The sequence below is a fragment of the Neovison vison genome, chromosome 6, assembly GCF_020171115.1.
Source record: "Neovison vison isolate M4711 chromosome 6, ASM_NN_V1, whole genome shotgun sequence".
Classification (NCBI taxonomy): Eukaryota; Metazoa; Chordata; class Mammalia; order Carnivora; family Mustelidae; genus Neogale; species Neogale vison.
Window position 1 is genome coordinate 59,273,122 of NC_058096.1, and position 72,089 is coordinate 59,345,210.

Sequence of the window (72,089 nt, forward strand, 5' to 3'; positions counted from 1 at the left end):
AAACCCTAAAAGCTTCCACAAGACAAAAACAAAAAATTATTTATAAGTAGGCAAAAATTAATTGATATCAGTCTTCTAATAAGTAACACTAGGGGCATTATAATCATGAAAAAAATCTTCAAAGTTTCAAGATGGTAAATTTGAGCCTAGAATTCTAATCTTAGCCAAGATTGAAATTAAATATTAATTGAAGATGAAATTAAAATATTTTATACATGGAAGAAATCACAATATTTATGACCAAAACTTTTATTGTAAGAATTTCTTAAGTATATCATTGAGGAAAAGATCATTCCTAGGAGAAACTGTGGAATTCAAGAAGCAATGATAACCAAAGAAATTACTAAAACTTATTGTAAACATACATTGATTTGCTAAACAGAAACTTCCATGTGATAATAATAAAGTACATAAGGAGGTGTAGGAAGAGAGCAGAGAGATTTTTAAATGCACCCATTTTCTTATCCAGTTGAACAATAGAGTTACTAATTAAGCTTAGACACTGTTAGAAAAATATACACTAATTACAAGGAACAAAAAAATTAAACTTTACAGAATATAATGAGAATATCAAACATTGAAATAAGTTGAGGGGAAAGGGGAGGACAAGGGCAGGGGGAAAGGGGAGGGGAGCAACCTAAGGTAAACTAAGTAAAAAATATGAAATATTTTCTACCCATTTCTTGATTGGATTGTTTGTTCTTTGGGTACTGAGTTCAGCAAGTTTTTTATAGATTTTGGATACTAACCCTTTATCTGATATGTCATTTGAAAATACCTCCCATTCTGTCAATTTTCTTCTGGTTTTGTCCAATGTTTCCTCTGCTGTGCAGCTTTTTATCTTGATGAAGTCTCAATAGTTCATTTTTGCCTTTGTTTCCCTTGTCTTTGGAGACGTGTCTACCAAGAAGTTACTGAAGCCGAGGTCAAAAAGGTTGCTGGCTGTGTTGTCCTTTAGGGTTTTGATGGATTCATATCTCACATTTAGTTCTTTCAACTATTTTGAGTTTATCTTTTTGTATGGTATAAGAAAATGGTACAGTTTCATTCTTCTACATGTGGCTGTCCAATATTCCCAGCACCATTTTTTGAAGAGACTGTCCTTTTTCCATTAGATATTCTTTCCTGCCTTGTTGAAGATTAGTTGACCCTAGAGTTGAGGGTCCATTCCTGGGTTCTCTATTCTGTTCCACTGATCTATGTGTCTGATTTGTGTCAGTACCATACTGCTTTGATGATTACAACTTTGTAATGTAACTTGAAGTCTCGCATTGTGATGTCAACAGTTTTGATTTTCTTTTCCAACATTCCTCTGGTTACTAAGGGTCCTTTCTGGTTCCATACAAATTTTAGGATTATTTTTTCTAGCTCTGTGAAAATGTCAATGGTATTTTGATAGTGATTGCGCTGAATATGCAGATTGCTCTAGACAGCATAGACATTTTGACAATATTTAGTTTTTTAATCCATGACCATGGAACATTTTTCCATTTCTTTTTGACTTCCTCAATTTCTTTCATAAGTATTATATAGTTTTTAAGAATACAGATATGTTACCTCTTTGGTTAGGTTTATTCCTAGGTATCTTATGGGTTTGGGTGCAATTGTAAATAGGATCAATTCCTTAATTTCTTTTTCTTCTGTCTCATTGTTAATGTATAGAAATGCAACTGATTTCTGTGCATTGATTTTATATCCTGTAATGTTGCTGGATTCATGTATGAGTTCCAATGATTTTGGGGTAGAGCTGTTTTGGTTTTCCACATAAAGTATCATGGCTTCTGTGAAGAGTGAGAGTTTGACTTCTTCTTAGCCAATTTGAATGACTTTTATTTCTTTTTGTTGACTGATTGCTGAGGCTAGGATTTCTAGTACTATGTTGAACAGCAGTGGTAATAGTGGACATCCTGCTATGTTCCTGACTTTAGGGGAAAACTCTTAAGTTTTTCCCCATTGAGAATGATATTCACTGTGGATTTTTCATAGATGATTTTTATGATATTGAGGTATGCTTCCTCTATCCCTACACTATGAAGAGTTTTAATCAAGATGATATACTTTGTCAAATGCTTTTTATGCATCTATTGAGAGTATCATATGATTCTTTTATTAATGTAGTGTATCACATTGATTGATTTGTGAATATTGAGCCACCCTTACAGACCAGTAATAAATCCCACTTGACCCTGGTGAATAATCCTTTTAATGTACTATTGGATCCTATGGGCTAGTACATTGGTGAGAATTTTTGCATCCATGTTCTTCAGGGATATTGGTCTGTAATTCTCCTTTTTGATAAGGTCTTTGTCTGGTTTGGGGATCAAGGTAATGCTAGCCTTATAGAAAGAGTTTGGAAGTTTTCCTCCCATTTCTATTTTTTGAAATGCTCCAGAACCTTAGGTATTAATTCTTTTTTAAATGTTTAGTAGAATTCCCCTGGGAAGCCATCTAGCCCTGGACTCTTCTCCAAAGAAGACATGCATATGGACAACAGACACATGAAAAAATGTTCAACATCACTCAGCATCAGGGAAATACATATCAAAACCACAATGAGATACCACCTCCCACAGGTCAGAATGGCTAAAATTAACAAGTCAAGGAACTACAGATGTTGGCAAGGATGAGGAGAAAGGGGAACATTCTTACACTGTTGGTGGGAATGCAAGCTGGTGCAGCCACTCTGGAAAACAGTCTGACATGTATGGAACTAGAGAGTATTATGCTAAGCTAAATAAGTCCATCAGAGAAAGACAATTATATGATTTCAGTCATATGTGGAATTTAAAAAATGAAACAGAGGATCATATGGGAAGAGAGGGAAAAATAAGACAAAATCAGATAAGGAAATGAACCATAAGAGCTTCTTAACTATAGGAAACACACTGAGGGTTGCTGGAGGAGATGGAGTGGGGAGATATAGTAACTGGTTGATAGACATTAAGGAGGGCATGTGATATAATGAACACTGGGTATAAGACTGCTGAATCACTGAACTCTACCTCTGAAACTAATAATTCACTACATGTTAATTGAATTTAAATTAAAAAATAAAAATAATAAAATGTGAATTATAAGATAAGGAATACCTCAATCAAATCACTAAACCCATCAAAAACAAATGAGTTCTATTACTCCATTTAGACAGAAAGTCCTTTTTTAAACCCAGGTATGTATCATTTAATAATATCTATTGTGGAAAAAATCAAAATAGCAGTTGTCTCTGGGAGTTGGGCATATTGATTGGGACAGGCCATGAGGGAAATTTCTGAGGTGATGGTGATGCTCATATCTTGATAGGCATTTGAGCTAGCTAGATGTAGACATTTTTCAAAACTTGGTAAATGATGAGTATACCTTTGAGCTTTGAACACTTAATTGCATACAAATTTTATATAAAGAACTCTAAATAAACATTGGTGTCTAGTTAATGATATGCAAATTAAAGTATTTAGCTGGAATTCACCTTGAAATGTATCAGTACAATAAATGGATTAGTGGATGGATAAATATGGGGTAATGCAAGTATAGTAAAGACTGCTGGTAACAAATGTTGATAGCTAGCACTATTCATCTAGTGGAAAGGAGGAAACAAACTGTCTGCCATGGATTCAATGTGGCCCCCAAATTCAGATGCTGAAATCCTGCCCCTCCACCAATGTGATGGTATTGGGCACTAGAGTCTTTGGGAGATGATTAGGCATGAGAGTGAAGCTCCCATAAGCAGAATTATTAAAGAGCCCAGAAGCTCTCTCAGCCCTACTGCCATGTGGGGACCAGAAAGAAGATAGCCATCTATGACTAGCACATGCTCATCAGACACCAAATCAGCTGTTCTTCAATTCTGAATTTTCCAGCCTCCAGAAATTTAAGAAATAAATGTTTGTTAGGTCACCCAGTCTATGGTATTTTTGGTTATAACAGCCTGAATGAATTGAGATATAGCCCAAATACTTATCAATTGATGAATGCATGAACAAAATGTGGTATATCCAAATAATGGAAAATTATTCAGCCACAAAAGGAGCACAGTAGTAATACATGCTACAGCATAAATGACCCTTGAAAACAACACTATGCTAAGTGAGGAAGCCAGACAAGCAAAGCCACATATTGTATGTTCCCACTTATATGAAATGCCCAGAATAGACAAATCTATAGAGATGGAAATAGATTCATAGTCGCTAGGAACTGGGGAATGACTGCTAATGCATATGGGGTTTCCTTTATGGGGTGTTGGAAATGTTCCTGAATTAGATAATGGAGATGTTGCACAATCTTGGGAACCCATGAAAAGTCACTTATCTGTACACTTTCAAATGGTGAACTTTATGTTATGTGAATTGTATCCCAATAAAATGACCCAAACAAATACAATCTTAAGCTGCTAAGGGTAGAATCTAGAGAATGGGTACATAGCTGACAACCTTAAAATCTTTTCAGTTTCTCTATCTGAAAATTCAAAAAAAACGTTGTGAAAAAAAAATTAGGGGCCTGACTTTCCTGATGTTGATCTCTATTTCATGGCCTGAATCTTAGTGATCTTTCTTGCTTAGCAGAACGTTGAATCTGATTGCACCATGACTCACTCAGTTCACTTCATTAAGCCCTAACACTCAGGCAGGCACAAAAGAGACACAAACGTGGCATACCAGCTGATTTTAAGAGACACCCAGCACCAGTAGCCTGGAAGAGCAGACGTCTACCTGATCACAAGAACGCACTTTCCACATCTTGAAAGAGGAGACTGCAAGACAGAGGAATCTAGTCAAGGTCTCCAAACCAGAAGGAGGCAAAAAACAGTGAAGGAGGAATGAAAGTAGTTCCAAGGGCCACTAGCCAGCCAAGAGACTTTGACGCTAAGCCACACTTTTGCCTCAGTCTATGATTTTTGAAATTGTTTCCTATGAAAATAGACCCAATTCTCCAAATGTAACGGGCCTAGGATTTGTAGAGAAAATTGAGAGTTTCTAGATGGAAAGTGAGAGTGGAGAGAAAAGGAATTCCTATGCTCCTAAATTTTGTTTTCTTACAGGATAAAAACTTGTGGTAGTAGTATCCCCATGACACATCATTCACCATGATGTAAGCCTCTGAACAGATGCAGACAACTTCACATGGTTAAGATACATTAATGTAAAATCCATGTATTTTGGAGCTTAGATATGATCCATTTATTGAGTTCCTATAAAGACATGTCTAACATCTGGAAACTTTGAACACCCAGAATTGACATTCCTCCTGTGTGCTGAATTGATTAACATTGGAATGCTAATTATTTCCTCAAACGTTTTTCCCTTCCAACTGTGACAACAGGGTTTTTCTAGATTTCTTATTGAATGGATATTCTTGTTAGAAGTTCCTTGTAGGGACACCTGGATGGCTCAGTGGGTCAAGCCTCTGCCTTTGGCTCAGGTCATGATCTCAGGGTCCTGGGATTGAGTCCCACATCGGGCTCCTTGCTCGGCAGGGAGCCTGCTTCTCTCTATGCCTCTGCCTGCTTGTGCGCTTGCTCTCTCTCCCTCTCTGACAAATAAATAAATTTTGAGATCGAGTCCCACATCAGGCTCCCTGCTCCACAGAGAATCTGCTTCTCCCTCTGACCCTCCACCATTCCATGGTCTCTCTCTCTCATTTTGTCTCTCTCTCAAATAAATAAAAGCATTTTAAAAAAAGAGGTTCTCAGTAAAGAGAGAAACATTAGAAAGAAGAAAACACTTGTATTTGAAGAAGTGATGGGTAAGGCGTTGAAAATCTCCTCTGGGGAGGAATGTCATGGGTAGCGTCAGAATCTGGTGCTACCAATAGTTAACCCCCTTCCTTTCCCTGTTGATTTGGACAGTTAGAGAGTTAGACTCACAGCTAGACTGATAAAGATCAAAATATCTCTATACTATAACCAAAAGGACTGAAGTAATAGCTTAAGTACGCAGCCGCAATGAGTTTCTTAGTACTTCACTGTAGACTTAAACTGAACCTCTCACATGGTTAGCCTCTCCCCCCAAGGCCCAGCCTGATCCCCAGCACTAGGAGTAGAAGAGCAGATTCTGATGAGCTTGTTGGCAGCAGGGCAGAATCAAAGTTCATTTTCATCTCACATAGTCACTAGCTAGATATATCACCCCACCTCTTGTAGGAAGGTGTGAGGAAGGAAGAATTACAAGTGTTTTGTACATGACGTTCTCTGCTGAATGGAGTAAAATGAGAGTTCATTTCCATTTTCATAAATATCAGAATCAGAGATTCTGTGTTCTTCCATTAGATATCATTCTATCCTCAATGGATTTTTATAATCCTCTGCATTCTATGACATTTTACCATTTACAAATATCTTCCTCATAATTACCTCATTTGGCTTGTATAGAGTTCTTCTGGGAACCTGGGAGCTTGAAACAGGAATTCTCCATGTAACTATGAGCACTGCAATTCTAAGATCTACACATAGATTCCCATGACACTACTGTTCTAAGATTTGGGATTATAATAAACGTCACATTTGTCATAACATTTTAGGCCCATTTAACTTCAGCGTAGGGCCATATGGTCCCAAAACAAAAGAGGCATTAAGAAGCTGAGGGTGAAATGTAAGTGGGATTAGATAGACACAAGTAACCAAATGAATCATCATCCATCTTCTCTTCCATTAGCATTGGTAATCACCCTGGCCAGAACCTGGGACTCCTTTCTTCCTAACACTTCCGGTCTGGTGACCAAGTTCTGACACATCTACCTCCATCCCCTCACTTAGGACCTCACCCTCCACATCTACCACCATAGGGTTAGTTTCAGCCTCATCATCTGCTCATTGGTCTCCCCAGCTCCAGAACCCTACCTTAACTTGCCCATCTTCTCCTTTACAGAAACAATGACCCTTTACATACATAAATCTGTTTACCACCTTTCCTCATTCCCAGTGGAAGATGCTGTTAATGTGGTAAACCTACAAACAGTTCAATTCACCCTTTCCTTAACACTCCCAGCTTAGGGGCATCTGGGCAGTTCAGTCAGTTAAGTGTCTGACTCTTGATTACAGCTCAGATCATGGATCTTGGGGTCCTGGATTTGAGCCCTGTGTCATTCTCCATTCAGCAGAGAATCTGTTTCTTTCTTTCTCTCCCTCTCAGTTTCCCTCTCCCCCTTCTCACCTCCACACTCATGTTCTTTCTCTAAATTAAATAAGTAAGTCTTGAAAAACAAACAAAAACAAACAAACAATACAGTCGCAGCTTAAGAGGCAACTGAGTTCCCTTAACTCCCCTGCACCGAATAAGGGCCATGGTGTTTAATCATGCCACTGGCTATGAGGAATTCTATTGAATGGCTTCCAGAAAAATTTTACTATTTTAGTAAAGAGCATCTATGCAGTAAATCCTCCCAATACAAGCCTGTGTGAGCTCTAAGACAGAGAGAGAGAGAACGCTAAGAATATTATTCCCTTGCTCTGAAATGTTTTCACAGAAATCGTATAATTGCATTCTTCTCTAATATTGTGACCCCTTTGCAAGTGCCCTTTCCTTCCTCTATGATCTTGGACTGATTCCATTTATTACCTTTCTGACACAAACTGCTCTCCATGGCTGAGTTTTTTGATTCAGCAGATGTACTGTTTATCCACATAGCTGTTGAGAATAACAGTTATGCTCATGGATTCTTAATTTGTTTCCCTCAGCTTTATAGAGATATAGTTGACATATAACATTGTGTAAATTAAAGGTATACAATGAAATGATGTGGTATATGTATATATTGCAAAATGACTACCACAATAAGGTGAGTTAATACATTCACCGCCCCCAACATAGTTACAATTTGTGTGTGTGCATGAGAACTTTTAAGATCTATTCTCCTGCAACTTTCAAATATGTAGTATTGTAATCTAGAGTCACCATGCTATACATTCTACCTTCAGAACTTAATCATCTTATAACTAGAACTTTGTACCCTTTGACTGCTTTCACCCATTTCCCTATTCTCTTCAACTCCCTGATTTCTGGCAACCACCAAACTGTTCTGTTCTATGAGTTTGATGTTTTTAGATTCCATGAATGTATGAGATCATCAGTATTTGTCATTCTCTGTCTGACTTATTTCACTTAACATAATGCCCTCAAGTTTCATCCACAGTGTTGTGAATGGCAGGAGTTACTTCTTTTTGGCTAAATAATATTCCATTGTGTGTATCTATCATATCTTCTTTATCCATTTATTTGTTAGTGGACACTTAGGTTGTTTCTACGTCTTGGGTATTGCAAATATTGCTACCACAAACATGGAATGCATATATCTTTTCAAGATAGTGATTTCATTCCCTTTGGCTATATACCCAGAGGTAGAATTGCTGGATCATAGGGTAGTTCTAGTTTTTTTTTTTTTTTTTAAAGATTTTATTTATTTATTTGACAGAGAGAAATCACAAGTAGGCAGAGAGGCAGGCAGAGAGAGAGGGGGGAAGCAGGCTTCCCGCTGAGCAGAGAGCCCGACGCGGGACCCGATCCCAGGACCCTGAGATCATGACCTGAGCTGAAGGCAGCGGCTCAACCCACTGAGAAACTTCCATAATTCTTTCCACAGTGGCTGCACCAATTCACATTTCTACCAATAGTGCACGAGGGCTCCTTTTCTCCACATTCTTGTCAGCACTTGTAATCTCTTATCTTTTTTATACTAGCCATTCTGACAGGAATGAGGTGGTATTTCATTGTGCTTTTGTTTCTCATTTCCCTGATGATTAGTGATGTTGAGCATCTTTTTGTGTACTGTTGGACATTTATATGTCTTCTTTGTAATAATATCTATTCAGGATGTTTGTTGTTTAAAAACATCTGGGTTTTTTGCTATTGAGTTGTATGAGTTTCTTGTATATTTTAGATATTGAGGTCACTGTTTAAGCTCCCTGGTTATGCGAAACCAGAGGTTATACTTAACAGTTAGCCAGTGTTGTTGGCCTGGCTCCCTGCCTAAGAACAGCTGAAGGATGAGCTCTAAAGCTGCTTAGATTCCTTGGTCAGGCTTCCAGATCAAGTGGCACTAGAGGTCATACTCAGCAGTTGAGCAGGACTCCCAATCTGCTTTCCTGATAGGTTGGGGTTATAGAATGGGCTCATTGCTTGCATGGCTTGTTGACTAGAGACCTAAATTAGGCAGAACTGCTCACCAAGCTTCCTGGTCAGCTGTGACCACTGCTTGGGCTCTGGACAGAGTTATTGGCTAGGAACTCTGTCCTCTGAGATCTCAGTGCTGTTACTATAAACCCTGTTCCCACTTCTCTCTATTTTATCTTATCTTATTATCTTATCTTATCTCTCTATCTCTATCTTATCACCAGTGATTTCCCCCAATGATCCTCAAGGAGGTGAGATCTGAATGGGGTTCCCAGGAAGTGTCCCACAACTTTGGGGGAACTGTATATCCACCTTGGGCTTCCTTTATCCACTAGGAAAAGCGTAGGCCCAAGGGGCCCTCTCAGTATGGCTTAGAGCCAGTCTGGAGGAGGGGTGATGTAGTCAGTGCATAGCCACTTCTCTTTCTTCTACTACCCATCATTTGCATCTTCAGATCTAGAAATAGATCCAGTGGAGTCCTCATTTAACTTCCTGTCATATTCAATAATTGAATAACAATCCAACCCTTAAAATCTTTTCTTTAACAGCTTTTGAAAAACAAGGTTTTTGAATACCATTACAATTTTTTTAATGGAACCACTGCTCCAAGAGTGAAGAGAAGTGTGGTATAGCAATATCATTCTTTGTTGTTCATTTATATACATTGGTAGAAGAAAAACAGGTACTGAAAAAATATATTCAACTGAGCCAAAATGATGGATATTTTGCTCTTCCAGAGCCTTAATTGTATTCTCTGAGATTACTTCTAGATTACAGGATAAGCAAACCATTATAGTACAGTCCCCAGTCTAGTTCAAACCACGTGTAGCCTCACCTAAGACTACCAGTAACGGTAGAATGCAATCTACTAGCCAGGTAACGCACAGGCCTTTGCCTTCAAGCAATCTTAGTCAAGCCATTTCAACGGATTTCTTACTTGTAGACAAAGGTGTGGTTTCTCATCACATTAGTCAGCAGTAACTAAGGGGCTGTGTCATCCGTAACTCAACAGTGCATGACCTACTTTATGCCTGTTCATTTCACCCGGATAACTTCTACTTAGGGATATGACTAAAACTGGCCAACTCTCCCAATCCCTTTCTGAGCCAGCAACTGGAGTTTTTGATGAGTATCTACATGATTCGCTTTAGTTTTTCCTCTAAATTTCTACAGGGAATTGTAAATCTGAGTTCCTCATATAGAGATATTCCTTACATTCAGTCATGTAGGCCTCATTTGCCTGACCATAGAGCAAGGCCCCTGGTTATAGCCACAGAGTTTCTAAGTATCTAAACCAATACCAGAGGATGGGGGATTTACTCCACTGCCAGTGTTAAATACACAACCCTCAACTCTGCCCTTTGTGCAGATTTGTTGTGCCTTCTTTTCTCTTTAGAGTGCTACTGATTTCCATACAACAATGTGGCCTTTAATCTGAGAACTCAGTCAGAGAACAGTGAACAAGGCCAGCAAACCTGGGCTTTTCTCAGCTGGGATAAAAATCGTGAGGTTCAGACAGCAATGAAGCTAGGGAGTCCTCATAGGCCTTATCACTGTCCTTATAGGCAATAATTCAGCTTGCTCCCATATGTGCTAAACAGGCAATAAATCAACTTGCTTCCATATGTGCTGGACATCCCTGGACGTCTCCCTTTGGTATGCTCTTGATATACAACTTCCACTTAATGCCAGAGTCTTCTGTGTTTATTCTTCCTTACAAGACATGAATCATATTACTGGCCTCAAATTTCTTGATGCTTTTCTATGGTGAGGTCAGTTTTGACCTCAGCCAAGTAAGAAGATAGCAATTATTTTTCAAACGGGCAGTTTTTAAGCACAAAACTTGAGAGGTGTCCGTTGAGTCAATATATTTTATTTTTGCCAAAAGCTCCAATTCTGTGTATATTGTGGTTGCTAATATCATCTGAAGAATAGAATGAGACTTACATGTGTCATTGCTTTCTGTAACTTTTTTAAAAAATTTATTTCTTTATTTGTCAGAGAGAGAGAGAGAGAGAGAGCGCACATGTGCACGAACAGGGAGAGGGGCAGAAGCAGAAGGAAAAGCAGGCTCACTGCCAAGCAAGGAGCCCAATGCAGACTCGATCCCAGGATCCTGGGATCATGACCTGAGCCGAAGGCAGATGCTTAGCTGACTGAGCCACCCTGGCATCTCTCTGTAAGTTCTTTTAACATTTATTTCTGCTCAAAACTCTCCTTCAAGTTCTTTTTTTTTTTTTTTTTTTGGTGAATTATGTCCAATAAGATTTCTAGGAAAGGAATATGACTTTTTCCCAAACCTCAGTAGCCAGTGCTGCTTGCCTGTGATATACTTGTTTATTGGCAGGGTCTCCAAGAGATAACTCACTTCTCACAGTTTAAGGAATGTTGCCAGTTGCTCTAGTCCACATAATTCCCAGATTGGGCTGGGCCTTCAAATTTCACAGCAGTTATCAGCCACCATTTTTTGTAAGGGATCCCATAGCCCTTAGGCCTCCTGAGAATCCTCTAAAGGGGCCTTTCTCATGATGGTCAGGACTGAGGTGTTTTCACACCTTAATAGTGATCAGGTCTAATCTCATCTCATTAAATTATGACAATATGTCAGCAAATTTAAATATTTCTGTGCCAAAACAGTAAATGCATACCGGTTTCATCCCATGGGAATGCCAATGTGCTCAGCTGGACTTCTAAATGGAGACTGAAAAGAAGTCCTCAAGACCTAAAATGACATACTAATTCCCTTTAGCCTTTCTAAATTGTCTTTACCACATCTGATATTGCTAAAGCTATGAGTAAAACAAGTTTTATGGAGGGAGTACTCTTCAGAATGAATATATAAGAGAGAGTATGAAGTAAAAGGGAGTAGTAGGAAGAGGTAATCATGTTGTGGCCTCAGGTACAAAATAGCCTGGGCTGGATCCCTAGGGGTGGGGGTGCCTGGAACATAAACTGCACCACCAAGTTGTTCCCTTTGAGATCAGGGGTTGGTCTGTCATACCTAGTATCACCTAGTCACTCATTGTCTGTAGACTGGTGAGGAAGTTGGTAGTCTCTCACAATGGTGACTAGCATCATCCAAGGGCAATTTTCTAAGGAAGTAGGCCGGTAGGGCACTGTGAATCATTAGGAGTCCACACTTACAACAGCTCAGGGATGTGTGTTATTGCTGGGAAACCCAGTTGGGAGGGGTTGCAATGCCATCCATATACATGCCCTATTCCGTCTCTTTCTCAAAGCATACTTGACTTGATAACTCTAATAATGTATTAAAGAGGAAATGGAAAATCATTTAGAAACGAGGTTGAGGAACTGACAGGTGCACACATAATATGAAGGAAGTTGATGGTATGTTTTGAGTCACTCAGGATCTCCTCAGATAGGTGGATGCAGACAGATTCTGTAAGCATAAGCCTACTAACAAGTATGGGAACTCACCAATTAGAGCAGCTTTTTAGCAGGCATTCCTTTTTGAAAAAGCATTACCGGTGCCCAATCAGAGGTGATTTTTAAAAAATGTTTTGAATATAGTTGTCACACAATGTTACATTAGTTTCAGGTGTACAACATAGTGCTTCAACTTATTTATACATTATGCTATGTTCACCACAGGAGGTAATTTTGGCATAAGATCTGGGGCCAGCGTTTCTTTATTTCTATATAAAGATGAGAAAATTGATCTCCAATGTACACATTGTTATTTATTACAAGAACTCCATCAATACACCCCTAGTGCTCTTGCACTAATGTATCTCCAGATTGCTCCTCTCTTTCGGACTCTAAGTTCCTTAAAGGTCGAGTGTGTGTCTTACCCATTTTTGTACTTTATTCCCAGTTGAAAATCGGTATACTTGTGCTGCTAAGTGAAGAACTAAATGGAGTACCGAGGAAATGTTCTAAGAGTCCACAGTTCCACTGGCATGAGTCATCATTACTGTGGGAATATGTGTGTAGGATTCTCGGGTACTTTCAGGTTTTCAGGGAATGATTGCTTCTCTTCCAGTAACCATCCATCATAATTTATGGAGGCAGTTTCAGTTTACAAGTTGCGTTGGCTCACCCCACTTTCACTTCCTCGGGATCAGCAGGCCAAAGCTGAGTTCTCATTACGGCTTGATTCTTAAACACAAAGGGTAAAGGGTACAGACAGGAAATACGTAGTCCAGGAGATTTCCCAGCTCAAGCAGAAAGAAATTCTTTGGAAAAATTAAACGATATCTAATTTCCTCTTTGACTGAAAGAATGAGAAGTGAAAGTAAACCTACATATGTGAGTATGACAGAATAGTTTTTAAGGTTATTGATACTGCATTATAGTTGAACAGAACCTAAAAAAATCAGGAATTTAAGTCTTTTAGCTTCAGAAATTAAGTGGTAATATTGAGTGTTTTCCTTATTAACAATAAACTATGTTTTTCCTTGGGGGGTGCAGCAGAAGCTTTATTAAAATGCCAAAGTGATTTCTTTTTGGAAATTTACCTGTATTAGGGCACTTCACAAAAACAGCACCAATAGGAGATATACATATGTATGCACATATATCTCTTATTGGTTCTGTTCTCTCTCTCTCTCTCTCTATATATATATATATTACGCTATGTTCTCTCTCTCTCTATATATATAATACGTTATGCTCTCTCTATAAATATATATATTTATAATTTATATTTTATGAATTTTATAAAATTTTTAAAATATGTATACATATATATATTTAAAGAGAAAGAGAGAGATTGATTTTAAGGAATAAGCTTACATTTTGTAATGAAAGATTACCTTTACATAAGGCGGACAAGTCCAAAATCTATAGGGTGAGCTGACAGGCTGGGAAGAATTGATGTTGCAGTTTTTGTCCAAAGGAGATCTGGTAGTGGAATCCTTCTTCTTCTGGGAAGATCAGTCTTTTTCTATCAAGGCCTTCAACTGATTGGATGAGGTCCACCCTCAAATTATGGAGGGCAATCTGCTTTCCTCAAAGTCTACTGATTTAAATATGGATCTCATTGGGGCACCTGGGTGGCTCAGCGGGTTAAGCCTCTGTCTTCAGTTCAGGTCATGATCTCAGGGTCCTGGGCTTCCTCCTCTCTTTCTGCCTGCCACTCTGGCTACTTGTGATCTCTGTCTTTCAAATAAATAAACAAAATCTTTAAAAAAAAATGGATCTCATCTGGAAAATACCTTCACAGAAAGTTCTAAAACAATATTTGACCCAAAAATCTTCATATTATGCCCTAGACAAATTGACACATTAATCATCATATTGTCCCAATCCTTTATAAACCTGCCAAGTATTTTGCTCCTTCCCTCATGTTTCATAGTATAATTTCTCCTATTCTGAACCTTGTGCATTTATTGCCAGGTCACCATTTAATTCTTATTCTTAAGTTTTCCTGGTTCAGTGTATTTCACACATCAATCACATCCTTCCCTGAATTAGATGGAAAGTAAAATATTCTGTGCTTTGCCCCCTCTATGATTCAAACATAATTATTTGGGGAGTTATGTTTTAAGAATTCTGAGGTTAAGGTCATAGCAATGAAAAGCAACAATGAATGAATAACCATAAACTCATCTGACACTGTGAATGTATGATTCATAGGATAAAGCTCACAATGAAGGTTACCACACACACCACTAATCAAGGGAACCAGTCAGAAAAATTTGGGGTATATAATTTCAATGTTTTTCCCATCCCAAAAGTTTATTTTGAGAAGATAGCATTAGTTTAGAGGTTTGGAGGTCTTTTAAAGGATATATATATATATATATATATATATATATATCAGATAACTTAGGAAATTGAATGTTTCTCTTAGATTAAGCAGTCCACCCAAACCAGATAAATAATGAACTGTGAACATGCTTAGAGCTCTCTTGCTTCACAATTTTGGTAATTTTTCTCCTTAACCTGAACTGTCACCTGCCAAATTCCAACCCCCTCCCCATCAAGGCATTAAAAAAAGAAAAAAGAAAGAGAGAAAGAAGGAAGGAAGGAAGGAAGGAAGGTCACATTTTCTTCAGCCACTCACCTTTTATGGACAAACAGATTGTTTTTATTTCTTGCCTCCATGAATAATACTGTAGGACTGCAGATATCTCTTACCAAGACACTGATTTAGTCAGATGAGATCACCCACCGGCAGGGATGTGGTGATCCACACACTGATTACTGTGAGCGCCACCCATTCCTTGATTTCTAGCTGACCACAGGATGTCTAACCCTGCCAATTCTTCCAATGTTCCCTATGAGGCATGTCCAGTGAGCATTCCAGAACCCAGGAGACGCTGGGTACCAGCCAGCTTTCTGCTCCTCACTGAAGAAGAGAGATGCCTTTTACCATGGCATTTGGCCAACCTGGTGAAGGGACAGTGTAGTCAAAGTGAAACTACTCCATTTAACCCTTCTGATATGGCATTTCTAGGTTCTTTTTCCTCAACAGACAGCTTGGTCTTACCTCCAGGTTTTGAGCTTTTCACAGAAGCATTCTTGTCTGTGGATAGGTGCTATTTGGTTTGTTTATGAAGGAAAATAGCGCCAAGGACCACCCATTATGCTGTTTTTGTTGATGTCACTCTGAGAATTCTGTTACTGTTTTGTTAGAACATTTAGGAAGAATCCTGTAAGATGTATTGTATTAAGTCTATCCCTGGAAGAGAATCCATGTTTCTTCGGGATAAAATTTTACACAGACCATATGAGTCAATTGAGGAGCAGTTAATGATTGAGAATAGTGACAATTTGAGATTTTGTTCACTGTTTCCTCTTAGAATTACTATTTTAGTCACTATTAGCTCTGGAAGAACAAGCATAGTTTTTCATATTATTGGCTATTATTAAAATCCAGGAACTATCTCATATTTTTATTAAATGTTATTCTTGGATTTAGGGGTTTTTTTTTCCTTCAAACCTTTGCTTATGGTATCCTGTGTTAATTAGGAATAATAAATTTGGATGAGATATTGTAATATATTTGGGGGGTTTATTTCATGTTAAGAGCTATAGGGGAAGGAAGGGAAAATTGAAGGGGAAGAAATCAAAGAGACAGCCAAACCATGAGAGGCTATAGACTCTGGGAAACAAACTGAGAATTTCAGAAGGGAGGGTGGTGGGAAATAGGGTAAGTGGGTGATGGGTATTATAGAGGGCACATGTTGTGATGAGCACTGGGTGTTATATACAACTAATGAATCATTGAACAATACATCAAAAACGAATGATGTACATATGTTGGTTAATTGGAGATAATAAAAAAATAAAAAAAGAATGAGTTGATGCAGATATATAAAAATATGTATATTTTTATATATATATATATATAAATATATATATATATATATATATAAAAATGCTAGATATGAGTGACTAATTCTTATTGTAGTATCACTAGTCCTAAATGTCATGAAGTTGAGAAATTCACAATTTTTATGCCAATATGTGATAAAGAATAGAGAGCAAGAAAGTGTATTGCCATGGGAGTAGGCATGATGTCATGGTGGACATGGTGGATGGTAGCATTGTTTTCTGGTATAGGGTAAAAATCCATTTAGTAGGAAAACTGCTCTTACTATTATACTGTGGAGGGAATAATGTTATAACAGCAATTAGATCCTCTATGAAGAAAGGAAATCATGAATGGAGGCCAACCTTGGCTGGTTTTATGGATGCTTGTAATTAATCTTAATAAAATTAAATTGCTAGAAGAATTTAATATAAAATAAGCTTATGGCTATTTTGGTTATGATTAGAAATATTTGTAATATAAATAGCATAACAGAGATAAAAGTATTTTATTTTCAAATTTTTGATAGGTTAGACTAATGGGGTTATAAATATTGACAAGGCAGTTGAAGATAAAAACTGTCAAAATCTATGAGAAATGTAGCCTTATTTAAAATAATTTTTAAATAATTAAAAGCTATTTAAGCTAATTATGATGTTATATAAACTATAGTTAATATGAAACAAATTCTTTGACAGATCATTTTATTGTTAGTAATATGAGTATGGATATAAAAATCATTAACACTGAAGTAGACTAGTAGATTGGGCATATAAGACTATATATATTTGGGGGCTCAGTGGGTTAAGCCTCTGTCTTTGGCTCAGGTCATGATCTAAGGGTCATGGGATCAAGCCCCGCATTGGGCTCTCTGCTCAGCGGGGAGCCTGCCTCTCTCTCTCTCTCTCTTTCTCTTTCTCTGCCTGCCTCTGCCTACTTGTGATCTCTCTCTCACTGTCAAATAAATAAATAAAACATTAAAAAAAAAAGACTGTGTATATTTGACACTATTACTAAGAAGGCAAAACCTACATTGGAATTCAAGCTACAAAAGCTTATAAGATGAATGATATTAAAGTCAATGATGTTAAATATTTGTTTAGGGTAAGCAAAGCTCTATCAAGAAAATGTTACACACTCTAAGTTGGCACTGGTAGATGAAAAGCCACACTATAGCTTCTATGAAACTAGTGAGAAGTTCATTTAAATGGTGTGGGGATGCATTAGATATGATGGCATAAGTGAGTCATAATTTAATGAGTCCATATTATTTGCTTGTTACACTATTCATTTAAGTCTTCTGAAGAATGAGCTCTTAATATTATAAGAACAAATGACAGGACAAACACAATTTGTAGATTATATATTCAGAACACTCAAATTAGTAGAAATAAAAAGTGAAAATAAAACAAGTAATAATAACTCAATTCCTGGGCTAAAGGGCAGGAGGGTGATAGCTACTAGAAAAATTTTTGTTGGAATAAAGTGTGTAGATTCTAATCAAGTCTATGTTCAGACAGTAGTTTTTCTGTATATTCATTTTATTATCATAGTCATAATACAACAATAACTAATACTATAGCTAAAATTTCATGAGTATTAGTGATGCTATTTGTAAGTTTATTCTTCTACATTATCTTGCAAATAACTAATTGGATGTTGGTTGTTGTAATTAGTCAGGGTTCTCCAGAGGCCTAGAACAAATAAGATTTTACATATATATACATATATATATCATATAATATATATAATATATACCATAAGACACTGTAAGATATATATCTACATGTATTTATATATATGTATGTAAGATATATATCTAGATAGATAGAGATTTATTATAAGGAATTAACTCATATAATTACTGGTAAGAAATATGAGGCTGGTATGTCCCAGATTTGCAAGGCAAGTGAGGAGGCTAGTGATTCAAGAGACCTGATGGGTCAGCTCCAGTCTGAGTCTGAAGACCTAAGAAACAGGAGAGCCAAAGAGGTAGTTGTAGTATGAAGGCTAGCAGCCTTGACCCAAGAAGAGTCAGTATTTCAGTTTGAATCTGAGGGTAGGAGTAAAGCCAGTTCTAGTCAGAAGGCCATTAGGAAGAATTCCCTGCTACATAACGGAGGATCGGGACTTCAACTGATTGGATGAGGCCCATGCCCATAAGGAGGGCAACCTGCTTTACTCAGTCTACCAATTTAACTGTTAACCGCATCTAAAACCACCCCCACAGAAACACCTGGAATATTTGACCAAATATCTAAGTACCCTGTGGTCCAGTCAAATTGACACGAAATTTATGATGACAGCATCATGACAGCATCATAGCTCTACTAAAGTAGAAGAATACAATCTTAACAATTAATTGATGTGAATGAAATCTGAAAAATGGCAATATTAAATGACAGCTTCCTGTCTAAAATGGTGTATATATATGTACATATTCATATGTACAGATAAATGTTATAGTATGTTAATTTAGTTATAATTTAATTATTCTTAATTTTTTAGGATATATTAGAAATGTTCTTCTTATTATATATAAAACATAATTCCATCTTTTAAAAAATGTTGAGTCATACCTACCATTGGAAATGATGGAATAGTATTTTGAATATTCATATATCTGTAGCAACATTAAATAAAACTCTAAGAAAACAATGGCAAGAATTAATGTCTTTTCATTATTGATTCATTACTAATTGTCTTTTCATCATATATTATAAATATATTAGTTGATAATCTTAGTATTAGTAACCCTAATCTGTTAATTAAATTTTAGCATATGATTCTGGTGGCTGGCCCAGAATTTACCACCATATTACCCCAAGGGAATGTGGTTGAGCACAGTGTGGTAAACCTCTTCAAAAAGGGCACGAGGCCGGTTCCTTCTGACCTTTTGTAAACTCAAGGGTAATTTTAAAGATGATGGGCATTTGAAAAATCTTAACATTACTAATGAAAAGGCCATGACTAGCTTTTTATGTTTACAGGTATAAAATATCATTTTTAGTACTTAGATGCAATGAAACTATATAACTCATTTCTTTAAAATTATGTTTTATGTCAGGAGTTTAAGTGCTATGGCAACAGTGACAGAATAAAAAACTTAATCTATATACATTTAAATTGTTTTTGAAAAAAAAATCCAAACTACTCAAATAGAAAGAAGATTTAATGATGAAATCTGAATACTTGCCATTGAAAGGAAGTATTGTATTACTTTTTTTCTCCTTTTCTTCTCCTCCAATATTATATTACTAATATAGCTCTCTAAGATTAGCAAATGCTAGCAAGTAATTGTCGTATTTGGGGTGAAAATTTTAATACTGAAGTGTCAGGAAAACATGTTTTATTATGCCTTTTATTTTTAATTTGTGAATGCTACTTTAAAGAGTAGACAAGATGAAAAAAACCTAGTTACAGGTAACTAAATTTATAAATATAAATTTATATATAAGGATATTAATATTTCAATTTGTAATTATCTACATGCTTATTATATGAGCATGTATATATTTATGAGGGTGTATGTGTATTATATGTTTGAGTATATACGTATATTCTATATGAACATGAATAATGTGTGATGTGTATTATTAAATAAAATTTATATATAAAATTCTTGTGTCCATCAGGTATTAGTTAAATAACATCCTACAGCAAATACTGCTGCTAACAAATACTTAAAGCCTCGATACAGGTATTTAACTGTTTTAAGGTCTTTGGCAACACTTGCCCACCCTAATTTTAAAGGTATCAAATGAAAGCCACTATAGTTAAGTGTGCTCCTGAGTTGATTGTAATTAGTCCATGATTACATCATAGTTAATAGAAAATGGGAAATTTTAAATGAGAAGTTTCTGAAGAAAAAAAACCCAAATGCCACTTTTCCATATAGGATTGTGGAGAAGGGTCTTGTGTGAATGAGTTACTGGTTTCTTGATGCTTGGTTAGTAAAGAATTACATTGGAGATAATATGATAATGTTAAGGACTTTATAATGGTATAGAATATGTACAACTAAAGATTTAGTACTATGTTATTAAAAAAATTAACTACTAGAATTTAGAAACCATTTTATTTTATTCTATTTTTAAATATTTAATTAATTTGTTTATTTATGAAAGAGAGAGAGAGGGAGGGAGAGCACGTGCGTGCTAACGGGGGTAGGGGCAGAGGGACAGGTAGAGGGAAAAAAATCCCAAGCACACTCCCTGCCCAGACAGTGGGGCTTGATCTCACAACCCTGAGATTATGATCTGAGCCAAAACCAAAGTTCTGACTTTTAACAGACTGAGCCACTCAAGCGCTCCTAGAAACCATTTTAAACAACAAAGTTATTTAAAAAACAGAATTATAAGTAACAGTGGGCTCATTAATTCAATCAAAATATAATACATATTTTATTTAATATTAGCAGAGCCAATGAAAATGAAACATTCACAAGAATTATATTTAAATTATCTACATTCAAAAACACTATTTTAAGAAATATAATTCTATCAGAATTATATTTTGCAGCTGTAAAGGCAATTAAATAATTGCAGTTAAGTTTTTTTTTTTAATCAGACTTTTAAAGAGAGGCAACTTGCAAATGTCCTGCTGTGATGTGAGGTGTTGGGGTTCAGCTGCTTTGAAAGCTGAATCAGACCCACATTGACTCTGGATCCCTGAAACCTCACAGCCTAATAATCCTCCTATTCCTCTGGGACCCTAAAACCTAGGGAACCTTCTGATGCTCTAGGGCCTGTGGCGATAGAACAGCAGAGCCAAAAATGTCAGTTGGGAAAAGGTAAACTTTAACCTCACTTCAGTCATTTTTGTTTGTTAGGATGTTTTTCTTTTCTCAGTTCATCGAGTTTTTTCTCTGTCAACAGAGCCATCAAAGAGAAATGTTCTAGAGTTTTTTGTCTCATGGGAGATAATCTAGTTTTGATTAAAAAAAAAAAAAAAGAAGTGGATTTTTCTAATTCTTTCTGCAGATCCTTTATTCCAGGATATTTGTACAGCAAACAGCTTTGGAAAAGAGATAATGTCCGCCTCCGGAGCAAAGGGCAAGCACGCTTACTACCCAGGAAGAAGATCCGCTTCAAGTTTTGAGTTCCCGTCCTGCAAACCCCTGTTTGTGCAGGCACCCCCTGGGCACAGCTGCAGCATCCTTGTGGGACTTGAGCGCAAGAGGAACTGACACAAATATGCTGATGTTCGTGTTGTTTGCTGTGCCGTGAATGAGAACATCCTTTTCTCTGGCCCAGGAGTCTCCTGTTTTCCTACAGCACCCGTGAAACAAGAGCAGAGTAATTTGTCACCTTGCAAGTAAGGAAAAATCTCAGACTTTTTATAGTTCTTGACATTAAACTAAAATTTATATATCGTATGATTCTATTTATATCAAGTTCAAAACCATTAAAGGTAATACATGGTGTTAGAAGTCAGGATAGCTTCCTTGGGGAGCAGAGGCATTGCTTGGAGGAAGCATTAGGGGAAATTTTGGTGTGTGGGCCATGTTCTGTCTCTTGGTCTAAAGGGTGTTGATTACATAAACTCATTCAATTCAAATTCAACAATCTTTGCACTTACTTCCCCTTTCCCGCTTCCCCCTTTTATGAATGTTTTACTTCTATAAAAGTTCAACTTAAAATTAAAAAAAAAAAAAAAAAAAAGCAGAGGTACTAACCAGGATTGCCACATCAATTGCCGTCTTCTATTATAATCCTCAGCTGAACATTCGGATAGATATTAATGTGAAGAGGCCCAGGAGAAGGCGGCTCTGGCTAGGCTCCTAGAGCAGCCTACATCAAATACGTCAATCAGATTGATTTTATTTCCTATTCAGGCTTACAAAACACAACTCTTTGAACTGATCATTTTCACTTCTCTGTTTAAATGGTTTACCAAGAGAGAGAGGCGTCTAACACTTCCTGTTGTTGAATATGTACATTTAAATGGGGATAAGAATTTTATCTTGCATGAAACATACTTGTTTTAGTGTAGTCAAGCTGTATAACAAAATGCCATAAACTGGGTGGCTTATAAAAACAACGATTTCTCGTAGTTCTGGAAGCTGGCAGTCCAAGATCGGGGCACCAGCATGGTTGGGTGAAGGCTGTCTTCGGGGTGCAGACTACCCATTGTATCCTCATATAGTGGAAAGAGCTGTAGATCTCTTGGCAGTCTCTCTTATAAAGCCTTACTCTCATTCAGGAGGGCTCCACCCCTGTGACCTAATCACCTTCCAAAAGCCCCACCTTATTAATATCATTACTTTATGGTTAAAGGTTTTCAAATATAAATTTGAAGGACACAAATATTCAGACCATAGCAGTTCTCAAAGGGGTTGACGTAATGCCTTGTTCACAAACCATTCAATTGTTTCCCCAATGTCTATTAAATACATTCCAAATCTGACAGACTAGCAGACTCACCATGTCCTTCCTAGTGCTAGGGATATAGGAGGTCTAATGATACCTTAGTCTTTATTTTCATATACAAGGACTTCATTTGTTCTCTACGTATGAACTCTCTATTCTATTTCATTGATCTGTTGTTGATTCCAGGGGTTCTCAACTGAGGATTTGTTCTCAAATTGTAGATTTGTCTCCTGCTGCCCTAAGTCCCTGTTTTTGTTTTGTGTATTTTGAAGCTCAGCTCTTAAATTCATGCATTAAATACCGGACTTCTATTGAGGATTGAATGTTCTATTTTTATATTGGATATTTGCCTATAATATTTATTGAATAATAATATTTAGTGATTATAATATTTAATGACTGCTTTAAAGATTTTAATTTGCATCCTTATCATACTGTATTTTTTTTAAAGATTTTATTCATTTACTTGAGAGAGAGATTGCATGAGGCGGGGAGGGTCAGAGGGAGAAGCAGACTCCCAGAGGAGCAGAGAGCCCTCTGTGGGACTCAATCCCGGGACTCTGGTCACATGACCTGAGCCGAAGGCAGACACTTAATGGACTGAGCCATCCAGATGCCCCTATAAAACTGTATTTTTTACTTCCATTTACCACTTGCCTGTTCTTTGGGCTGTTACTATCCTATATTTTACTTCTACATGTTCTATAAAATTCAGATAATTTTTCTTTAAACAGTCAATTATCTTTTAAAGCAATTAAAAATAGGATTTCAAATGTGTTTTATATTTATCCACATATTTCTCATGTTTTACGTCAGTATATAGTTTTTAATAGAAAAAAATCATGAACATATGCTTAGACTTCCAACTCAAAACTTAGATTTCAGGATTTTGAACATCCTTAATTTTATTATTGTGTTAAATTTTGTTATAAAGTAAAGATTTATTTCTAAATATATTAACATAGTTATATATTTTCTTTATTCTGTATTATCCACATATTTATTTTTAATAAATAAATAAATTTATTTATTTATTTTAAGTAGGCTTCATGCCCACTGTGGAGCCCAACATGGGGCTTAACTCACAACCGTGAGATCGAGATTTGAGCTGAGATCAAGGGTTGGTCATCTAATCAACTGAGTCACCCAGGTGCCCCCACATAATTATCTTTAAAACAACAATATCAATATAACTATGAAAAATAACGAATGCAGATTAAAATATCTATATGGTTCTTTTTGTTCTTATAATCTCTTGCAGCAATGTCTAGTTAAAACACCGATCAAGTCACTTAAAAAAATTATTCTATATGCATGGTTATCAACCTGATGTATAATTCAGTCTGTTTTCAATTTGGAGCCATTTTTTTCTTTATGTATTGTTATTATTTAACTATGCAACTAATTTTCAAGATTCCAAAGTTAAAACCCTATACCAAGGTATATTCACTAGAAGTCTCACTTCTGTCCCTGACTATTCTACACTGTTCTTTTCCCCCACCAAGGAGTAGCCATATAAATTAAATTAATAAATGATAAAATTATTTTTTGTTTTCATTTTTTAACTAAAATTACATATGTATGTATATTTATATTTATGTGCCTGTGTATATGTATATGTATGTGTGCCTATGTGTGTAGATATGTTGCATCCACTATTAATACGATTTTTGAGATTTCTGAGATTCTGTTCAGACATCAGAAATACTTGCAATGAAGAATAGGACAGTACATTTTACACACAATGAAACCCAACAGATGGTTTAAATTCAGAGGTTGTTCTGGCCTCCTGGAGAATCATATACTACAAGGTTGGCATATTTTAAAAAGAGTTACCAGCTAAAAGAGATTAAAACTAAGACATTTTGTGATATGTGGGTTTTAGCAAATGGAACAACTTCCGATATTTCCAAGGCCACTAGGTGTTTTTATAACTCAGGGGCGGTGAGACTTAACCTTAACTAAAATTTTGGAGTTTGATGATTTTACTCCTAAGCATTTGGGCTTTTTTTTTTTTTTTTTTTTTCTTGGCTTCATTACTGTTTGTCTGACTGGTTTTTCCAACACACTGATGTTTCTCAATGGGGAGGGGAAATGGAGCTGTGATGAGAAATGTCAGGTCTGCCCAAGCCCTATATCTGCCTCCATGACTGTTGCCAGCAACCTCCAAATTCTCTAGTTCCTCAATTTCATACAAGTCTGCATACTTGTCTTTATCTTCAGTTTTTAAGCCCATCCCACTCTGGGACCAAGCCTGTAAGACCAATGTTAGAGACTCCTACATTCAAATGCAGCGGGCTCAGATCCAACTCCATTCACGTTGCCAGGCACTGTGGTACATTCCTCCCTGAAGCCTAATCTCTGGTCACTGGTATTTGGATTACTGACATCTTCATTATACCTGTCCATTTTTGTATCCTCCTTTACGTACTTATCCTGATAACCATTTTATGATCTGTCCTTGACATCAGCATGTGTACAATTCTCTCTAATGTAGTTTGAGATCCTTGCCCAGTACAATTCCTTTCTTCTCTCAACAGCCCAGAACTGATAACTGGGAACTGAAAGCATTACCTGGTTATGCAGGGTAACATAGAGGTTACAGGGATTAATCCAACATTTCTGGGTCAGCTTTAGCTGATAGCTCTAAGGCATCAAAGAGTGAATCCAGAATAGCCCAAATCCTTCTCCATTGCTCCTCAAGTTGATGCTACAGTAAGAACATGGAATCTGGAATTAGATTGCTAGGTTGCCATTCAGATTCTGCCACTTATTAGCCCTGTAAACTTGGACATGTTATTTGACTGTTATGTGCCTCAGTTTCCTCATCTGTGGAATGAGCACAACAACTACCTACTCCATAGGTGATTGTGTAAGTTCAGCAAGTCATACATTTAAAATGCTTAGAATAATGCTCAAGCACTCAATAAATAATAGATGTTTGTTAGGATAAACATTATTATTGTCAAGAGATCATCAAGAATCATAAGAGGTAAAATATTGTCTAGTAATGCTTGGTTATGGACTGTAGAAAGCCCTGGAGTACAAGACTCAATTTAATATAGCAGTCAACCTATAGGCTATAGTTCTACTATGGATCCATCTTTACTTGGATTACTTCCTTTAAGAGATTCATGATAATATTATTTAATTTGCACTTCTTGAGACACATACTAAATATTAATATCACTCAAATAAAATTTGATATCCTATCTTTTCCAATCTCTACATAAAGTATCACTCAAAGAAAACACAAATTCCCAGAAGTTTGAAAAACAATTCAACCTGTGATTGTCTAGTTTAGAGTTACTACCAATTTTAGCCATTTTAAGGTAGCTTGAGAAAGTTGGAGTTTTCTAAACAGATGAAATTCCGACCAATCCTGACCCTCCTCTTTTTTTTAACCTCACATAAAATTATTTTTCAGTTGTCAGACTTTGATTAAGACATGAATAAATTTAGAATGATATCATCTAAAATAAAAATTAAGTATTTGGGCATATGAGCATATTAGTTACACACATCTTGACCAACCAAGAAGTATAAAGAGAAAATAGTTGCAATTGAGCTCTCAAAGTGCATAAAATGCTTTGTGTAATAATATACAGGAAAGCACTTTATAACTAACTATAAGCTATTTAGATGACAATGACAGCCAAAATTTGGCTCATACCCTGTCACTTCCTCTGGTACTTAACACCCATCAACTACTTACCAAAATTAGGAAAAAAAAATCATTCTATTTCTTGCCTCCCATCTTTAACTTCTGAAATAGGCTCTTCCGCTGATCTACCTTCTTGAAGACTTCTTCTTATAGCAAGAGGATTGATTTAACTGGCTAGAGAGTTGAACAGAACCTCTCTTTTAACCACATTAACCTTGGAAAGGAGCCCTTGTATTCAAAGCAAAGGAGACTGTCATCACATCCCTAGCTCTCATTCATTTGCAATTAGGGAAGTTTGAGGTACACTGGCATCTCCCAGACAGCTGGTTGAGTTCTCTTTTTAGACCTAACTCTTCCTATAAATAAGTCCCAAGTCAAGCAGGACTTAAGTGGAGGAACTGGAAGGAAACATGCTATTGTTTGACCCAAGCCATGCTCACCAATTTACCATTACCATTACTGTTAATCTTTTCCCCAATCTGACTTCTTTATGTTTTAATTGGTCAGGGACTTGTAGGCCTGAGAACAATTCAGTTATCAGATTATATTTTTTGTTCAGTTTTTACCTCATTCGTCTGTGCTATAAGTAGTGATGAGCATTAGTGATGAGCAGTAATGGAATCTCTCTCAACCATGTCACTTCAGAACCTAACAAACCAGTAAGTGCCTAGTATGTGGTCATAGATTGTTTGCAGATAAAGCAATTCCTATGGAACATTTACCCTAACTAACTTCTGAATAGGGCCCGATTTTAAAGATCAATCCCCAGAACTTAGTTTTGAAGTTAGTTAGCTTGCTTTTGAAGTTAGTTAGTTATAGTTTGAAACTATAACTTGATTTCTAACACAGGATTTTCAGTTCCTGTGTTCTCAAATTCAGGGCAAACATTCTATAAAGTAGTAATGTTTTCTTTTTCACATGCCATTTTTACTTTCTGGGCTGGGTGGTGAGGCTCTTCCTGTTCTTACCTAAAATAGAACTTTCCAAATTAGTCTGTCATGAATGACTTGGCTTCCTGCCACACCTGACTCCTGGTGGGGAGATGTGGGTCATAAAGGCTAAGTTTCACCAATCCTCTGAGTTTCTTGTGAAAAAAGTGTAGGTTTTTATTTAGTAGGTGAAAAAAATGTAGGTTTTTATTTAGTAGGTGAAGATTGAAATTCTTCATTTCTGACATCTCTCCAGGGATGCCCATACTACCAATTTGAGGGCCATCCCTTATGTAGCAAGAGATTAGATGACCAGTTTCACAAACAATATCCATTCTTTAAACATTTTTTAATTGTACTATGTGCCAAGCACTGGGATAAGTAACTAAAGAGAAATTTAACCTAATCCTGACTCATAAGAAGCCCAGAGTCTAATACGGCAGCAAACATAACAAATGAGTGCTATAAATGATGTCCATTAAAAGATGAAAACACAAGCGACAAACTTGGGAGAAAATTGTTTCACAAACCATATTTGATAAAAGATTGTTATCCAAACTATACAAATAACTCTTTTTAAGAAAAGATTTTATTTATTTGTCAGAGAGAGAGAGAAAGAGAGAGAGAGCACACAAGCAGGAAGAGTGGCAGGCAGAGGAAGAGAGAGAAGCAGGCTCCCCACTGAGCAAGAAGCCTGATGTGGGACTTGATCCCAGAACCCTGGCATCATGACCTGAGCTGAAGGCAGCAGCTTAACCAACTGAGCCACCCAGGTGTCCCATACAAACAACTCTTAAAACTCAACAATAAACAGACAAGAACCCAATTTTAAAAAAGGGGTAAAAGATCTGAATAGATACCTCACCAAGAAGATACATGGATAACAAATAAGAATATAAAAAGATGACCAATATCATATGTTAAAGAAAATTGCAAACTAAGACAAAGGTATTACTATACACCTATTAAAATGAACAAAATCCAGAGCACTGACAATACCAAATGCTGATGAGGATGTGAGCAACAGGAACTCTCATTCATTGCTAATGGGAATGCAGAATGGTACAGCCGCTTTGGAAAGCATTTTGACAGTTTCTTACAAAACAGAACATCCTCTTACTATATGATCCAGCACTCATGTTCCTTAGTATTTGATCAAAACTGATCAAATAAACCACATATACCAAAATGGCCACTACACTGGGAAACCTAAAGTAAATGATCTGGTGTCTTTCAATGGTGAAGATTGTAGAGCATATATTCTGGATCTTCTGAATGAGAATTTCTTAGTGCTAGGAGTTGGTAATCTGCAGTTTATCAAGTTGTTGAGGATGTTATTCAGTATCATAAGGCTTGAGAATCACTTTACTGCTTCATATCCACACATTTCTTTTTTAGTACAAAAGCCAATACTAAATTGATTCCAAAGAAGTTTTAGGAACTTTATTATTCATTACCTTATTATTAATGAAATAAACCATGTGAATATACTGGAATAGGTTTATGTGGGAAATACATATATAATTCTGACACCCTTTATTTAGAAGCAATAAAAACATAAGTGATTTGGAATTTTGGCAGCATGATACAAATTTAAGAATAAATCATTTCTATTTCAGAGTCCATAGTCTGAAAAACAATCTGAGGGGTTTGAAGTGGCGGGGGGGTGGGAGGTTGGGGTACCAGGTGGTGGGTATTATAGAGGGCACAGCTTGCATGGAGCACTGGGTGTGGTGAAAAAATAATGAATACTGTTTTTCTGAAAATAAATAAATTGGAAAAAAAATTTAAAAAAAAAGAATAAATCATTTGTAGAAGTGAAATCATTATCAACATTATCTTTACTATAAGACAGGCTAATAATATAACAATAGACAGAAAATTTTTTGTTGCTTAAATTTAAGGAAATTATGAAGGAACTGTTCAGCTGTGTGTTTTTATCTGATAAGGGCAGCTAAAGGTATCCTCCCATACTTCCTGTTTCTATATTTAAGAATACTGCAAACAGTTATTCTAATATATCTTTTGTATGTAGTTGCCTAAAAATGCAGCTTCGCTGAAAGAGCCTACCTAGATCCGTTGCTCAGAATTCCAGATACTGTGCTATCATACTGGCTTGATAACAGTGACTCTAAAGAAACACCCACAATCCCAATTTAAGGGGCAAAATCCTTAAAAAAAATTTTTTTTATTAATGTATAATGTATTATTAGCCCTAGGGTTACAGGTCTGCGAATCATCAGGTTCACACTTCACAGCATTCACCATAGCATACATCTTCCTAAGGGGCAAAATCTTAATGTCAGTGTTGATACAGAAGAAAAGCTCCACCACAAAATCCCAGTTTTATCTTTATGGGATAAAAAATGTTATGGGATATCATACCCTCATTGCCATAATTTCAAACTTCTATTTTCATACATTTTCTTTAATGATCCATTTGCTCTAGTATTCTGAACCTTTTAGGAAACTGAAATGGAATGCCAATTTTGTCGGTTTCTCTTTTTACTATTTCTATAAGTCACCTAGTCTTCCTTACACACACACACACACACACATTCATTTGTGCAGCAGCTCAACTATTTGTTCAAATGGATCCAAACTTTGCTGTCCACTTTGTATGAGGCGTACTGCCTTACTTAGTAACAGCATCTGAGAATCCTAACAGCCTCAAGCTATTGAATAAAGTTGTAGATTATTTTTGAAATAATTAGACTCAAGTACTCTGGAAATTCAGACACTTTGAAAGCATCGCCTCTTGCTGTAGTCAAGTGACTGCAACTACAGTATTTTAAAATGAATTGTTATCAAGCCGTACAGATGTGCTTAATGAAAGGATGGTGACCTGTACTGACCAACTAAATATTCCAGACTTTTCTCTATTCCACTAACTATGCTTTTCATTTGCTATCAGGTCAGCCGCAATGCAGTTTAAGCTACCAATCTGTACCTGCTGGATGATACTTATTTTCACCGATTTTTATGTTTACTTAGATACCCCCAAGGATGTTAATTTAGCAGCATTATGTCACATTTATAAACATTAGCCTATGTGACCCAAACCCTGAGTCACAACTGTGTTTACAAATGAACCACACATTAATACTCCATTACTACCTATGTTTACTTAGCAGTGTAACAGGGCAGATAAAACCTTCTGTCAGGGATGGGGAGCCTCTACACCACATTAGCTGGTGTGTTCCACATCTTCATTGCACCATTTCTTCTTTCCATTCTTTTCTTATAACAAGTCAAAAATGATTTCTTCTTTACATGTAAGAAACCCCAGTATGAGATGGACAGAGGAAAATTTCTCATCATGGAAGAATGACGAGGAATAAACATAATATTGTTGCTTTGTTGATGGTTAGTCAGTCAAACTGGGACATTCTTTCTTCGCCAAGAGAGTATAGTGAACTAATCCAGATAACACAGATCTCTCTTGCTTACATGTATCTCTCATCCTCCAAAAAATATACTAACTTCGTCCATTGGGTAAAATGTATCTAGGTGTGAATGTTCTGCTACCCTGCTATTCATAATACCATTCATTTCTGGAGGGAAGGGTTTTTGTGCTATTGTTCAGTACTATGCTGTAAAAAAGTTCCCTCGTAATTTGGGGGGAGAAATTTTAGTCATTTGTCCTATGAACCCTGAAGACCCAAGCACCAACATGAACCTCCTTGAAGTGAAACTTCTCAGGTCAAGGTATACTGTCTGATATTTTGTTGGGCTCAGAAAATGGCATTGATATGCTGATCATTCAGTGATCATTGGTTGGAGATCCAGATGGAATTATCTCCTTACACATATGGCTGCATATTCTGTGGGTGCCTCTTTCACATTCCTTGGTTGTCTTGGGTTTATTCCAGTGACAGAATGGTTCAGGGAGGCATACACAATGCTCTGTTTGTTTTCCTCCAGACATGGGTTAGAATAAACTTCAGACTCTTCCTGGACCTTGAACCAGGGCTCATTATCATAAGTACTAGTCTCTGATGGCAGTGTTTGGGGATTTTGCCTGGTTCCCACTTCAGTTTGCTCGCTCCTAAAGGGCTGGGGAATATCAACCTATAAGAAAAAAAAAAAAAAAGATTGTTTTAACTACTGCCTAAGGATGTGATAGTGCATACAATTAGCAAACTATGAGTATATGCTACATTGAGTCAATATACCAACAGAAATAATTTACTCTTCCTCACTTTCATTGCTGACACATCTTTAGCAGATTCTTACTTGATGAAAGATGAAAGGCTTAGGACCATTATGTTCCTCCTAAATAGTTATTTTGTGCTTTTTTTATTAGTCACTTTGGAAGTCACAGAACACTTCTAGCATACGATAACATGACCTGGTAAAAGGTGGCTCAGTGGGTTAAGCCACTGCCTTCGGCTCAGGTCATGATCTCAGGGTCCTGGGATCGAGTCCTGCATCAGGCTCTCTGCTCTGCAGGGAGCCTGCTTCCTCCTCTCACTCTCTCTGCCTGCCTCTCTGTCTGCTTGTGATCTCTATCAAATAATAAATAAAAAATCTTAAAAAAAAAAGATGCCATTTTAATGCTAAGAGTTGCTCTTCCAATTTTTAAATACCAGTTTTGTCAGTCAATTTATGTTCTTGATGTTTGTCCTAACTCCTTGAAGGTGTCAAGTCCATAGTCTTTGACAGTCTTCCTGCCTTATCAGGTCCTTTGTCGTTTTCATTTTATACGTGAAATAGTATATCTCCCATCCCTCCTTGTCAGAATTCTACCACAGGTGCATGTCAGGCTCTATCCCAAGAAGCTAAGCATTAGCTGCCGAGTATCCTGCTTCCATCTTGATGAGGTGGCTGCCTAGAAAATAACACTAAGGTCGAATGACTGAACGGAGCAAGAATCACTTTACCCTGCCCAGTCTCTTAGCTTAGCTGGAAAGTGTCCCAGCCTTCACTCTAAGGAACCTAGTGAAGACTCCAGAGAAGCACTGAAGAAGAAAACTGTCAGAACCTAATAAATAGCCAGAAATCCTCAATATATCAACAAGATCCCTGTTGTGCTTTTATAATATATATGTCTGTCAACTCAATTACCTGGCTCTCTTTCCAAAAGATGGTTGGTTTTCATGGAAAACTTAGTTAAAATGAATGAGGTTAAAGAAAACATGGTGGTCTGTGGCTTGCTGTACCTTGTGGCATCTCAGCAAAGCGGATAGATGCCACAAGCTGGGGCGCCATACTGTGGTCGATAGAGATGACAAACACCAAGGCAACTATTCTACTCTCTATGTGTATGGCATTTTACAGTTCACAAAGGACTTTTAAAAAAGGCACAGCTGAGTGTTTTTTAGTATTCAAGTACATTCACCCTCCAGGGACCATTGTGAAATAAGATGAGAACCTTGGCTTTTATATGTACCTGCCATGTTCTAAGCAGTTCCTTTCTCTACTTGATTTCTATTCCACTGGTTCCAATCCATGTCCCTTCCTAAGAAAGTTTTAGTCTCAAAGATCTAATATGACACCACTTTATTTTCTTAAATGTTGGACAACTCAAATGACACAAAGCTCCGAATTCCTATGAAAGACACAGACATCTTAATACAAAATTCCCAAATAATAACACACACACACAATCCCTTTTGAATTCAACTTCAGATCATAAATAATTTGTCCAGCCTACACAGGAAGAAATATGACTACATTTGAACCAACCTGGGCTTAACTTAAACTCTCTAGATTATCATTGTAAACTGTTTCATGGATCTCAGTTCTCCTTGTAACAGAATGTGGTTCATTGGTATTCACTATAGGAAGAAAACATTTAAGTACATTTTCCTACTTGAAGAAACAAAACCTTAGCACCCAACACAATGTTGTTTACTGCCACTTACGAAAAACTTAGTATGAGTTTACAAAGTTGAATGCATTTGGCTTGATTAAAAGTGGGCAACCTGGTGGGGCATGTGAAGTGTCATTTAGTATTATAGGTAAAATTTTGGCTATATCTGCCTTTGGCATTTCTGGAACTTTTGAGAGGTTTACTACATCTTTACCTCTACCCTTCCACCCTGAAACATGCATATGCACACACAAGTTCCTTTGTAGTACCTCATTTGTGACTATTTGCTTTTAACTAAAAAACTTCATAAAATGTTTTCAGAAATGTATTGCCTCATCTTGTTTTTTTTGTTTTGTTTTTTTTTTTTTTTTTAGTTCCAATATTTACACAACATTGAACCCAAAAGAAAAACCCAAGTTTATATTTCAAGAACTTGTAGGAAAATTTGGCCCTGCCTCCAGAATGCCCTAGGCTTTGTCTGGAGGTCTATTCCTTGATGAGCCCACACACATTATGGAAGATGTTTGTGTAAGTAGTAACTTTTCCAGTTGGCCTTCTCTATCTGCTGGTGATCTAGAAAGAAATCACACAGTATTTTATGAGATAGTTTATGGTTCATTCTTTCATTAACTCTCAACTCCCTTCCAGAAAGACTTTAAGGTATTTTTTGTGAGAATAAATGAATAGCCTGAAGTTACATAACAGGGCAAGAGCAGAGTCAAGTTATATAATCCAGTCTCTGACTTTTCTACTTTAGGTCTACACTGCCACTCATGCACTTCCAAAGGCCACTTATTATAAGTCTTGTTAATCCTGAAGAATCTTTGCTGCAGTTGGATGTAAATGTAAAATAAACACTTTTTTTTTTTAAGCAAGTCAAGATATAGAGAGAATATTTAGACAGTTCCTGGCATAGGGTGAGTGTTTCATAGCCTTACCCAACTTAAAATAATATATTAAGATGAACATGGTTAACAGACTGCATTTGCTTTAACAGATACATAGGACATACCAGGTTAACGTCCCTTCTTGCTATATCAGAAGGCTTCTTTTGTTCTGCTGAAATTCAGAAAGAAAAATGAGAAAACAAGAAGAGAAAAGAACAACACAAAATTCTTCCCCAATTCCCCATAAGTTGAGGTTGTGGGAAGAATATGGGTTCTGGAATCTGATTGGCTGGTTGAAATTCAGTGTCTAGGGCAGAGGTAGGCTGCCTCCCCACCCATGTCATGAACTTGCATGCCAGTGGCAGTGTTACTCCTAGTTTTGGCTTGTTTGTTTGCTGGCAGGTACACCTCAGTTTGCGAGCATTCATGCTGCTCACTTTTTTCACTGGTTCTTTACTTCTTACTCCAGAGAGCCCTCTGGCATATCCCAGAGGAAGGGGCAGGATCAAGTACCTCACTTTAAACACTCTGGAAATCCTTGTTCTGTGGATATCTGGTACTCGATGTCAGACACACTGCTGTCCTCTCACCTACAGAGGCCAGGATCTCCTATGGCCCAGTTCACTCCAGATGTGGTAGGTCAAAGGATTTATCCCTGCCTCTTTTTCTAATGTTTTCTAAAGCAGCCTCAAGAAAGATGGTAAAAGCTGGGGAGGGACCATGGAAAGAAACTTGGAGTTACAGAAGTGAAGTTGGGGTTACAGAGGATTCCCTCAGTATTCTGGGAAGGTTCTGGGCTCCGGAAGTCCTTACCACAAAAGACCAGAAGGGTTTTTTTTTTTTTTTTTGCCCAGACAAAGCTTTCTCTGTGGCAGAAATAAGGGATGCTCTGTCTAGCTTCATTTCTATAGCTACACTGTGGCTGCCAGTGTGGCAAACAGTGGGAGGAGATGGAAGAGGGGGAACGGTAAAGACAGAGAGCGCTGGGGTGTTTCAGATTAGAGTTACATTAGAATTCTCCACACATCTCTCTCTCACTGTGATTGACTGTCTGCTCATGACTCTGAAGAATTCTTAGAAAAGCAGGAAGGAATTGCTTCTAAGATGTCACATCTCTCCCATCCTCTCCAAACCCAGATTTTTCAAATGCTTTATTTTTGGGTGACAGTTTAGTTCAGGCGTGTGTTTTTGATGGCATCAGAAAGTGCAGACATAAGAGTTTCCTTTGGGGCTATTTAATCTTCATTTAGACAAGGGTGTGTGTGATTGGCATGATGTGGTACGGCTGTGTAAAAGAGAATGAGACTAATTCAAATCAGACATGTTGACCTGAGAGATTATTTCAACCTCCCTTTCGATACCTTTAAAGCTCAGAAGAGCAGCTTGTCACATAAACTTAAGATTGACACAAATAGAATGGGTAAGTCCCAGCCATGTGCCCTCCTTTTCACAATCCCTGCCTGGAGCACGGTGTTGGTGTGACTGTGCCTCACCATGACTGGACGGGACCTGAATGAGTCCATCTGTCTTTTTGGTGGAAGGATGAGCTGTCCTCAAGGAAATCATTATCCATGGTTCTTTGCAGAATATTGGGATAGAAAACAACAGGAACCAACTAAAAATTAATCAGCTCTAATAACTGAACCCCAAATGTGTGGCACATAGCAGCAGATGGAAGATGGAACCCACCTTGATGCCTTCGAAGGCAGCAGAATAGGTAGAAACAGATAATAAGCAGAATCAATGCTCCCAAAGGAAGCAGACTATAAAGCATCCATTGTCTTTCATCTGTCACTTCTGCAGAGGGTGATCCTGAGGCACTGGTTGTATCTGAAATGTGAGTCGATGCTAAAGACAGTTAAGAAATTGGAGGTATAATAGGATCAGTAACACCTGCACCATTACAACCTAAATGAAGGAGATTTCCAGCTGATGTTTCTCTTTCTCTTCTGGAAGCCTTCCCCAAGAACCCTGTGCCTCAATGTTCTCACCCACCTCTTGCTTTGTTGATGAGCTTGTGTGGGTGGTTCTGGGTTATAATTCAACTTTTGTAAGAATTTTTTATTCTTCTAGGGTTAATCCCCTCTAAAACAATACCCATAACAGCTCTCAGCGAGTACTTCACCAAGCTTTTTCCTTGACACTGTCTTACCTGACTTTCACACTCAGCCCTGAAGGAAAGTAAGGAAGCCATTATTTTTATCCAGTTTCATGCCTTGATAAAAGTTTTATTGTTCCAAGACTTGCCCAAGGTCAGATAGCTAGTCAGTTGCCTTGGGACTCAAGCCAACATGTTTTTCATACTAAATTCCAATTCCATTAACACAAAGGCTTTTTTGTCTCATAAGTCTTTGGGATCTCCAAATACTAAGTACTTTCCTTATCTCAAGATACCTTTGTTATCCCCAAATACACTTTGTTGGGCCTATAGCCAGTGCTCATTGCTATGACCCATGTTGACATGCATTAAGTTTCTGTTTGACTGGGGTAGATTGATTGCAACTCACTGATGAGACATGAAACAATTTAATAGATCACAAACAGCCTTAGAAACATGAATTGCGGCAGAATAGAAAAATATCAGAAGGCAACACACATCATTAATGTTGTATATATGTTAAATTTTTTATGTGGGAAATTTTTATTTCTAAATATATTAACATCATTATCTGCTTGCTTCTGCATGCGCTTGGTTTGAGGTAAAGGTGGACAGGAAATACAGAGGCTGTGCAAATAGTAGTTAGGTAATTCAGACTTGTAACAAATGCCGCTGTTTATGCTGCAGCTGCTGCTTGGGTTAGGACAGCAGCCAAGTCATTACCAATGATGATAGACACAGCTGTCTGGGGGAAGGGTGTAGATAGAAAGAGGGAGGAAAGTTCCCACATAGATAACTAATACAAACAGATCCATTCAGTTAGATGAATCCAACTTATTATTTTTCCGACCACCTAATAATCTAATTTCCTTAATTTTATTGGACTAGTTTGATACTTACTTATCAAAGGGTATTCGGAATTATGTCTAGTCCATTCTGAAATAGAAAATCAAGATAAAGAAGTGAAATTGGTTGCAAAAACAACACTCAGTTGTGTCCAAAATCAGAACTAATCTCCTAGAGGACTCCTGCATTTGCACTAACAGAATCCAGTAACTCAGCTTAAAGGAATTTTCACAATTTGCAAATGGGCACCTCAATATCATGGACACAAAATAAGTCTCTGGGTTTATTTTGAGGCTTGAAGTAAGACTGTAAATCCAACACAAACTTTGTCTGTCTGCTTTGATTCCCTCTTCCCCATTAAGTATAAGGATAGAATACAGCCTGTAAGACAGCTTCCAGCTTAGAAAAACAAGATGTTCATTCAGCCGGTGCTCCAAGTTGAGTGTGGAGACTCACATGGAAAGGTTGCTTCTGATGACATTCTGACTATCATTCTGAAACAGATGGTGCCTCCCAGTTCCCACCCACTGATACCATCCCCACTTCTCTACTGAGAAGATGACGACCTGCCCTTGTGAAGTTCCTAATCAGGGACTGACCAAGGGCACGTTGAGGAGGTTGGAGTTACAGGTCAATGTACATTCTAGTGACTGTTTCCCAGCTCTGTCAACTTTTCTCTTGGAGCTTTGATTTGCAAAGCATTTTTCTTCATTCTGGGAAAATACTGCTTTCCCAATAGCATCCAAGCCCTGACTGAGCTGACAGTCTGTTTGTACATGAACCAATTCTTTTTTTCTTTTTTTTTTCCCCCCATGGGCCAATTTTTAACTCGAACATAAAAATAAAAAGAGAGTCAGGTACAAGAACAAGAAAATTCCCAATAGTCCCTAAAAATAAAATCTCAAGGGGGAGAAAATGAAATTTTTTTTTATCATGCCTCCACATTATTTTTATGAAAAGCATCATACTTAAATATAATTTCAGAGTATATTTTTCTCTGTCAGTACTCAATTCACTGAGTATTCCCAGGTAAAGAAGGAAAAGGAATTTTTCTTTGACTCTTTCCTTCATCATGAAAGGAAATTTTTCTTTGACTCTTTCCTTCATGAAAGGAAAATACATACCCAGTTCAAAGCTAATTCTGAAATAATTCATTTGGCTTTTGTGAAGGAAGCAAGGATGACCCAGAAAAATATGACACAGTTTCTGCTTCCCAGGACCTTTTAATTCTTCATGGGATAAAGAACATTTCCACACATTAAACTACAGTGCAAGGAAATGTCTGGTAAATGAGAAGCACAGAGCGTAAATGGCATGTAATATGTTAGAAAAGAGAAATTGCTTCTCCTAGGATGAACCCTGGAAGGCTTCATTAAGAAGTGGGAAGTGAGTTGGGCTTGGCAGGAAGGGCAGAATTGTGGTAAGTGGAAGCAGATGAATGGGTGCCCTGTGAATGGTGAGAAGAGCATGGTGAAGACATGCGATGGTAGATAGGGCTGTTGGGCTGGAGCAGAGACTCAAAGTGGTGTCCAGAAGCAATCCAGAAAGGCAGGTGGGGATGGACTGTGGTAGGGCTTGAATGCTGGGAGCCAAATTTGAAAGCACAAAGGATGCTCTGCCAAAGACTCGATAGAGGAGTGGCATGATGGAAGAAATGTATTACGCAAATTAAGTGTATTGGGAAGATCTTTGCCTGAAATGGACCAAAATAGGAAGCACTACAGACATGGACTCCATGAGGCTGACTGGAATATTTGTGAGGAAGATAATGAAGGTTAGAGATACACATGAAGCTATAGGAGGGAGGCAATCCCAGACAGAAGGTTGCTGACAGAGAAGAGTAGACCGCCAAAATGAAGTCCTGGGGAATTCCCTTGGTCAGGAGCATTAATTCATAAAGTGATAAGAAAGGTAGGAGAGTGTGAAATTAGGGCAACAGAAATCTCCAAAGGGAAAATTAAAAGGCCATTCATGTCTCCTATGTAGTTTTCCCTCTCACCACTTCATCTTTATCTCTCATCTCCAGTATGATTCTAACAAGTACATCCTCCCAGGGCAATGGGATCGACGGAGAGGTTGCCTCTTTTGCTTTTCTTCTCTGCTGCTCCCTCCTCCCCAAAGGAGAGAGACTGTTGATCCTAATTTTAGCCCCAACTTGATTCCTAGAACATTGGACTTTATGCACTTTACAAACTGTGCAACCATCTGTAGTGGCTGTGGAATGACCCCAAAATGGGACAGAAGAGACACAATAATATCCCTGGGATGCTTCCATGTCAGAAGTCGTTATTGGCTTGCCCCTGACACTGGTTAAATTCCTCCCTGTTGTATGGAAGGGGATTGATTCCTATGAAGGAATAGAGAATTACACAAGAAAGCACATTTTACAAAGAATGTGAACTCGATGCCACTTCATTTAATTTTATTATACATTATATTAACATACATCATATAAATAATCTAATAGCATTCTATTATTGTGTATTTTGTCATATAATTAATATCCTGGGAGTAAAGTATTGTAAGCTTGGCTTATTTTTATCATTTGTTTTGCCAGTTAAAAATTAGTACTTCTTTAAAAATTCAATATCTCATTATGTGAATTAATAGTGAAATTTTCTCCAGAAAGCATTCTTTCCATAAAATTCAGTATAAGCTTCTCCTGATTGTTAAAGGCAATTGTTGCACTTTGTACAGATTATATCATTTAATTCATCTAGGAATTATAAAAAAAGATTTATTGAACACCTACCATGTGTTATACGCTATGCCTTCTATTTGTAGAGAAGCAAAGATGTTTAAGACACAGCTTCCATTCCAAAGAGGTTTATAAGCCTGTGCATGGATAGTGGCTGGCAATTAGCATTGCCTTTGACCCACATTAGCAAAAGCAGAGTCTCTAACTCTGCCACGAATCCCTTCTACACTTTACTGTGCATTCTCTTCCTGGGCTACTTTCAGAAGTCTTAAATAATTTATAGGATTTTAAAGAGATTTAAATGGATTCCTTCACTGGGCTACTTTAAGGGAGTTTAAAGACTGACTCCAAAGTGTGCATATAAAATAATAAGTTAAATTTTTAAAAACACAGTGTATGCATTCAAGTGAACGGTGTCCACTGAAGAAGTAACTGCCTACGTCTGCATGTAGATTCCGGTGCACAAAAGCTCTTTGAAATTTCTTTTTTTGCAATAATCTTCAAGGTCAGTTTATGGGCCACAAAACAAGCTCCATTTTATTTCTTGTTGTGATAACCACTAGATGGTATCTGTGTTACACTAGGTGTAAGTGATAATCACTAAATTCTATTCCTGAAACTAATACTACACTATATGGTAACTAACTTGAATTTAAATAAAATATTGGAAGGAAAAAGAAGTCAATTGGCCAAAGATGTATGTATTTATTCTGGAGTCTTAATTCTTTCCTACTGATCTGTATATTTATCTTATGCCAGTATTACACTGTTTTGATTATTGTAGTTTTGTAGAAAATCTTTAAACGAAGGAGTATTAGTCCTCCAACTTTAGTCTTCTTTTGCAAGGTTTTTGTTTTGTTTTGTTTTGGCTATTTGGGTCATTGCAACTGTACATGAATTTTAGGGTCAGCTTTTCATCTATGCAAAAAAAAAAAGGTTGGGATTTTGATGGGAATTATATTGAACCTGTAGATTATTATTATTATATTATTATTATTACCTGTAGATTATTCTAGGAAATATTGCTATCTTAACAATTTTAAGTCTTCCAATGTGAATGGCATATTTTTCCATTTATTTACATCTTCTTTAATTTCTTTCAGCCATGTTTTGTTCAGTGTATAAGTGTTAAGCCTCCCAGGTAAATTTATTTTTTTCTTTTTGAGACTACAATAAATAGAATTTATTTTTTTAAATTTCCTTTCAGATTATTCATTGCTAGTGTTTAGAGATACCACTGATTTTTTTTAGCTGATCATACAACCTTGTTGAATTCGTCTATTAACTCTAGCATCTTTTGTGGATTTTAAAGAATTTTCTATATATAAAATCATGTCATCTGTGAATAGTGATAGTTTCATTTCTTCCTTTCCAATTTGGATGCCTTTTATTTCTTTTTTCTTGCCCAAGTGTTCTGGCTAGTACTTCTAGTTCAGTGTTGAATAGAAGTGGCAAAAGCAGACAGCCTCCCCTTCTTCCTGTTCTTTTTTTTTTTTTTTTAGATTTTATTTATTTATTTGACAGAGATCACAAGTAGGCAGAGAGGCAGGCAGAGAGAGAGAGAGGGAAGGAGGCTCACTGCTGAGCAGAGAGCCCAATGTGGGGTTCGATCCCAGGACCCTGGGACCCATCACCAGAGCCAAAGGCAGACATTTAATCAACTGAGTCACCCAGGCATCCCTCCTCTTCCTGTTCTGAGAGGAAAAGCTTTCAGTCTTTTACCATGGAGTATGATGTGGAATTTTCATAAATTAAACATATTCATTTATTTTCCTCTACTCTTCTCTGTTTGCTTTCCATGTTTTTTTCAGTTTGGTTTTGCCCAACTTAACCTCAACCTGTTCTCCCAATTTTTGAACCTATTGAGGGCCTCTGGGAGAGTGGGGAGGGAACTAAAGCTATGAACATCCTCAGTACTCATCAGGGAGTCAGGTTTATTTGTGTGCAGTTTCTTCTCTGTGCAAACTATGAATTATTAACAAATGTATAATCGTCTGAGCACCACAAATGTGACTTCAAAGGTTTATTATCAATAAAAGGACTGGTAAGTGGAAGAAAAAATAAAAGGAAAAGAGGATAAGGGATAGAGAGCTGTCTACTACAATCGGTATTCACTTGGTAATTTTTTCCATATTTCAGTGATCTACTTTGGATTTATCAAACAAATGGTATACCCCCTAAAGGCAAGAACAATAACTTTTATTATATATTTTTTTCTATTTTTCTCTTCCTCATCCCAAAATTACACACACACTTGCTCACACAGATGACAATCTGAGGAGTGTGTCAACTTTCCGATTTACATGACTTCAGTTACTAACATAAATGCTTCAGAATCTGAGGAGATAGTCTTTTTTTTTTATGAGACAGTCTTGATGTGTAGAACCTACCTGTCACATTAATGGTAATTGAATGGCTTTCAACAAGTCCAGATGAAAAATTCGCAGAACAGCGGTATGACCCGGTATCATCAGGCAGCACATGATTAAAATGCAGAATAAAAGCTGAAATATTCTCCTTTTCGTCCCAACTTGTGTATGTATGATGTTTATACCTAAAAGATAAACAGCTTTTTCCTTCGAGTTTGCACCAGATCACATCAGGTCTCTTAGTACAGTATTTCACAGGGCATTTCAGATCAAATGATTTCCCTGCTGAGACAGTGTATATGGAATGTCTCTTTACATACAGTTGTTCTTCACATGATTTTTCACCTGAAAGATGAAAACAAAATTAAAATCAAACATGCTCTAGAAAGACCAGATATCTGCCATTCAACAGTTCCTGCCAAAGATTTTATAATTTTCTCAAATAACATTTTTCTTTTTTTTTTTTAAAGATTGTATTTATTTATTTGACAGAGAGATTGAGAGAGAGAGAGAGAGAGAGAGAGAGCACATAAACAGGAGGAGAGGCAGAGGGAGAGGGAGAAGCAGACTCCCACCAAGCAGGGTGCCCAATGTGGAGCTTGATCTCAGGACTCTGGGATCATGACTTAAGCTGAAGGCAGACACTTCACCAACTGAGCCACCCAGGTGCCCCCCCCCACCGCCCATAACATGTTTCAATTTATTAACCCTTACTGGCAGAGTGTGTGGTACATAGTAGGCACATAATAAGTATTTGCTGAAAAAAAAAATTCCTCAATTGTTAATCCCCTCAATTACCAAAACATTACTGATATTTTTAATTTTATAAAATGTTATTTTATTTTATTATTTTGTAGCTACTCCAATGGTAGCAAATAATAATAACAGTTTCTGGTCAATAATTTACTATATTCCAGAGGCTGTTCAAAACACATTAAATAGGGACGGTTGGGTGGCTTAGTCGGTTAAGCGTCTGCCTTCAGCCTGGGTCATGATCCTGGGATCCTGAGATCCAGCTCCACTTCGGGCTCCTTGCTTAGCAGGGAGCCTGCTTCTCCCTCTCTCTGTCTCCTCCATACTATCGTTCTCACTATCTCTCTTTCTCAAATAAATAAATAAAATCTTTTAAAAACCCCACTAAATATTTTGACTCATTTAATCTTTTTTTTTAAATTTTTTTTTAATTTTTTTAATTTATTTGAGAGAGAGAGACAGTGAGAGAGAGAATGAGCGAGGAGAAGGTCAGAGAGCGAAGCAGACTCCCCATGGAGTTGGGAGCCTGATGTGGGACTCGATCCCGGGACTCCAGGATCACGCCCTGAGCCGGAGGCAGTCGTTCAACCAACTGCGCCACCCAGGCGTCCCCGACTCATTTAATCTTTACAACAAAAAAAATATATTATTATGACAGCTATTTTTCAGAGGTAGTAAAATATTTGCCTAAAGTTATATGCTAATAATTAGGGGAATCAAGACTCAAATTCATACTAGGGTCCATTGCTCTCTAATTCATTCTCTGTTATCGTTTCTTGAGAAGTAATAACACTTTTTATTACTAGCTCTGATATATTCCAATAAGGGGAGAGAGGAACTTTTGCAGACAACTATTTCCCTATTATACTTGGTATAAAAAAAATTTATTACTTGTTTTTCAGAGGCTTTAGTGCTGCCCTGCAAATTTTTTCCTTGACTTTTCCTATGTATGACACACGCAACTCAAGATCATTATTGAAAGATAGGATGTTTTGACATAATATAAGTGTTTTGTCTTCCAAAGGGGGAGAAGGAACAGTGATGCATCTCTTTTGGAAGTTCTGCCTTTTGGCCTAACATACAAGAAGTTGTCTCCCTTTGTTTTGGTAGGGAGAGCTTTTTCCTGGAAACAGATTTTCTGTTATCTTTTATAAACCTTCTGTTAGTAATTGTCAGTTGCATATAAATCTGCAGCCAAGAGAAAAGAACGTTTAAAATTATCTATTACTACTGAATAAGTTCTGTAACCCTTTACTTACCATGAAAGAATTTACCTGGAAACATCAATATCTAGGATGTAACTGAGAACCAAGATACATGAGGAAGTATTCCCTAAACCAGCAAAATAGATAACGCAAGAACCCAAACTCATCTCACTTTATACATAATCCTTATAATTCCCTTATTATTTCCTAATTAGGTTAGAGGGCATAATTGTGTTATATAATACAGAATAATAACTATACTCATAACGAGAAGACTGAGTCAACAGCAAAACTTATTATATATATTCAGCTTAATATATTCATTTCATATATATTCAGCTTAATATATTCATTTTTTGAAACAAAGAAGAGTTCAACCCGTTTTAAAAAGAATTTCTTCAAAAATGGTCACGTCAAAAAACATTTTGGCTTCTAAAGGAGCAAACTTCAGTTACTTAGAATGTATATTTATGTGGAAGTTTTCACTCTTGGATAATGGTTAGATTATATTGTCCCCTTGGAGACTCATGCACATGAGCAAGAAAAAATGGCACCAGCTGGGGTCCCTAGGTGGCTCAGTGGATTAAGCTGCTGCCTTCGGCTCAGGTCATGATCTCAGTGTCCTAGGATCGAGTCCCACATCAGGCTCTCTGCTCAGCAGGGAGCCTGCTTCCCCCTCTCTCTCTGCTTGACTATCTGTCTACTTGTGATCTCTCTCTGTCAAATAAATAAATAAAATCTTAAAAAAAAAAGTTCACCTTTAAAAAAAAATGACATCAACTTATGACAACCACTCAATTTTTGTGTGTCAGTTACATTATGAGTGTATATAAATCATAGAATATTCTACTACTGATCCCTGTGCTGGGAAAACAAAATAACTACAATTAGCCAGATTCCTTTTAGTTAAGAATGCGATAGTGGTTCATACCTTTTTATTTTTCCATTAGAGCTAAGTCTTGAGAGTGTTTTCTCTTTAAGTTCCTTTCCCTATGTCCTTATGGTTTTTTTTTCCCCCCTTGGCTTTGTCTTCCCCGTTTTGAACTACCCTCTCAGCAATATATCCAATATATCCCCTTCATTAATTTCTTTCATTCATCTCTGAGAGTCCTTCTGGACAGAAGTACTGTCTCACATCAGCATGACTGAAAGGATAGCTTAAACTAGCGTATAAAGGACAAAGCAGGCTAAGGGCAACTCGGATGTTGAGGTGGATGAGAACTTTTGGCCCTGCCTTGCACATACTGCTCAACTAAGCTGAATGTTCCACTTTGTTTCTACACCCTTGCCAGCATAAATATTCTCATTTTTAGCAATTTCCTAACCTCCAAAAAAACCTCCCAGTATAATTTCTGCTCACATCTCATCAACCTCTGGTGAGTTTCCAGGAACCAGATTGAGAACTGTGGAGAACTTTCAGAAACTTGGGAATATTCATATATTTATAAATACATTGAAACCTCAAACATGATCATTTTAAGGCTTACTAGACTTACTAATTCAGTTGCTTCCAAAAATTCAAAATAAAAATGAAAGCAAACTAAAAGCCAAGTTATAAGGATGAAGGTTTCAAAAACTTGAAGAGAAAGGGTAAGGTAATTTACCAACAGGAAGTGCCTAAGAATATAACACCTGGATGTGGTTAGACTTGCAACAAGAAAGGAAGAAGCCAGAGGTAGAAAAGCCAAGTGAAACTCACATTTCCAGAACTCCATTCCTCCTCCCCCTGAAGTTAATGGACTACCTCAGCCTCCTAACTAACTTCCCTTTTCATGTACCTGGATCTGGATAAGTCAGTCAGAGTTGTGTGTTTTTTGTTTTTTGTTTTTTTAAGATTTCATTTATGTATTTGACAGACAGACATCACAAGTAGGCAGAGAGGCAGACAGAGAGAGAGAGAGGAGGAAGCAGGCTCCGTGCTGAGCAGAGAGCACCGCAGGACCCTGGGATCATGACCGGAGCCGAAGGCAGAGGCTTTAACCGACTGAGCCACCCAGGTGCCCCAGTCCGTCAGAGTTTATGGAGCCTAGAACTCAGTGCCAACACTGTGGAAAACGATGAGATGTTTGTAGAAAAGGCCTTCCTGCCCTCAAGGAGCTTAGCATTTAACTGATGAGAGGAGATTAATTTACATAGGCACTTGCTCAGAATAAATTTACTATCTACCATGCTTTTTATCTTCAAATATATCTGAGCTGAAACCAGGGCTCAAAGGGACCCTGTATGTCCTTGTATGTTAGTTGTTAGGGGGTATAGAAGTAAAGAAGACAAGGTGTCTTCCTTCAAGGGGTTTGCCTTCTAATGGGAAATAAAGATGTTTAACAGATGGGAGAATGAAATAACACTATAAAGAGGTGCAAAGTTTGCTTGGGTGTGCAGAGGATTAATCTCAGCTGGGACTATTGTTACGAAGCTTAATGAACTGTAGTGAATTAGTAACCTTTTGATAATCAGAGCCCTGAAAGGGAGAGGGGAGATATTTTAAGACTGAAGACAGGGAAGGGCAAAGGCAAAGAAGCCAGGAATCTCATGGCAGCTTTAGGGAATTGATACACACTTGGATCATGGGTTGCTCACATAGTGACCCGGAGACCACAGGTTGGTTCAGAATAAATGAAGCAAGCATTAGTTGGGCCGTGTTTAAACTCCACTTTCTCACCATGAGAAAATACAGAGCCTGATACTTTTGAGATATTTATAAAAGTCACATAAATACCTAAAAACTAGAATAACCATTCAAACATAGTTGCTCGAATACTCTCAAATACTAATATATTGTGTGATGTTGAGATGGCCACACGGTCTCACTGGACCTCAATTTCTGGAAAACAGGATGAAAACAGGAAAATTCTCACTCACCATACTCCCCTACACAAATGCATCTGCAGCTTCAGCGCCCTCACTGTGTGACTGACAGGTTAAAACCAGCTCTAGGTCTGTGTTGCCTTTCCATTTAGCCATTGGGCTGTTACCCAGTGCTAGCAGCACAAGTGAATATCCCTTCGAGTCCCAGCCTGTGTGGCTATGTGCGTGGGGAGAGGACGGAGCAGGGGTAGGAGAGGAGGAGAGCCAGCTGACGGTCCTGACCCCATCACTGACTCCCAGTGGTGTTATGAAAACATCGCTGGGGTTCCTGCATATTCTTATCAGCAAGATGAAGATCACTGGCTGTTACATTGGCTGGTACAGGGAATTTTCTTGAATGAAGGAATGAATGGATGAATGCAGACTTGCCAACAAGCGTTGAAAACCATGAAGAGGACTCGCTCTTTGTTCGAAGAGGGTATTAACGTGTCCCATCTTCCTGAAACTCAAACATATGTTTGTAACGCAGGCATGCTACACAGAGCTGAATGGCACAAATCTAATTCTCCATCAGACAGCCATGTTGACCCTTTGCTCCTGGTCCTGAATTTTGTATGAATATTTCATGATATTCAGGAAATCAAAAGCTGTTCCCGAGGTGTTTGTCTTGTCAAAAAAGCATTTTCTGGTTTGAAGTGGAGGGGGGGGGGCGGTGGGAGGTTGGGGTACCGGGTGGTGGGTATTATAGAGGGCACGGCTTGCATGGAGCACTGGGTGTGGTGAAAAAATAATGAATAATGTTTTTCTGAAAATAAATAAATTGGAAAAAAATAAATAAAAAGAAAAGAAAAGAAAAAAAAAGCATTTTCTGAAGAGAGGTGAGGAACACAATTGCTTTTAGATGGAATGTATCAACCAATGGTAGTTGTTCCTGTTGTTATTCTCAAACATTCATAGCTAATGGTGGGGAATTTTCAATGTCAAAAATAATTCAAATAGACATGCAGTAAAAGGATGAAACTTCTACCATCCTCTGGCTTTTGTATGATGAAGTATCCCTTTTTAAGTCACTAGAGGTTTTAGGAGACGTAAGAGTTTTTTGCTTTGTTTTGTTTTTTAAGATTTATTTATTTGAGAGGGAGAGAAATCTTGAGAAGGGTGTGGGGCAGAGGGAGAAGCAGACTACCTGCTGAGCAGGGAGCCGGATGCAGGGCTCAATCCTGGGACTCCAGGATCTTAATCTGAGCTGAAAACAGACCCTTAACTGACTGAGTCATCCAGGTGCCCTGGAAGACTTACATTTTAAAAAAATCTTTATGAAAGCCATGACTGTTACAGCACACATATTCCGTGACTAGGGCATATCTAGCATTATATGATGCCCAGAGTGCACCATTTCTAACAACCTCCTCCTTTATATGGAAAAATGTTTTCAGAGATCATGAGTGGAAACGAACAATACAATGGCCAGAAAAGAAATACAGACAGTGAATATTTCCTTTCATTGAACTTCATACATAAAACCATGGAGGTTAAAAAGTATTTTTAAATTATGAGAATCAAAAAAGGAAAAATGCACCAAATTGTCTATTTAATAGTTTTGTAACTATTTAAACAGTGTGAACTTTGATCTCTTAGTTACAGTCTGATATAGTAGTCTTCATAAATAATTTTCCAGTAGCTAATAAAGGAATTTTATTAAAACTGAAATTCTACAAAAGATACAAGTTAGGCAATTATTAAATTGTACCACGAATGTGAAGTTTTATTTTGACTCATTCTTTAATTTTAAAACAACACTTTAAAGAGAACACATTTCAGCTGTACAAATATTATTTGATAAAACGTGAAGTTTTAAACTTCAAAACTCAAGTTTATACCTGAAAGCAAACTACATGGCACAGTTTGTACTGTTTCACTTTTTAATTTTAAACAAATAAATATCCAAAGTGGTTGCACAGAATGAAAGCAATGAAATGGCTCACATTCTGTTTCTTTGGCTCCAGAGTCCCTGTGGTATTGTTATTTATTTAAAATCTACTGTTGAAATGAAGGAATACATAGGGGCATAGGGATCAGAGACAAAATAGCCTGGAGCAAGTGCAGGTGATGCTGGACATTATAAATTAACATGTGAAATGAACACATGAATCTGTGTGCGTGCCCAGAGCCAATTCTGTAACTGGAAGTTCTCTGAGTTAGCTTTCGTGTAGAATACAATGTTCTTCAAGGGGGAAGTACTAAAAATGTGCTAATTGGAAACGTACATACATATCATTAAAACTCAGGAGTACCTATAGTAATTATTTATAATTTAGACTAAAAATATTTTTGAGGGGATATTATTATTATATTATTACCTATAATATAATATTATTATTATATTATCACTGATATTTTTCAGAATTCCTAGTACATGGTGATAATTAAAAGTAGCTTTATTTGTTTTAAAATTCTGTAGCGATAATGTACCCCCTTCTTGCCCAGACCCGGAGGTGTGGACATCGCCCTATGACTACTTAGTAATGTGGCAGTTTCTAGTGCAAGGGGAATGGTCTTCAATTTTCCTTTCAGGTTTTATTTATTTATTTATTTTTAAAAATCCTGAACAAAATACAATCCCTCAGAACTTTCAGATTCCCAAGAGAAAGAGAGCCCTCTGGCTGGGTCAGTTAGGAAATGCTCCAAAGAGGAAGCCCAAACCCACCCCGGGGCAAATCTTGTACACTTTCTGTTATTACAATATGATACCATCACCTACCTATGACGTGGCCAGAACCTAGGAGCCCTCTTGGTTTCTTTCCTCTTTCCTACCCCATTCTATCAGTCATCAAATTAAGTTGATTCAGCAACCAAAATGTCTTGCCAATTTGCTTCCATAAAACTACCTTAATTTGGGTCTTCTTTTGTTCCATGTGGATTATTATCACAGCCCACCAACTAGTCTTCTACATTCCAAACTTGGCCTTGTTCCCCTCCCCCCACTGCATTTATTCTTCATATCACTATCACAGTTTGCATTCTCAAAATGAAAATCCAACAGAAGGATTTTGTACCTTAAATCCTTCAGAGACCCTTCAATGCCTGCAGGAAATGTCCAGACTCCATCAAATGAAACTTAGCCTTTACTTCCTTTTGTAAACTCACTCTGTCTCCATCCTCGAGCAACCCAAGTCCATTGGACATCCCCCACTCAGTGAAGGTCCCATGCTGCTCTGTGTGACATGCAGCATTTCTTTATAATTAAATATGTGTTCATGCATCTGTCTTCCTACCAGGTCCAGGACTTTCTCGATGAGAGAGTACTTGTCTCTGCAGGAGGAGCTGGGCTTAGTAGGAAAGGAAGAAGGCCCAGATTAGCCTGAGACTGAACCATGAGAGCTCAGGAAGAGAAAAATTTCCTGTTCATAACTCTGACTAATGCTTTCTATGCCCTAAGGGAGCAGAGCAGACACGTCTGAGCTATTACAAAGGTGGCCCACAGGGCACTGAGGTGAAGAATGCATGCATCTCAACATACCCCATAGTGGTTAAGTTATAACCACTAAAGAAAAACTAGACCTTATAAGTATACAGTGTGGGAAGGTCTGATTTATGTCCACTGAGGGGTGGTATTCAAAATATTTAACAAATGATACTCTGTGGTCATCCAGATACCTGGATCAGCCAATCAGAAAGGCATGCCAGCCACAAAAACTCCACGGGCCAGTACCTTCCAGCTAAGAAGGTGCAGGTGTAAATACCAACAGGAGCCAGGGAGGGTAGCTAATTTGTGAAACCTATTAGCTCTTAAAAAAAAAAAAAAAAAAAAAAAGCTTTGTGATTCTGAATCCCATGCAAAGTACAATTATTTCTAATTTTTAAAGACCATGTGCCTTGAGTATAACTGTTATCATGAGGAAAATCTCAACTGAGATTCACTCTTGCTCCACTGAAAAATTCTTACACATGCATGGAAAGTTGAAACCGATTACATTTACTGAAAGAAGTGGACGACTGTAATGAATGCAGGTGAGACCTTGACTTGAGCTATGACAGAGTTAAACAAAAAAGTATCAATAATTTTTGAAAACCACAATGATCATGAAAGATATAATACATCAATCATTTTCTGTGGTGTGAAGCAGGATTTTATCTTCTGTCAGAAGATACTGTGATGGACAAACACAGGAAAAAACCCTCAAACTTAGATACATGGTGAGGAGACTACAGAAGGAGGGAAGTCTTCAGACTTAGGAGGAAAATAAGTCTCCTGAGGAATCCAGTGGTATAATTTGCCTTAATTTTGAGGGCCAGAGTGGTGGACGATGGGGGAGAACTGATGACCCCCAGGGAAGGGAAGTAAGTGCCTGTTCCCCTGCAAATTGGTATGGGTTCAGGGGTTGCCTGAGGCAGTGGGCTGAACAAAATCAAGGCCAGTTCACGTACAGCAACAGCAGCCATGGAATTACACATCAGAGGTTCTGGAAGGTTCCTGGACACCTCAAGGAATCACATGCACAGCATCAGAAAATCCATGTGGCACGCTTCTCAGCATAAGCTAGCAGGCATAGACTCGGAAAATCAGAAATGTGGTGACATGAGATGAAGTTGGTGGACATACAGACACCACTAATTGAATGCCTTATGTAGTGTGGATTAAACTTACCACTTTAATTCTGTGGTAAACCTACTGCATAAGTCAGATAACCCTGGAAGTGCTAGGAATACCTATAAAGAGTGACCATTGGTAAGCTACGCTAAACCCAGTGCCATGATCTCAGGGGTACAATGAAAACTGAAAGCCTCAGTCCTCAGAATAACGTGTATCTGACAAACAGCATGCAGTGTAACACTGACAAAGACATAGACATGGATGAAGTAATTGTTCAGGTTTTTCTTCTTCTCTGTGGATATTGTCTGATACTGGTCTTTAGAAGGGGATAGGCATCTCTTTCCTGTCTGAACATACACATGTAAAGATGCACACAAAGAGATAAGGAGAGAGAGAGAGAGAGAGAGAGAGAGAGAGAGAGAGACTCACATTAACTTAAAGTTTCTTTAGCTAAAATGGGACTGGAAAGTATTAAAGAATTAACTTCAGGGCACCTGGGTGGCTCAGTGGGTTAAGCCGCTGCCTTCGGCTCAGGTCGTGATCTCAGGGTCCTGGGATCGAGTCCCGCATCGGGCTCTCTGCTCAGCAGGGAGCCTGCTTCCTCCTCTCTCTCTCTGCCTGCCTCTCTTCCTACTTGTGATCTCTGTCAAATAAATAAATAAATAATCTTTAAAAAAAAAGAATTAACTTCACAACAAGAATGTACATAGTATGAATCCAAATTCATTCTCATTGCTTAAAAGAACAAGAAATGAGAAAATTGAGAGAATTTTCACAAGCATTTCTATTACCATTTCCTCCCTAAAAATCTCACTATATTGGAATGTGAAAACTTTTTTTAAGTTTGCTTTCACATGGTATTTATTTAGCACACTGAAGCAATTTCTTCTAGGGCTCGGATTTCTCATTCTGTGATATGACTATTTGGGGGAAAATCTGAAGACTCTCTTTTCCATATAGTTTTATTGAGCAATGTAAGACTTTTAGCCATCCCTTGGTTTTGTCTAGTTTGGGATGTCTTAAATTGTTTTGTCTTGAAATAGTCATTTTAGTATTTTTCAAAGCTTCATCTAACAGTCAGCAAAGCTTACAAATGACCTGTGCCATTTCCTCTCCTTGAGATATGAAAAGACAGGACCCACAGGGAACCTCAGTAGTCATCAGGTCAGACAGCACATGGGTGGCACAAGTCACATTTGGGGGATCACCTCCAGAATCACAGCTTCCCATTCATTGTCACTTGCTTATAAGCACATAATACCTCACAATATCAAGTGCTGCAGACCCCCCTAGATCCTCCTGATGGGAGGAAGATAGGGACGTAACTAACATTTTTGAGTTCTTATTATGTGTTTTACTCTTAGGTACCATACATACATCATTTCCTTTAATCCTTAAAATCTTATCAGGTACTTACAGGTATCATCTTAGTTTTTAAGCTGGAGAAACCAAGTATTAGAGAAGCTAAGCCACTTGCTGAGACAACCAGCTGGTGGGAGTCCGAGCTAGGACCAGGACTTGAGCCCAGGCCCAGCTAACTCCAAAGCAAATTATATGCCAGGGTAGTTGTGGAAGTAAATGAGAACACATAGGAAGAGTTCTTAGCATTATGCTTCACTCGTAATAGACAATAAAAAAATACCAGGTATTATTTTTTCTTAGGATGAATTTAAGGAAGTGATGCAGTAGTTGAGCAAAGCCTGCAGGTGGCAGAGACAAAATGGCGACCAGAAGTTCTGCCCCAAATGCCTCTGCTGAGAGCAGTTATTCCCAGCTGAGTCAAGTGTCATCAGTGATGCATAACAACTGGCATATAGATTGGGCAAACAAATATAATGGATACAGAAAAGGCAGTTTATCTCATAGAAAATTGTGCTTTTATATATGAGAGATGGAATCTTACAAAATTATACTAACAAAGGGTGCCTGGGTAGCTCAGTCAGTTAAGTATCTGACTCTCGATTTTGGATCAGGTCATGATCTAAGGGTCATGAGATTGAGCCTTGTGTTGGGCTTTGCACTAGGCATGGAGCTGCTTAAGATTCTCTTTCTCTCTGCCCTACCCCCTCAAAAAAAAGATAATAATAATAATAATAATAATAAAAAGTTTAAAAAAAGAATTATACTAACCAGCAAGGCGAGCGTTGGTCAAAAGTGGGAAGTAAAATACCTTTGTCTTTGGATACTTTCCCAAGATTACTTTTTAGTACTTCTCCATTACATCTCTACCAAGTGGCAAATGTCCCTTTATGGTTCTATCCTACTGGTCACTGACTTTGTCTGTCCAGCCAAAGGATTCACATGTATTTCATTTCTGCAGAGTTCTGCCCACTTCATTCGACAAGAATGAGTATCTTGTGGAGTGTTTGTTAGCCAATTCTACAATTCTCTCTGTGGAATAGCAAACGTTTTTGGCCAGTTTAGTGAGCCCTAAGAACAATGACTCATATTGACAATTTAGACAACAGCTCCAGAAGACTTTGACTGCCTGCTCCTGGAAGACCCTGTAGTTCAGAAATGCTAAGACCTCCACCCTGACCACAATGGCTTCTGGAAGAAGAACAGCGTAGAAAAAGCCTACAGCATAGCTTAGAAGCCATAGCCAGCAGCATCAAAGAGAGCCTTTTTCATTGTACCAGAAATTAACATAAGGATTTCTAAATACTGCCTTCAGTGATTTTGTGGTTACTTGGGCTGCTCAGGGTAAGCATAGGTTCTGTGTTGCTGTAAAGACACAGAGAAAGTCCACCTCTACTTCTTTCCCAGGTACTTCCTCCCCTTCTTAATGTACTCTACCACAGAGATCACATGGAGATTCACCGGAGTTTTCAAAGCCAGAGAAGATACTAAACAATATTCATGTGAGCAGAAGCTGCCAATTGTCCCCCAATATTAATTCTTCTCTTCTAAATGGTAGAAGAACATTAAATAGGGCCACAACTACTCAGCTTGGACTTAAGTGCCCCAGCCTGCCTTATAATGGCTTCTGGACAATGAGCTGTTTATGACATATTTGAGTTCCAGGTTGTGTTCACAAGATAAATATGGCTAACAGGAAGGAGAAAAAGAGAAGTTAGCTCTACCAGCTAAACCCGGGGTTTCCCTATGACTGACCCAGATCACCGTTCCCAACACTCTCCCAGACTCTGTTCAAAGTGTACCTCAAATTAGATAAGTTTAGATTCTGAGCATTCGAGAATGATACCCCTGTACATGAATGCACGGGTGCTTGGTAATTGCTTCCGTAGAGGTAAGCATGTCAATCAGAGGCCATCACCATGAAAGGATAGGTGAATAAGAATGAGCTTATTTTGAGGTAATGGAATGGTGACTATTAGAAAAGTGAATCAAACTGCATATTCTGTCGAACAGCTTACAAAGACAGTATCACTGAAGTCACATGACCAGAGCCTTGTTATTTCTTGGTAACTGTGGATGGTTGTAGATAATGATATCTAGAACTATTTATAGAGAACTTTTCTCAACCCCAAATGAGAGATAGCCTCTCAATCCTTCTTGAAGGAAACTATCAAGCTAATTAAATTTTGGACTAAAAGAAAAAAAAACATTAGCTAAAGTTACAGACCACTTAATGATGCATCAAGTAAATCATAGGAAATCCTCAAGCTATAAAGGTTAAAATTAATGTGTTCTGAGTGTTGTATAGAATTAGTTCACTTACTATAGGAACCCCATAAGATCAGTGTCATTGTCCCCTATTGTTTAGATGAGTAAACAGAACCAGAAAGTTACAGTCACAGTAAGTGGCAGAGATGGGACAGTAATCCAGGCAGTCTGGATCTCGAGTTCCTGATCCTAACCTTTCCAAGAAACACAGTAAAAGATTGATTTAATTTGGCAACCTGATTATGAATGCCTGTGAACATTTTTCCTTCCACAATTTGGAACTTTAAAGTTGAAACTCACAAGTAATGAAAACTAAGTAGGAACGCCCAGCTAATCAAAATAACCAGAATTTGACTTCAAAATGACATCAGAGGAAATTTTGGTAGTGGGATAGAGGAAGCAACAATTAATTAAAGAGCTTCTCAGGGTTAGAAAAATCAATTCAAGGCTCTTATCAGCACACAGGTTAATCTTTTCATGCCTTAATCCAAGAAGTCCTTTAGCTCCGGAATATTTTCCTAGACATTTATGTAAAAGGTATGCCTATTTCGTGGCAGGCATGTTTGTAATAATAATACACAGGCATTTGGCAGAAGAAGGAGTGCTACCTCCAGCACACAAGGTACACATTTCAATAGGAACAAATGACTAGAGCCATAGCAATAAGCCTGACAAAGACACTGTGTTATCAAACAGGAACTTCAAAAAATGATGGGTGCCCTTTCTGCCCTGTTTCTTCTCTGACCTAAAGATGTAAATGTAAAGAATGTACAATGTACATTGCCAATGTAAAGTATTCAGTAATTTAGTAAACCACAGGAAATCCCCAAGATGAATAGGTTAAAATTAATGTGGTTTTATGGAAAGGAGTCATCAGCTCTGTCTGGGAGAACAATACTCACCAAACATTTATCTCAACTTATATCTTAAATTTAATGCAAGTTATGCTTCAATCTACCAACTGCTTTACAGTAGACCTGGTTGGCACTTTGTCTGAGGCTTTCCATTTCATTCTCCAAATAATTTGATTCTCTATAGTTGAGGTCAAATATATTGGGCTATGTATTTTATTTATTCATTTTTTAGCTTTAAAAGCTCAGCCATTTTAAACGATAATATTAACACTTATTTCCCATCTAATGGAATTTTGTGGGGTGGGGGTGCTTGGTGAAAATAATATTAGCAAAAACACCATTAACATTTATCAGCTTTTATTATGTGGACCTGTTATACCTGGCACTTCATCCATATTATTGTATTTATACCACAGGCCCATATTTTAGGTACAATCATTATCTCTGTCTTACAAATGAGGAGACTAAGGATAAGAGAGGATAAGAAACGTGACCAAGGTCACACAGTAAGTGGCAGAGCCAGTAAACAAGCCCAGTCCTAAGCCCCCCACCCCCCACACCCACATACACCGACACGGGGCTCAGTCCCAGGATTCTGGGATCATGACCTCAGCTGAAGGCAGACACTTAACCAACTGAGCCACCCAGGCATCCCAGCACTGAACATTCTTTTCCTCCATTTCACACAGGAGGTCTTCAAACTGGTATGAATTCTATTTAATACACGACTCCAGTTACGGCTGTGTGATTTTAGGTGTCTGATGGAAAATGAAAAACCCAGTCAGCCATCTAAGCACCTCACCAACATAATACCAGATTACTCACACACATAAAAAATGCTTAGGTTCCTGGGAATTTTTATTCTGCACCTAGTTGTGTGCCATCCTAGCATCATGAAGACAAGTTCCAAACCAAGCAGTTCCAGGATTTACGATGACATTCAGGAGGATTTCAGTCACTGTATTTTCTGATTTAAAACCACAGCACATAAACTGATAAGAGTATGTGTGTTTGTGGGGGTAAGCAGGCAGGAGATTTGAAATCAGACCTGAGAAAATCAGAAACTTCTGCTATATAGCCTTTCCAATATATGGGCCCCTGTGTCCATGTACGGGAGCAAATGAATTTACTAGAAGAAAGTAATGGCTTTTTTGTCCTCATAAAATCTTTGTGGAGAGGGCCACACATCATGCAGACCTCAAGCTGTTTTCTACGCCAAATGACACCCAAGTAGGAACCATTCTCTTTCAGCCTAATAGGAACAATGACAGAATGTTCCGATTCTTGATCTCTGAGCATTTGCTTACATGGTGTTCTCCAGGCAAACACCCCACTGAGGTAAAAAGGGCAACTCTGTTTGGTGACATTACTCAGTAGTAGCCACAGAGACAGGTACAACCCCAATTATCCAACACCCATCCAGCTGAACACGACAGCACTCTGCTTGCCTCTGTCTCAAAAAAACAAGCTATTCAATCATCAGGATGGCATCCAGAGCATTTTTGCTAGAAGTTGTGATACATTTGTATCTTATTTATAACATCCGCCCAATTCTTTCCTTACCATCAGAACATTTTTTTTTAAAGAAAATCAGCCAAGCCATGACTTGAAAACCATGCTCTTATTTGGTTGATGTTCTAGAATGTGCTCAGTGAGCAAATCTCACTGCATGGTTCCATCCACCATTATCCGCTTGACATAAAAGTACACATCCTACTAACACTGCAAGTGAAAACATTCCCTCCTCCTCTGGGAAATAAAATAAGAGATTATCTACGTTGGTGCCTTACCGTTGGTACTCCAGATGCCCAGATGTGGGATTAGGAAGAATACTGAGCACAATTTCCCAATTCCAAACATGCCAGGCAATGTCTTCATTTCCTGCACATACCAGGGACAAGAAAACTTCACAAGTAGACTTCTTTTCTGCCCTTGAATTCTTCAGGATTAGACCAGGTTACCTACCTCAGCGACATCTGTGAAGTAAGTAGAGAAAAGCAAGGAGGTGGCAGAAGATAGTAGGAAGAACCTGAATCGTTTGTGAAACAAAGTGAACAGAAAGACGATGTGATACACTATTCTGTGGTTTTTGCTTCTTGCCAAATCGGCTGTTCACTTTCAAATACTGATCTGCAAAGCAGCTCAGTCCCTAACTGCTCCTTCCGCTTTACCACCCTTTTTGCCCCACATTGAGGTTTTTCTCATTCAAAGCTGAGTAACATGAAAAATCAAACTCTAAAGAAATCTATATTGTTGCAATCTTTAGGTTGAGATTTTAATCAAATTAAGGTCAGGGAATTCATGGTAAAAAGTACCTATGGTAAGTATGCCTTTCCCCCCTTTTCATAGCTTCAGACTATGAAACTTCTTTTATGTAGAAAGTTTTAGATTTTTTCTTCCTAAACACCATGTAATGGCAAGATGAGAATGCTTATTGTGATTATACCAGTGATTTATTTGAGGTTATGGAGAATATGAGTGACAGGAAGCACATCCTCAACAGATGAGGGAAGGGCAGTTGTCTCTAATCTGTAGATAAATATCAATGGAACAAGACCATTGTTAATATTAGCTACATTTCTCCCTCTAAATAACTAAGTTCCGAGCTAAATGAGATCTTGAATATCAATTAAAGGAAACTTTCATTTTCAACATTCTTCATGTGGTTATTATATGGATGAAACAGAAAAGAAGCAACAAAAGGAAGAAATGGAAAAGTTCAAGATCAGATAGTCTAGGCTCAAGGTGGGACTGTTTTCTCAAAGGCCACTTGTAAAAATTAGCTGTGCTTCTAATTATACATGCATATATACCTACATACATACGTATATATGTACACACACACACACACACACACACGCATGCTTGCACATATATATAAGATTTTATTTGTTTGAGAGAAAGAGTGAGAGAGAGTGAACATGAGTGGGTGAGGGGCAGAGGGAGAAGCAGAGCCCCTGCCAAACAGGAAGCCCAACCTGGGGTTCAATTCTGGGACTCTGGGATCATGACCTGAGCCGAAGCAGACTCTTAACTGGCTGAGCCACCCAGGCGCCCCTGTGCTTCTAATTATAAGCTAGTTAAATTCACCTATTTGAAGTTCCAAATGAGAAATCTATATTTGTGACATCTGTGGTCATTGACAAAAGCTGATTTTGTAATCAGCTTCTCCTGGAGGCTGGGATTTTCTTCCAAGGCCAAACTTCAATGGTTTCAAGTACCTAAGTTTAAAAAAAAACAGTTTCGTTGCATTTATTGATTCAGACAGACATTGTGTGATGGTTGGAGGCCCCAAGATGAATGATTTTAAAGGGCTCAGTGGAAGGGAAGGGGTGGGGTTTGGGTGAGCCTGCTGGTGGGTATTATGGAGGGCACGTATTGCATGGAGCACTGGGTTTGGTGCATAAACAATGAATCTTGGAACACTGAAAAAGTAAAATTGAATTAAGAAAAAAAAAAAATCTCAGTGAATGAGTGCTATAATCACCCCATAATTGTCTTTAGTGTTGGAACTGAAATATTCATGTATTTCAACCACCACAGTTTAATACAGTGACTATACCTGTCTTAGAACATCCATTACTTACCAAGTAAACATCCTGTGAAATATTTACCCAGCATTTACACAACTTTCTTTCCCGTGCTCAAGGTAAAATGCAAACTTCCTGTGGCAGCTGAGGCAAGCCTCATTATCCATTTAAAATGGTTCCAGACATCAAAAGTCATAAACCGTAGCCATGGATCTCAGGCTATTTGTCCCAAATCAGAGACAAGTCATATACACTTAGCTTGTTTCAGCATAAAACCTTTTGATCTACTATTTTAAGGATTTCTTTTCATATAAAAAAGCCGATGTGAATGAGATAAAATTTGGAAAAAGCTTTACGTAACATCTAGTGCATTTTTAAAGATATCTATTTAATTACTTTTATCAGCATGACTGGCTCTTTATTACTCCACAGCTGGAGTCCTGAGAGGCTGTAGACAGAACCTTCCCTCAGAATCTGACTCCTGTCTTCATTCTAATTAAAAAAAAAAAAAAAAAAATTTGAAAGAAGCCTGGCTCCATAGTTTGTTAGCTCAGCTGCAAGTCAATTTTGCTTTAAATTTCTACCTCATCTAGCAACTACCTTTCTTTTCTGAACCTTGTCCCATTATAATCATGTATTGCTTGATTAAAAATTTGTACTTTTTCATTAGAACATGCAAACTTAAAGAATCTACAACTACATTTTTAAAGAATTTACTACATTTGAAAAAGTGATTCCTTTGTTTTTTAGGAATATTTTTAAAAACATGAATCTAGGGACGCCTGGGTGGCAGTGGTTAAGCCGCTGCCTTCGGCTCAGGTCATGATCCCAGGGTTCTGGGATCGAGTCCCACATAGGGCTCCTTGCTCGGCAGGGAGCCTGCTTCTCCCTCTGCCTCTCTGTCTGCCTGTGCTCACTTGCTCTCTCTCCCTCTGTCTCTGACAAATAAATAAATAAAATCTTAAAAAAAAAAACATGAATCTATCTCCAATTTTATCATGAAAGACAAAAAGCAAAGTAGACGTGGATTTCTTAAAATTCATTTCCAACCATCTTAGGAGCTACATACAGGGCAAATTCTTTAGTTCACTTATAGATTCAGTTGCTTTCATGAACCATGAAGCAGCTGTACTTTCTCCAATATTTTTACATCAGGGCGGCCGGGGTGGGGTGGGGTGGGGCGGTGGTCAGAGAAACAGCAAACACAAAACAGATGCAAGACCCTAGAGAGAGCTTACTACTGATATTAGATAACATCAGCCCAAAGGGATGAATCTTGGTTTTAAAAATTTTAGCATCCCAATTAACATTTCATAGCTTCTGCCACAAATGTAGTCCAGCATTTAAAACTTTTTCCATTCTTCTGCTTGGTGTCCTCTCCTCACCAATGTTCTTTTTTTTTTTTTTTTTTAAAGATTTTATTTATTTATTTGACAGACAGAGATCACAAGTAGGCAGAGGCAGGCAGAGAGAGGAGAGAGCCCAACGTGGAGCTGGATCTCAGGACCCCGGGATCATAATCCAAGCTGAAGGGAGAGGCTTTAACCCACTGAGCTACCCAGACACCCCCTCATCAATGTTCTTGATAGCAATGGTTTCCAAATATCCTTGTACTTTAGAATCAGTCTGAGCACTTTTTATGCACTGGGTGAGAGTCCCGGATCCTATCTAGGTCCATTGAATGAGAATCTCACAGGATTGAGGTCACATATCCCTGCTTTAAAGAAATCTCCCAAAGTGATTCTGATAGCTGATTTGAATGGATATTTGGAAACCAAGTATGAATTGCTAAGAGACATGGATTTTGCATCACAAAAGACTTGCTACCAAACCATTGCTGTTTATTAGCTGTAGAATCTTTAATAAATTCCTGGATTCTTAGTCTGTAGTAGACATAGAGTTGTACCACTTGGGTGACCCTTCAAGGACAGATTTGCTCTTGGCTGTGGGGGAATGCAGTTGGCAGATAGCTTCCAGGTGGTAAACTTCTTTAGTGACCGGTCAGGTTGAGACTCACCAATCCAAGGTCATGCTTTGTCATGCTGACCATCTGGGGTTTCCATGGGATGCTGATGGGCAATACTTGACCCAGAGCTCCAGGTTGTCAGCCAAGGTTATGTCAGGCCTATATCATAGTTTGACTTCTGCCTCTGCACAATCGTGCTCTGCCTCCTTACTTTCACAGGTATTGACTGATAATCTATCCCAATACCTGCTTCCAGAGAGCCAAATCTATTCCACATCTCAATTTCCTGTTCTCTAGAACACAGATGGTAATAACATCTATCTGTTATGTCGGCAAATATGTGAGATAATGAATGCAAAGTGATCAGTAAATTACATCTATAATTATTCTTGAACCAAAGATGGGCTTTAATTTGGACAAGATGGATACCAGGAAGCCCTATGTTCATAAGCCAAAAAATAATGATAGCAGAACAATTTGAATATGTTTATTTGTTAATGGGAATCATTGTTGCATAGAGATTGAGACATTGAACAAGTGTGGTGACAGAACTTTGATTAGCAAAGAAATGTAGCAGATTCAAGATGGTCTGAATTCCCCCTAAATTCACAAGGAGGGGTCAGCCATGCAGGGAAACTTCAGAAGTTAAGGGCAGAAAGAATTAGAGGTCTTAGAAGGGCAAGAGATGTAAAGAAGGGCCCGCTCTGGGAAAGCGCTTTAAACATCCGAAAGACTGGAAGGGGTCAAAGCTGTGGTGCTGTTACATCAGGGCTAAACGGCTGGACGGGATACTCCCTGAAACTGAAATACAGAAAAGGATCAGCCATTGGCCCCACACCGCAAGATAGGCAAAGAGACCAACTTGGTATTGAGCCCTTCCCCTTTACTCCTTGAAGTGTCCCTTCAGGGAAAGGATTGGTCTGGTACTGTGAGGTGGATAGGGTTGACCCAAAACATGATATAAAATACCCTCAACTGCAAAACTTGGAAAACTAAAGATGCTTTGGAGAAACAATAAATAAAAATGTATGTACAGAGAATGCCCAGGAATGCCCTTCTCCCCTTACTTTCCTACTGGCAGACTTGGAATGTCTTCTGGATCTATCATTTACTAGATGTGTGACCTTAGACAAGTTACCCCACTTTGAATCTAATACTTCCTTGAATCCTGTTAGTCTGTAAGGCAGGAATAATAACACCTACCTGAAAGGTTGTTATAAGTATCCAATAAGGGACTTAAATAATACTATATATTTGAAGTGGGCATACATGAAACCACATACCACAGTGCCTGGCACAAAATTAGGATCCTGACAAATGCATTTTTCTCTCATACTTCCCCATTTTTTCTCATAGGCAACTCTCCTAATCTAATCCTTACATTTTTCCATCCCATTTTGGAGCCCACATTTGGAGAAGCCAGTCTAACACATTCTGTACAAGGTAGGAAGGCATGAAAGCTACTTAGCAAAAATAGCACAATTAAGTTAGTTAATTTGGGAGAAACTGTAAAGATAAGCCAAATTGATGGAGAAAATAGTGAAAACACAGGCATAGAAAAGAGACAGAAATGTGGAAAATTCACATTCTTTCAACTATAACAGTGAAAGTAGTTAAGAGCATTGGGGAATTGGACCCCCCAAAAGCAAAAAGCTTTTTCAGCACTGCACTGCGCAAAACACACTTGTCTTAGAGGCAGAGTCTTCTTATTCTTACGGCTTTTTGAGGGGGAAAAAAAATCCCATGTAGATGAGGTAAACAGTAATTTGAAGCAAAACACAATGGAGTTAGCTTTATTTTGGAGTAAGTACAAAGAAATAAATTTGGGAGAAGTTTATCCTGAAATGAAATATATACACACTCCATAACCAGTATGGTACCAGTCAAATCAAATGCTGGTTGCAGAGCTGGGACAGCTTTCTGGAGGCCCCAACTGCACCAGTCATTGTAGTTGCTCAATAATCAGGACAGCCAGAATGAGAGGTCCCAAGGAAGGGTTGCAGGAAGTTAGGGCAGAAGCACGGAATACTTGAGGGCTCTGGGCAGTAAACTAGGTGCCATTCACCAACTGGTCCTAAAGTGCAGTATTCATATTGACTACCTTTGGTCGTTTATCCCTTTAATATTAATTAGAGTTGGTGTTAATAAACCCAAATAACTATATAGTTTACCTTTGAACAACATAGGGGTTAGGGGTTTCAACCCCCCACACAGTTGAAAATCTGAATATATCTTTGGATGCTCCCAAAACTTAACTATTAATCTTGAGAGCCAGGAGAGACCATTTGTTTTTACTGCAATATTAATTTGCTGGAGTGAGGAACTGTTCACACAGAGATGACTAGCCTCACAGGGCACTTTAAGTGGATACTCCCAACACTCACTGCAATAGCAACAGAAGGTGGCTGGGAAGTTAGTTCAGCACCACAGTATGTAATGCAGTATATTTTATCCAGTTACAATGTAATACTATGTCTTTATGCTTGTTTACATTTCTCTCAGCAGGGCTTGGTGCCATGTCCAGCCAGTTAAGTGTTTGTGAATTTTGATAAGTTTTAACTTTATGTAATAGATGTGTATATCTTATAGTAGTAAATAATAAACTAGACTAGTAGCTATGGATTCATGACATAACTTTTTCTTAATTTTTTGGATGGTTCTACAATATGTGGCTCATCTGCGAGTTTTTTCGAATTGTTGCAAATCTCCCAAAACATTTTCCAATATATTTACTGGAAAAACAAAACACAAGTAAGTGGACCTTCTCAGTTCAAACTCATGTTGTTCAAGGGTCAACTGTAACTCTAAATTGTCCAGCATAATGGTTTGAAAGCTCAGGAGGAGGCACGTTCTCCTGAGCCTTATGCAGATTTTTAACTGTCTGCTCAGATGCCTGGCAAGATTGCTCTTTCTGCCCTTATCATGGGCATTTCTCCAAAAGATTTAGAGAAAAAAATACACTCTAGTAACATATATTTAAATAGCTGAATAATATGCCATCTTATAAGACTATTTAGCCATTTTCCTATTATAGGACATTTAGTTTTCTCCAATTTTTTCATATAAAAATGAACACTTTTGCTCTGCTGCATTTTGGATGACTTTGCCAAAGTGGAATTACTGGGTTGAAGCTATATTTTTTTGTATTCTTTATATGTAGTGCTACATAACTTCAAAAATCATCATACATTCCTAAAGACAAGTTACGAGATTATCGAGATCTAGGTTAACTGCACTCTTACCATTAGAAATGTCTTATTATGATCATCATATTTTTAAAGTACAACATTTAATTTATTCCGGGGTTTCATATTTAATGAGAATGAACATATTTTGGGATGTTTTATCATATGTGAGTTGTCACTCATGTGCAATTAACTGCTTGATTATCAAGATATTAAAGTCAGTCGCTTTTTTTTTTACTATTTTTTAATTTAATAATGCATATATTGACTGTATTAAACTCTTGTCACCTTGCCTGTTATATTTTAGGCAGATGGTCTGTTTTCGCTTTTTAACATTTTAATAGTAGCTTTTGACTTATAGAACTTGCCTTTTTAAAAGTAACCACATCTAATAATTTCTGTTGCTTTTAAATGAGAAAAAGCCTCTCCTGCATGATTTCTAAATCAAAATGTGTAGGTGACTGTGGTAGGCTGAAAAACAGCCTCCCCAAGTGTCCACCTCCTAAAACCTAAAACCCTGGACCCTCTGCTATGTTAAATGGTGAAAGTTACTTTGCAGATTTAAGGATCTTGAGATGGAGAGATTATCCTGGGTTATCCCCCTGAGCCTGATGTAATTATAACAATCCTTAGAGAGATAAGGGAGTCAGAGATGGAGGAGAAGGCAATGTGACAACAGAAGAGAGATTGAGAAGATGTGACTGGAAGCCAAGAAATGTCAGCCATCTCTAGAAGCTGCAAGAGACAAGGAAAGGATTCTCCCCTGGAGCCATCAGAAAGAATTGGCTTTGCTGATATCTTGATTTTAACCTTGTAAGACTCATTTTGGACTTCTGATCTCTGAAACTGTAAGAGAATAAATCTGAATTTGTGGTTGTTACAGTGGCAATAGAAAAGTAATGAGTGATATTATTTTGTTCTCCATCACACAAATTCCCAGTAAATATAAAACTGCTTAATGTCTAGTAAATATTCTATACTAATACAAGAGAAAACTTGCATCACTATAGAAACTTCATGGAATTTCTTTACAAAGCTGTGATATTTCCAGGGCTAATTATCTCCTATGAATCTCAGTGTACCCAGTAACTATGGGGGACAAGAAACAGCACATTCTTCATCTTCCCTTGGAAAGGGAAGCATTTTTAGGATTTTACGATTTTTTAGGATTGCTTTAAGATTACATCACTTGAATTCTGTATCAGTTTGAATTAAGTTCAGCATATCTAGTGGGAAAATCCAAAATTGTGACAGCTTAAGTAAAATACAAGATTGTTGTTCACATGCAAAAGAAGTTTAGAGGTAAGCAGGATGGGGCAAACATCTCAGCTCCCCCTTCTTCAGTGACCATGTCTCCTTCTGTCTTTTTGCTTCACTTCTTAACTTTGACATCTGGGTCCATGGTCCAAGTTGGATGATCTCAGCTCCTGTAATCAAATCTGACTTGTGGGCTCAAAGAAGAAGGCAGAAAGTCAAAAGAGGCAGCTCATGGGGATGAGTGAGACCCTTTCTGGAAATCCAATTTCACCTACAACACACTAACCCCAATTTAATCATATGATCTCATCTTCCCGCAAAGGAGACTTGTAAATAGGATCTACCCAGGCAGGAAAAATGCTCAATTAAATTTCTAGGTTTCATTACTGAGAAAGATGGGCTGAAGGTGTCTCTACCACATCCACCACTTTGACCACCTAAATATCTATGAAGAACACACTCCCTTCTTCGAAAGGGACAACACCAGTATTTCACCTTGCTACCTTGTCCAAGTCAAGACATTTGGAAAACGCATGTCCTCCTCATCAGATTTGTATGTAGTTTCCCATGGTTCCATGACCTATGACCTGAAAGGTAGGTTATATGTTCCCAACATTCCCATGTAGTGTCTTTAAAATTTCCCATATGCAATTTTTGATTGTTGAGTGAAGTTGTTACTTATAATAAGACATAAGGGAGTCCCACTTTTAAAGTACTCTGCCAAAATGAGGAACAAGTATAGTATTCATAGGTTAAGTTACTCTATGATACTAATAATTCTAATTGAATAATATTTGGCCCATTTTGATAAAAATAACATGTTTCTGCATATTTTTTTTTAGGCCATGATGCATCAGTGCTCCAAATTATGTAGGAGGCTACTTTAAGCCAAGGGCAAAAGCATCAGTTTGATTTCTTTTCAGTTTATAAGAAAAAGACACACACACACACAGAAAAAATTGCAAAGAAAATGAAGGTCAGTTGTGAGGACACCCTGCTAGCACAGTGGACAAATTCCTTGTTTAATGCATCCAGTGCCCCAGCCTCTGCCTTCTGCAGTTTCTTCCTACTCCCTGAAGATTAAGTTCCCTGGGAAGCAGGCTCTGAGGCAGAGTTTAGGATACAGGAAATTTATTAGAGAGTGCTCCAGAGATCAGTGAGTACAGGGCCAGAGAAGAGAGTAGGACTAAGAAGAAGAAGAAGCCCTGAGGCTGTGATGCAGTCTCAGCAAAGGCCTCAGGCACCCAAGGGAGGTCTGGCATTGGTTCAGCCCCTTGGAGTATTTTGGTTAAAAAGACAGGGACTTTATGTGCCCTCATTGACTAATCACCGGGTATGAGATCTCTAGGAAAGGTCCTTTGGTGAAGTATTTCTTACCAAAATCCAAGACAAGATTGGCAGCAGAGGACTCATAGCCAGGAACACCCTTGGCAGCTGAGAAATAAGTCCTTCAGTTCTGAAGGGAATCTAGAAAGTGCATCATAACCTCCATCAACTGGTCCTTTTCCCATGAGTAGCAAGTACAGAGTTCTAATATATTCCCTTCCCCCCCACAAGCACAGCCTCCCCCATCATTAACATCCTGCACCAGAGCAGCACATTTGTTACAATAGATGAACCAACCCTGACACACCATTGTCACCAAAGCCCATAGTTAATATTAGAATTCCTTCAGTTTTGCATTTTCTATGGGTTTTGACACATGTATAATGACATTATAGTATCATGGAGACTGAGTTTATTGTCCTAAAAATCACTGTGCTCTGCCTACTCATCCCTGACTCTCTCCTCTCCACCCTCTTGCAGCTACCATGGCCATAGTTTTATTTTTTTCCATACAAAATGGTGGAAACCTACAGTGCATAGCCCTTTCAGATTGGCCTCTTTCACTTAATAGAATATGCATTTAAGATTCCTCTATGTTTTTGCATAAAAATGGAAATGATAGCTCTTTTTTTTCTTTTTAAAGATTTTATTTATTTATTTGACACTGGGAGAGAGAGAGAGATCACAAGTAGGCAGAGAGGCAGGCAGAGAGAGAGAGGAGGAAGCAGGCTCCCCCCTGAGCAGAGAGCCCCACACAGGGCTTGATCCGAGGACCCCGAGACCATGACCTGAGCTGAAGGCAGAAACTTAATCCACTGAACTACCCAGGGACCCCGCTCATTTCATTCAGTATTCCATTATCTGGATATACCCATTTGTGTATCCATTCACCTACTGAAGGACATCTTGGCTACTTCCAAATTTCCACAATATTGAATTAAGCTGCTATAAGAATCTTTGTGCAGATTTTTGTGTGAACATAAGTTTTCAATTCCCTTGGGTAAATGTCACAGGTGAAATTTTTTTAACTCTGCAAGTTTCCAAATTAGTGAAGGTTTAGTCTACTTAGATTGCAGGCCACAAACCCATGGCCTCTCTTAGCCAAGTGCTATTTCCTTCCACTTCCACCTTGAGTTGATCCATATCTTGCAGGATTTTGCTGAAAGAAGCAGGAATCAGCACACTTACACTAATATTTTGAATTTTTCCTAACTTTTTGGTTAACGTTACAGGCAAAGTTAGGATGGTTTCTGCCATACAAGGATTGTTTGATGTACAACTTGGTTCACAAGCTCTCCAGTCTACACAGTCTAAATCCAGAATCTTTTTCCCTACTTCCTTTTTATAGCCAAAGTTACAGTTTGGTTGTGACACTCTCTGTCCATTGTCCTGATAGAAATGACTATATTTCAGATAATAGAATTGTTTATAGCTAGTTTAATCAAAAAAGGATTCATTTCAAATTTCTTGAAGCCTCAGAAAACCAACTTAGGTGTTATGTAGTGAGAAGAAATACCAAAAAGACCTATGTATTTATCCAATAGGGTTGTTATAACAAAATCACACTGCTGCCCCTGTAGTCAGTACCTGTGAAGCCAGAGACAGGATCCTTCCCACTACTGTTCTAGAAACAAAATAAAACAAATACATCCATGATGGTTCTTGTCAGAAAAGTCACGTGTCCACTGCTTTGTGATGTTCACTTCCCTGTTCCAAGTGTTACACACAGAATCCTAACTATAAGAGGGTCTGGGGAATGCTGCCCTCAGCTTGCCTGTCTCCAGAGTACTGGAAGGCAAGATACAAAGGAGTTGGATTTATATAGAGGAATGGTTCTCACCAAGGATTAATTTGGACCCTTCAGGATATCTGACAATGTCTGGATACATTTTTGGTTGTCACAACTGGGGTGGGGGTAATAGTAGCATCTAGTGGATAGAGTCCAGAGATGCTGTTCAGCATCCTACAATGCACGGGACAGAACTCACAACAAAGAATTATCCAGGCCAAAATGTCAATGGTGCCAAGGTTGAAAAACTCTGGTGCAGAATGAACCAATCTGCAGTATCTGCCTCAAACTTCCTCCTCAGATTCATATTCCTGTGGGCAGCGGAGAAGCTAGAAATCTGATCTGGAGACTTAGAATGCAGGGTTTTACACTAAGTACCCAAGAACCACACAATGATCATGTCCAAAAAAAATAAAACAAAAACAAAAAGCTCTGTAGCAAAGATAGGGACTATGCTTTGTGACCACCTGAGGAGTTTCAGGCTTTCACCCCACTTCCCAAGGAAATGAGGAAAATTTGTGATAAAAAAAAAAAAAATCTCTTCTCCTTTGATTCAAACTTGAAGAATTTGAACAAGTACCTATATCAGTCTCTCACCAAAACCATTTCAAGTTCCATTTTAGATTGGGGTCCTCCTGAAGCAAAACCCAATTTGAGGACTCAGGCATAAACAGTTTATTTGGAGGTGTTCCCAATATAGGGGAGTGAAGAAGACAGGAAAAAGGAGGAAACTAATAAGTGGTTTGTTTTCTAGCAAGTTACTGCTGTGAATAAGGTAGTTAATCCTCACCTCTGGGAACCCTGAAAGTCAATACTGAAAGATGCCTCAGGGTCATCCCACTCAAGGACTGAAGAAGCTGGGGGCATTTAACCATCTTATTAGATTCCTATTGCTCCTATAAAAAAAAGTAGTGGCTTAAAATAACACAAACTTATTATTTTTCAGTTCCAAAGGTCAGAAGTGCAAAATGGGTCATACATAGTAGGCCGAAATCAGGATGACAGCAGGGTTGCCCCTGGAGACTCCAGAGGAGAACCATTTCAGCTTCTAGACACCACTTGCATCCCTTGGCTGGGGTCCCCTTCCTCCATTTTAAAGCCATCTTCAAATTGCTCTCTGACTGTGACTTCCTTCTTTTAGTTTAAGGACTCATAAGACTGCACCCACATGGATAAGCCAAGATAATCTTCCTTCTAAAGATCATGAATTTAGTAACACCTACAGAATAGCTTTTGCCCGGTAAGGTAACATATTTGTAGATTAGGGGATTGAGATGTGGACATCTTTGAGTGGGTCATTTTTCTATTATATACATCTGCTCTCATCAGTCATTAGTTGAAGACTGCTCCCAAGATGGGCACTGGCATTTCTAGCCTGCTGCTCAGGTAAACCAAGCACACTCTGATGGTCAGGGAAAGTCTGTAAGCAAAGGAGTATAGGTGCCGGCAATTGGAAGTTGGGCAGTATTCACCAAAGCAGTGAGGGCAAGGGATATAGGTGAAGCTCAGATACCATCTGCTGCAATTCTTCTTGGACATAAGTCAATAACTAGATAGCACAATCCTTCTACTAGTTTTTGTTTTGGTTTAAGAGTGAGAGAAAGGAAGGCAGAAATGGAGGAAGAGAGGATAAAAACCAGAGGATATCTATGTAAAGATAATGTTTATGTATAAGAAAATATTCACATAAAGGTGGAGGAAAGACACAGATTTCAAAAACAAGTCACTATTTTTTTAACATAATTTTAAAAAAGGAGAAAACTGAAAAATCAAAGGAACCACCTCCTTTTGGATGGAATTTATTAAGAGAAACAGAAAAAATTTTGGAAAATTTTATGTTCAAGATTATGTTCATGATTCAGGAGTTCATAGTTCATTTTGGGAAGTTGAGCGTGGCAGCAGCATATTTTTGAATGCTTCCAAATTCCCACACCAAAACAAATAGTTCAACTATATAGCAAAACCAAAAATTTATAAATAACATTTACCAGAACATATGCATACATGCACACACAAAACAAGTACATAAACAAAACCCCAGATAATAAACTTTTCCACAGAGGAAGACAAACTACCAACAGGCATAAATCTACATGATATCAACCCTGTCTTGGAGTAATAAGAGGGATGCAATAGGCATCTCTCGGATATGAGAATAAGAGAACCCACACAAAGCTAACAGAACCGAATCACTGGAGCATACTCAGTCCAAATGGAAAACAGCAGCTGAAACTGGGTTAGCTGTATCCACTCCATCAGCAGGTAACCACAGGAGCCCAGTTGTTAGAGGATAGAGAAGTTGAGTCCCCATGAACTCTCAAAATGGGGCCCCATGCTCCCTCCTACAACAGGGCCCTATGCTGAGTAGTAGCTATTAGGAATGACATCAGAGCAGAGTAGGATGGAGATGATAAAGATGAAGAAAAAAAAAAAGGCTCATATAAAGGTGGGGAAAGGAAATAGAGTTCAAAAAGCAAGCTGCAGTATTTTTTACTTTTATAAAAAAGAGAAAGAAAATAGAGCATTCTGAAGTTAGAAGAGCTATTCTGAATCATTTTTTTTTTTAAATTTGGAAAAACTAATTAAGAAACAAAATTACTGAGGTCAAATCCCATACAAAATTATAAGAAAAGAGACTTCCCCACAAACAATGAAAGCGTTGCATAACAGAAAGACATGTTTGCAAAAGAAATTCAAAAAGAGCCAAAAGAAATTATATAAGACATAAGAGAACAACATAATTCAGATCAGAAAAACTCAAATGAAGTGACAATTCAAAAAATAATTACAAATAAAATAACAAAACATATTTCAAAAACAAAGACCTAACAAGAACGCAAGAGGCAATTAGCACAACAGAATGCCTTGATGAAATAGAAGGTGAAGCTGAGACAAGTTTTTAAATTCAAAAGAAATCAATAGGTAAAAAGATTTGCAAGAAAATAACACAATTGAAAGTAGGCAAAGAAAATTCTTATGTAACAGAGAACTACTAGTACAACCATAAAACCAGTAACAAAATGGCAACAAATACACATCTATCAATAATTACTTTGAAGGTAAATGGACTAAATGCTCCAATCAAAAGTCATAAGGTGACAGAATATATATAAAAAGCAGGACCCTTCCATATGCTGCCTA

At 37.9% G+C, this 72,089-nt stretch overlaps 1 protein-coding gene across 4 annotated transcripts; it reads right to left on the reverse strand.

The window, feature by feature from the left end:
- Window positions 1–30,101: 30,101 nt before the first annotated feature.
- Window positions 30,102–57,973, reverse strand: BTLA (B and T lymphocyte associated). Of its 4 annotated transcripts, none has more exons than XM_044255050.1 (7): window positions 57,861–57,973; window positions 57,686–57,776; window positions 42,079–42,402; window positions 37,045–37,080; window positions 35,736–35,876; window positions 34,172–34,218; window positions 30,102–31,415 (listed from the first exon to the last, which is right to left on the reverse strand). In XM_044255050.1, exons 2-7 carry the CDS (start codon window positions 57,771–57,773, stop codon window positions 31,140–31,142), a joined length of 912 nt encoding a protein of 303 aa, XP_044110985.1. In that variant the 5' UTR covers window positions 57,774–57,776; window positions 57,861–57,973; the 3' UTR covers window positions 30,102–31,139. The 4 variants fall into 4 exon arrangements, with proteins under 4 accessions (XP_044110985.1, XP_044110988.1, XP_044110986.1 ...); XM_044255053.1 differs by adding an exon at window positions 35,540–35,623 and having other exon boundaries at window positions 57,686–57,973; XM_044255051.1 differs by having other exon boundaries at window positions 34,172–34,215; window positions 57,686–57,973.
- Between the last annotated feature and the right edge of the window lie 14,116 nt (window positions 57,974–72,089).

Coding starts and splice junctions, on each gene's coding strand:
- BTLA (XM_044255053.1), bottom strand. CDS start 57,773: ATGAAGACATTGCCTGGCATGTTTGGAATTGGGAAATTGTGCTCAGTA. Junction 42,403..57,685: donor GGGCATCTGGAGTACCAACG/GTAAGGCACCAA, acceptor TTCATCTTTCAG/GTGAAAAATCATGTGAAGAA. Junction 35,624..35,735: donor CTGCCTTCGAAGGCATCAAG/GTGGGTTCCATC, acceptor TATTCTGCAAAG/AACCATGGATAATGATTTCC.